Raw genomic sequence first — 72,089 nt, forward strand, 5'->3', positions numbered from 1 at the left:
AGATTTGGAGCAGACCTTCGACAAGTTAAGGCAGTATAACATTCGGTTAAACCCAGCAAGATGCGCCTTTGGGATCTTCGCGAGAAAGTTCCTCGATTTTATGTTGACTCACAGAAGGATTGAGGCTAATCCAGATAAGGGCAGAGCAGTTTAGAAATGAAGGCTCCGGCAAGCAAAAAAGAAATACAACAGTTAACGCGGAGGTTAGCCTCTCTTACCAGGTTCCTACCCCGATCTGCAGAAACAGTGTTACCTTTCTTCAAGTTACTGAGGAAGGAAGTGCAGTACGGATGGACCCCAGAATGCGAAACCACGTTCCAAGAGATAAAAAGGCAATTAGCTTCTCCTCCAGTGTTAAAAAAATCAAAGGAGCAAGAAACTTTAATTATGTATCTATCTGTGGGCGATGTAGCTGTCGGCTCGGTTCTGGTACAAGAAAATGAAGAAGGGCAACAATCGATTTACTTCGTAAGTCGGCTCTTGCAAGGAGCGGAGCTCAAGTATCAAAGGTTAGAAAAAGTAGCTTTTGCGTTGCTGATCTTGGCCAGAAGACTTAGGGCGTATTTCCAGGGACACAGAGTGTTAGTCAGGTCAGATTTGCCAATTCGGCAAGTCCTTCATAAGCCTGACCTAGCAGGAAGGATGATGAGCTGGGTTGTAGAGTTGTCAGAATTTGACATAACGTTTGAAAGCCGCAAAGCAATCAAGTCCCAAGCATTAGCAGATTTCGTCAGAGAACTCACTTCAATCCAAAATAGGAGTTCAGATAGCCCGGATACCTGGAAAGTGTATGTCGATGGTTCCTCCAATTCTAAAGGCAGTGGAGCCGGGGTTATCATTGAGAACCCAGATGGAATAGTAGTTGAGTATTCTATGCAGATGAATTTCGAAACATCAAAAAACCAAGCAGAGCATGAGACCTTCATAGTCAGCCTACAACAAGCCAAGGAACTCGAAGCGCGAAGGGTGCAGGTTTACAGTGATTCCCAATTGGTTACCTCCCAAATCGAAGGGAGCTACCAAGCTAGGGGACCATTGTTGAAAAAATATCTGGAGCATGCGAGACAAATAATGGTGGATTTTGAAAAAGTGGAGGTTAGTCATATTCCAAGAAGCGAAAACAGCAGGGCTGACATATTATCCAAATTGGCAAGTACCAAAGGATAGGAAAACCATAGGACGATGGTTGAACAAAGTATCCCAGAACCCACATGTGTCATGCAGATTTCGGAAGTAGATGATTGGCGTTACACCATCATCGACTACATAGAAAATGGGACGTTACCTGCAGGAAAGGAGGAAGCTAAGACGCTGGTCAGAGATGCAACGTTATACACCATGGTGGAAGGACAACTTTACAGAAAGGGAATTTATTCCCCTTTGTTGAAATGTTTGAGTTTGGAGAGAGCAAAGTATGTCCTGTCTGAAATCCACGAGGGAATAAATGGCCAGCATGTTGGAGGCAAGGCTTTAGCCCGAAAGGCACTTAGAGCCGGATACTTTTGGCAATCTATGAATAATGATGCAAAGGAACACGTGCAAAGGTGTGATCAATGCCAAAAGCAGGGAAAGAACCTGCTGGCTCCCCCAGAAGAGTTAAGTTTGATCATAGCACCATGGTCGTTCTTTAAATGAGGGATGGATCTTTTGGGTCTATTTGCGGCAGCTGAAGGCCTATTAAAATGGTTAATAGTGGCAGTTGACTACTTTACTAAATGGATAGAAGCGGAACCGGTGGCCACGATCACTTCGACTAGGGTTCAGCGTTTCTTTGAGAGAAACTTGATTTGCAGGTTTGGGATTCCCGTCGAGGTAGTTACAGATAATGAAACCCAGTTCACGAGCAAAGCCTTCCCCGAGTTAATGGCAAACCTTCATATCTGACATCGGTTTGCATCGGTAGAGCACCCTCAAACTAACGGTCAAGCATAAGCAGCCAATAAAATCATCATAGAAGGATTGAGGAAGAGAATAAAGCAGTCTGCCAAAAGAAAGTGGGTAGAAGAGCTATACTATGTACTTCGGGGATACAGAACCACGGTGCAGACGTCTATTGGGGAAACCCCATTCAGGTTAACATATGGATGTGAGGCCATGATCCCGGTGGAATTAGGAGAGCCGTCATGGAGAAGGGTCCAAGCCCTATCACAGACAGAGGAAGAAAATAACAAAAAAGTAGCAGTGGAACTGGAACTGATAGATGAAGCTCGAGTTATGGCTCACTGTAAAAACTTCGTGGCCAAGAAATTAGTTGCTAACCGGTTCAATAAGAAGATGAAGCCTAGATCGTTCGCAGTAGGAGATTTGGTACTTCGAAGAGCAGATGTTGGAGGGCGAAACACGGCTGAAGGAAAACTGGCTCCAAAATGGGAAGGACCATACATAATTAAAGAAAAGCTGTCAAAAGGAGCTTATGTGTTGGAAACTTCGCAAGGGAAGAGTATTAGAAGGATATGGAATGCAGACAAGCTAAAAGAATATTTTAGTTGAAAAGAAGAACGAATCTTACGTTTCCTTTTTTGTAGTTGAAAATTTCAAATTATGCATAATTGAATAAAGCAAGCATATCTTCCAGGAATGTGTGTTAATCCTAGTCCGAGGTAATGGAGCCTGACTTGCCTAAAGGCAAGATTAAGTCCTAGCACGGCCAACAACACCAAGGTATTTGAACCCGTCTTGCCCAAAGGAGAGATCATGAGTTCTAGCCCGGCCAAGGACACCGAGGTATTAGAACCCATCTTGCCCGTTGGCAAGATTGTGAGTTCTAGTCTGGCCAACAACACCGAGGTATTTGAACCCATCTTGCCCGTTGGCAAGATTGAGTTCTAGCCCGGCCAAGAGCACCGAGGTATTTGAACCCGTCTTGCCCAAGGGAAAGATCATAAGTTCTAGCCCGGTTAAAACACTGAGGTATTAGAACCCACCTTGCCAAAATGAGCAAGGACGTGAGTGCTAGCCAGGAAATAAAATCCCTTGAGGCATTAAACAATCGTTTTACACAGACGTAAGACTAGCCGGGATATAACGCATTGGAAAATAAGGGGACACCCTTAATTCCTAAAAAATTCTTGCAAAAAGAAGCGAGAGCCGTTGAGCAACAAATATTAACAAAAATCAAGACGAGGTCATAAGTGTTCAAAAATAGTTCAAATCTCCAGGAAAATAAAAAGGGGAAAACAGGAAATTACAAAGTAAACTGGCATCCCAACTCTTCACTCTTGGACATCATTATGCAGTATTCCCGCACCTCCGCTTCAAACTCTTGGCCAGCAGCTTCCATCTCCGAAGTGATCTCTACATTTGAAGTACCGCCCTCAACTAAATTCTGATCAGCTGTTGGGGGGAATGTAAACCCCGCCCCTAATATACCCAAAACAATCCAACTGATCAAGCTTCAGGGTAAACTCAGGGTTGAAATATCGCACTTGGTTAACTCCATTCTTGTAGGCACTAATGCCAGCTTTCTCAAGGGTGGCCTGATTGAAATCATAAGTAGCTTGCAAATTCTGGAGATCAGACTTCAATTTGTCGTTCTCCATAGTCAATGCCTCAACTTTCAAATCCCTCTCCCCCAGTGAAGTGGATTGCGCCTTAAAATGATTCACGATGCAATCCTTGTTGGCAGTCAAATTAAGGGTGTCAGAAATGAACTTCAGATCTGCCTGCGATTATTCTAGGGAAGATTTCAGTTCGACAGCCTACTTGTTAGATTCTTATTGTCTTGAATAGCCTTGTCATGATTAACCTCGACCTCTTGGCCCTGGCTGGAGGAAACAACCTCCATGTTTAACTCTGCAGAAGGGGACTCCATAAATACCTTGAACAGCAAAATTGGAGGATTAAAAAGCAAGAAACAGTACGTAGCAAAGAGAATACGTACCAGAACTAAACGAGTTATTATTGGAAGAGCTTGAGTCATCGGATTCGACGACTGAAGCTGGGATAGATAAACCAGAATGGTGGGAACAACTGCCTAACACTAGGTCGGTCATAAAAACGTTCCCCTTCTCAACAAACTGGGCACTAAGATAAATACAGTTGAAGCAAGGTTCTAGACATCTAGTACTCGGCTGAGCGGGTGCTCCTAGGAGAAAAAGAAGAGGAGCAGGGCTACAGGCTGGAACAAGGGTCAGATTGGAAGGAAGAGAATTGGGAACCGAGTCGTGAGTTGGACGTCTGGACGTAATCCCCAGACCACGACGGAGACCTCCAGGACCCCAGCTTAGTCCCCGAGCTGGAAGGAAAGAGGAAGGCGCTCCTCTACCTCGAAATCCCTTTCCTCGCCCTTGGATTGGAGGGCGAGATGAAGACACCCTCTACTTCCACCTCCTCGGTAACCTCCTAGTAAGGCGTCTTGGGTCTCCTCCTCCGTACGAGGTCTACCGTACAACCAATACTTTGGACCAGGAGGCAGGCTTTGGATAAATCTCTCCTCTTATTCAGCATGTCTTTCCTCCTCCTCGGCAGCAATTTCATCAGCATGACCAAAGATGCGAGGGCAGGTAGACCTCCCTCGGATAGTAAGGTTTCTTTCACCCATACCAGGAGAGTTTTCAAACTAAGATATGGAGGAAGTGCACAAGCAGCAGATGATTCCATATAAGCAATATAATGTAGGTGGGTAAAACTTAATCAGACAGAAAGAACAGTGTGGCACATTACAGATATAATCATACGCATATGGCTAAATTCAGTAATGTATGGAGAACATGGTAAACAGAAGACCACATTGAAATAAAAAGAAGAAAGAGCAGGCCAAATGATGAAGAAATACCAGTAGTACGTACCTGAGGAAAATGAGCTTCGGGAAGGTTAGAGGATGGTGAGCAGAAAGCAAATGCGGCAAGCAATGGGTATGCTGATGAATGGTTCTGAAAATAAAAGTGGCAAATTATGAGGAAATTGAAGTTAAAAGGATTATACCCGCGAAACCAAAAGGCAAGGGTATTAGGGTAATTTCAAAGAAGACAAGACAGTTGAGAGACGCTTTTTTGCAGTGGAAAGTTAATGCTAATACAGCGTCAGAAGGACAGCATAACACGTTGCACTCATTGGAGGAGGTTATGTGGAAAGGTAATCAATAGACGGAAGGAGAATCGTCTCTCATATAAGAAGAACCGTTTCTGGATAAACGTCAGGAAAAAGGAACCGTTTCTGGAAAAAGAACGCGAAACCACGCCACAAATGTAAGGCATCTCGGACAAGGTCATAACCGAGGTATCGAGGGGAATCTCGGCTACCTCCTACAACCAAGATGAGAAGCCGGGATTCAAATCGAAATACGTGCGGCCAAAATTGCTAGCACTCGAGGTAAAACACAGACGTCAGGGAACAGAGCTTGGACATCCCGGCACCCTGAATACTCAGTCTACCGGGCTGGGGGCAACAGTTATGGACTTGAGTAAGGCCCACATACGCAGGAAGCACAAACCGTACAAGCCCAAAGGTAAGCTCTGTAAATGGGAGCTAAAGACCACATGTATGACTGATCTTTCTCTAACCCTATTTTATACAATCACAACAGCGCGCACACACACAACCTTTGGCTAAGGCCGTCATATAGTGTGTAGTGATCCGCTGCCCCAAGATACTTAATTCATAGGTATCTAGAGAGAAAGCACTAGATCCAACATCCATAACCTGACCTACGGTTAGACATCTCTGCCTCTGCCTTAGGCAGAACAGGTAGAATTTATTTGTAGATGAATAAAGTCATTTATAATAAATTATGTCCAATGTTATATTTGCATTTTTGTTTATAAAAGGGATTCTCGGTAGTTAAAAACTTGTAGAAGATAAGATGATAGCAATTAGGGGCGATAGGTAGAGGAGATATTTTTTTTTACCAGAAAAAAAAGTTTTTTGGGAATATGATGAGAAATCGTTTTTTCGATAAGTTACGAAAAGGTGTTTGGTATGCTAATTTTTTACGAAAAAATTAGGTTAATTTTACTGATGCTATGTTTGGTTGATTGTAAAATATTGATTGGAATCTGAACCGAAATGACAAAATTACCCATTTTTACACATCTGTTGATATATTGTATAAGGACATTTTTGTCTAAAGGTGAAAATGTGTTTTTCACTTGGTGAGAAAAAATAATACCATAGGTAAGATGAGATTATTTTTTTTCATGTATAGTTAAAAATAGGAATGATAGAGAAAAAACTATCCCGAAATAATTTTACTATTACTTGTACCAAACATGGTAAAAAAGGATCCAAACTATTTCTCATAATTTCCCCCAAAATACTCATACCGAACACCTAAGGGTTGTTATAGGTGACCTTCCTTTTCTGTAGTACATGGTTTTTAATGCTATAATTATGTAAGCATAATTAATCCAATATTTGAAATCATTTTATAGAAAGAATAAATTCAGATACTGATTCACAATGAAGTTTCATATCATGTTTCAATTTCTTTGCATGCCTTTCTGGATGGAACTTATAAAAATTGTATATCAATGCGTGTGTGTGAGAACATTGATACAAATGGTAAAAACAATCATTACGTAATGTTATAACGAATGCGATAGAAGATAATATATGTAGCTTGCGTGAATAAGGATAAATTGTTATTTCTGTTTCTTATTTTCTTCTCTACATTGAAATTACTATCGACTATGGATTGAAATCTTTTCAATGGCCTACTACTATATAACAGAAGCCAATTCACCATGTCAAGGATATTAGGAACCGATCATTTTTCATCTCATTATCCTCGTCTGAAATTGCAATTTTTTTTCTAGAAAAATATTGAAAAGATATGGTAAATGAAAACACACAAGAACACTACAAAAAATTTGGTAAATACCAACTTTTTTTTGAGGTGGTTATGCCCTCTAAATGACATTTAGAGGCAGTTCTTGTTCGGAACTCGGTTTCTTTAATCTCGGCAAAGAAATCTTTGCGGAAGTCAATCGTCGAATTAAGAGCTCAGCTCAAACAGAGAGGTCGGCCTGAACTTACCAGGTTGGCCTATGAGCAATGAAAAAACAAAGACACAGAGGACAGAGAGAGAGAGAGAGAGAGAAAACACAGACAAATTTTAATGTGGGGAAACATTCTCTAATGTGAAGAAGTAAAATTTCACAGGACACTAGTCCAGAATCAAACTTCCACTATGAAAATAATGGGTTACAAAGATCAAAATTCACCAACAATGGTGGTACACTCAAACCTCACCTACAATGGTGATTTTATCTCAAACTTTCTTAAGGGGTTCTAACAATCAAGCTTCTCCCTAAAGATGCTCTCAATCAAAGTGCTGAGATTTTCACTCAAAATCCTCAAAAATCTCACAAGCCAACCTTTTATCTAACCTACCTCCATCCACAACTAATGTATTTATAGAGGAAGGAAGAGGTTTAGGGTTATAGGGTTTCTTAAACCCCTCAATGGGCTTTGGGCTTAGTATTAAGGAGGAAGTCCAACAGTTCTTTCGCGGTTACATTGATTCGAGGCAGTTACGGCATAACTGTCTCTAAATGTATAATAAAGACAATTAAAATAACCGTCCACATTGGACATTTAGAGGCAGTTGCGGTATAACCGCCTCTAAATGTAGCAATTAGAGGCGATTATATTGTAACTGCCCTAATATTAGAGGCGGACTGAGGCTTGCTCATACAATAACCGTCCACATTGGACATTTAGAGGCAGTTGCGGTATAACCGCCTCTAAATGTAGCAATTAGAGGTGGTTATATTATAATTGCCCTTAATATTAGAGGGAGTTAAAATAACTGCCCCTATTGAACTTGAACATTTAGAGGCGGACTGAGGCTCGCTCATACAGTTTCGAGCAGTGATATTCTAAGAGGGAGATTTCTTTATTCAGTCGTTGGATCGTCCTCAAATTTGGTCAATGTGTTCTTCTGTAATACTTTAATTTGACTGTTCAAATTTTTAAGTTGAATCATCTGGTGTTATATATAAATTTCAGAAGATGATTGTTGCACATTGAAAAAACCATCTCACATTTGCTTTGAAATCCCATATTGGATGACCCTTGTTCCTCCTTCTCCATTTCTTTCTAAATAAGAACCCACATTATCCCACATATACACAAAGTTCAATAAGCTATTTATATTCAACTAATTCAAAATAAAAATTGAAAATATATATAATATTAACTTTTAACAGTTCTAGTTTTGTTGAAAATAGAAGAAAATAAAAATCACTTTGTGGTGTAACTATTAGCAATTAGTAACAAGCAAAATTATAAAATTGCTATTATTTTTACCTAATTATCACATTATTAAGGCGTTATTTGGAGGCGGTTAAAATAATTGTCTCAAAATATATTTGTGAGGCGGTTAAAATAACTGCATCAGATTGTCGTTTGGAGGCGGATATTCTAGCGATTCATGAAAACTGCCATAGATTGCCTCTTGACGGTGGTAACTTCGATGGTTCATTAATCGTCTGCCGAAGCAATTAGAGGCGGTTTTAACTGCCTCAAAATACTAAAAGAATCGCCTCCAAATATCAGTTTTTTATAGTGGAAAGGGGAAAAAAAGGCTCAAATGATAATTAATGGAAGGGTTTATTGATAAAGTTATCTCCAACAACCTCAAAACTACGTGTTTTGAAAGTTGAGAGAATTAATGAAGGATATTTTGATAAAATTTATATAAACAGAGAAACAAATAAAATTTCTAAAATATCATTCATTAATTCTCTCAATTCCCAAAGCGATGTGGTTATGGGGTTGCTGGAAATAACTTTTTCTCATTTCCCCTTGATAGAATCATATAATTTCTTTTGAGAGGCATTAATCATATAATTACTTTAAATTACATCTGTTTTATAAAAATCTCAGTACATTATTTATTGGAACCAATATTACAAAGTCTAATATTTTTTGAGAAATTTTTTGAACCATTCTGCAGACAGTTTTTGATATCTTTTTAAGTCATTGTTATAATCCACAAAGTTTATTCCAAAACGAACTGTGTAGCCTTCAGCCCATTCAAAATTGTCCAATAATGACCACGCAAAGTATCCCCTTACATTTACTCCTTTCCTTTTATATAAACCAACAAAATAGAAAGTATTAAGATTGCAAATTAAAACAAAGAAGGCTATGTAGACATAAAAAATAACAACTTACCTAATTGCTGATTGGAGATAGAAGAGATGATCATAATAATAGTCAATTCTGTAAATATCCACAAGGGCTTCATCCAATGATAGTGTTGGATCGTTAAACTCATCTATACCTACAAAATAAGTCAGGTAAGTGAAATATTCTACTACAAAATAATATATTTATACTTGGCCATGACTGCCGATGCATCCAGATAAAGAGTTGTTCACATATCCAAATAATAAGTCACCATATGAAACATTGTTGTATTTACCATTTTCAGTAATGTAAATCAATGGATTGTTGTACTTTTTCTTGATGTAGAGCAACAGTTCTTGAAATCCTCTTGGATAAACATATAACCAATCCGAAGCAGCCTGCAAATATAATTATAAATATATATAGGTTTCTTTTTTATTTTAAAGATAGATTAAACTCAATGCCTATCTACAACTTGATGTGGCTACACTTGTACCTTTGGACCTATGGGTATTCCATTGCGCTCATCTTCCATCACAAAAAAAAAAAAAAAAAAAAAAAACATACCACTATCAAATTCAACATATATAATTTGAATAAATTAATTGATGGATAAAGGTGTCCTTACATGTAAGGTTGACAAGAGAATCTGTGAGGTAACTGCGTATGATATTGCTTAAGTGAGGTGCATTGGCAGCATATTGAGATGTGTAGTAGTTTAGTCCAAGAAAATCAAACGAACCATTGAGTAGGTGGGCTTGTTCTTTAGAGAACTTTGGCAATCGTTGTCCAACCAGGGATCGCATGCTTTGCGGATAGTCCCCCGTTGTTAATGGTGCCATAAACCTGCAACCAATCTTATAAATGAAAAACTTTTCTGTGACCATGAGTTGTGCCTTGTGACTATCACAATACTCAATTTGTTAGGAATTAAGTGTGAGGGATAAATTTAATCCTACATTAATTAAGAACGGACTAAGTAAAAATCATCTCAGTGAAAGGACTTATAAACTTAATCTTTCAAAGTTTTGAGTTAATATGTTACGCTGTCGTGTGTCACGTGACATATTATGCATTTTTATAAGCACAATAAAAATTAGTTTATGTCTCAAAATGGAAAATTTTTATAAAAATACTGGGATCAAAATGAAATCAAAGAAATTAAGAAAAAACAGAACAAAAAGAATTGAGTTTCACAATAACAATACTAATAATTTATGATATCACATAATCTTCAACCAATGAATGAAAAAAATATGAATGCTTTGGTAAACAATGCTCCATTTAATTTTGCATATAACTTGGTGTTAAGATCATAATTTTATATAGGCCCAACATGCAATTAGCCACTAACCATCCAAACATGAAGTCAAGTGCTCGTCCCACAGCTTTTTGATCGAATATATTATCTGAAAACGGCACAAACCAGTGAGATATCAAGGTGATGCCTATCCAACCGCTTTGAGATGTGTTTTGGCTTTTAAGTAACAATTGTACCTGCAATATTTTTAGATCCTCCAAATTCAGAATTAAAGTATAATACATTTTAGAAAACGTTATCAAAGTTCTCATCAAATTAAAGCTATAATGGACCTGATACTTTGTCTTGTACACTTGGACAGCTGCTGCATGGGCAAGAAGTAGGTGGTGTGAAACTAAATAGGGCTCTGTCCCTGAATCACCGCCGGTGCAGTTTAGATTCATCCAATTGGAACATCGACCAGGTGGAAACATCCCTATTACATACCCACCTGTGCTATAAGTTGATGGCTCATTTACAGTAATCCAATGCTTCACCCTATCTCCAAATTCCTTGAAGCAAAGCTCCGCATAATCTCGAAAATCATTTCTAAAAGTACATAATAGAAAATAAATTATAAATTGTTATAGGTATCCTCTGATAGGACAAGACTCAGATTGTTCTACTGATACATATTTTAAGGGATTTACAATTTTAAAAAAAAAACAAAAACAAAAATGAAGAGGCACGAAATTCAATGTGTGTGTAGGAAAAACTTTTTCCATCATGTTTACATTTTCCAAAAATTAATATTCAGTTTTTATTAAGGAAAATATTACTCTCCTTTCACGTTAGATAACTTCTCTTATGCTCTCTCACTTCAATTTTCGCATCTTACTTTTTTTTTTCTTGTAATGGTGGGACCCACCCATTTTCTCTCTACAACATAAGATAATTATATTATGTAAAAGAAGACTAATAAAACCCTTTTATTAAAGACAAGTTTATATATATGAAAATAATTTTCTTATGAAAAAAATTAATTCATGTAATAGAAATAAAATTACAAGTGGGTCCTCAGGTAAGAGGAGAGAAAAAATAAAGGTGGGACCCACCCTTTTTATGTGTGTGTAGAAAATTTGTTTCTCCTATGTAACATAAGAGAAATATAACTCTCTCTCTCTCACACACACATATATATATATATGATAAAAATATTTCTCAAGAAGCTTGAGATATATTTATCTCTGTCGTTTTGTTTATTTATTTCTTTATATTAATTGATTCACCTTTGAATGATTATGATTCTCTTTTTTCTCTCTCTTCCTTTATCACCATTGATCCATCTTTGTACAATTATGATTTAGTAGCCGGAGATAAAATATTAATTGATTCACCTTTGAATGGTTATGATTCTCTTTTTTCTCTCTCTTCCTTTATCACCATTGATCCATCTTTGTACAATTATGATTTAGTAGCCGGAGATAAAGTTATCTCAAGCAACTTGAGAAACGATAAGCCCTGTATATATATATATATATATATATATATATATATATATATATATATATATATATATAAATATCTCTCAAGCAGCTTGAGATATATTTATCTCTGTCGTTTTGTTTATTTATTTCTTTATATTAATTGATTCACCTTTGAATGGTTATGATTCTCTTTTTTCTCTCTCTTCCTTTATCACCATTGATCCATCTTTGTAAAATTATGATTTAGTAGCCGGAGATAAAGTTATCTCAAGCAACTTGAGAAACGATAAGCCTTATATATATATACATATATATATATATATGACATGTTATTTTTATATCGATGTAAGAATAAGAAGTCTTATATTAAGTCTTGGTTATTGATTTACTTGCATCTAACTACTTAAATATCTAATAAATCAAAACTGTTAGATATAAATAGGATCAACGACCAAGATTAAGAATATACATTTTACCTGTATAAAATGATGTTAATGATATATGTATACAAATATGGGGTTGTAAGTTTACCAATATATATATATATATATATATATATATATATATATATATATAGAAAGAGAGAGAGGTAGGATCCTTTGACTCCAGTGTCAAATTTAAAGTTTGACACCTCATCTGAAAGCAATTAGATCAAAAAAGATCAATGGTGTCACACGCTTACAAATCAGAGTCGTTGATCTTTTTTGATCTAATGACTTTCAGATGAGGTGTCAAATTCAAATTTGACACTGGTGTCAAAGGATCCTACCTTATATATATATATATATATATATATATATATATATATATATATATATATATATATATATATATATATATATACATTTCTGCAGCTGCTATACGTGCAGCAATCAAATACTTGCCATATATATACGTGAAAGCATTAATTGCTGGGAATCATAACCATACAATAAATGAAAACATTAAATGTGGAGAATCATAACCATACTCCTGTTGTTGTTGTCGCCGTAAAGCGGTTGTAGAAATAATTTTATCTATCTATCTATATATATATATATATATATATGGGGTGGCGGGGGTTGTACATAAGAGTCAACTTCTATCTAATGAAAAGAAAAGTATAAGAAGTAGCACAGAAAAAAATTAATAACTATCACCCTTAAGTCATTTATTGAAATAGTTTTTTCGAATGTGCATGATTATGAAAGCTTAATTAGCCTATTATCATTCATGTGTAGGTAGGTTAAAACTACAGTCTTTTATTAGATTAAGAAAATAAGTCTTGTCATTTGTTAATCTTCTTTTTAAATAACAATTTCCATTTTAGTAATTAATAATCTCAATGAATATAATTATATGGTTTTCAGGGGAGAATTAAATTGTGTCACTCACACTATGTGAGGGCTTAAGAAGCCTCCATATTCATCTTCCAAGGCTTGGGGAAGATCCCAATGAAAAAGGGTCACAAATAGTTGCAGACCTGAAAAATTAATATTTAATCAATTATGATTGTTGTAACTGCTTGAGAAATGCTAAAATGCAAACTTTAATTCAAAGTCGAGTTAAAAAAAGTTTGAATTGTACCATTAGCCACTAGCTCGTTGATGAGGTTGTTATAATATTTGATTCCTTCTTGGTTTATACCTCCACTTAGCCTACCTTCTTTATAAATAATAATAATAATAACTTCAATGGTTAACTGGAAACATATATGTATAATTGATCGAGTAAAGGATAGTAATTGATCAACATCCAACTTACTTGGTAGTATTCTAGACCAAGAAATGGAGAATTTGTATGCATCCAAATTCATATACTTCATGATCCCAACATCTTCCTGTGATATATATGAACAACAGCATATCATTTCATTGTGAAGAAAAACAAATGAAATTCAAAACAAATTGCCGTAGGAAGTCGATGTTAGAGAATAATATAAATCATTAAAAATTCTCTCATCCAATATTTTAAGATTTTAGGTTGAAGTGGTTCATTACATAGTATCAGAGCTTTAGTGACCACGATGTCACGAATTCGATGTTCACCACCCCGCATTTGTAGAATTAAATAACCATAAGGTAAACTAAAATGAAAAAAATTGGGCCTATACAATATCTACGTTTCAAGTCTAAGTGGCTCTTGTGTGAGGGTGTGTGTTCGAGAATAATATAAACTATTAAAAAGACTTTCACTCAATACCTTAAGATTTTGGATTGAAGTGATTCATACAGGTTGATTTATTGAATTTTCATTTTCATTAACTATAATCCTTGCTCCTATAATGCACCTATTAACATATGTTATACTTGTCAATCGAGTCTCATCGTGGGACTATTCCAGGACACACTGTAGCTTAATTAATAATTAATCAAAAAGGGTGAAATTGTTCGAATTTTTTTATACGGTAAAACTCTCTCGTGAATTGAAATTAAATGCATCTTAATTCTTAACATTGGCTTTGTGCATTTAGAAAAATTAATTCCTATATATAAATTCTAACCCAATGTTTAAATTTAATTAGTCAAAACATAACTATTTAACTGATTATCGCCTTTGTTGGGTTAAATTGTTTGAATTCAGTTCAAGTAATTCTTGCTATCAATTGATTATGTATTGCTACCGTTGGTCGCTGCAAGCTCAATATGTTCTCTTAGGGAGGATACATATCTCTATATAGGTATCACCGCTAACAGAGGTAGAGACCAAGTTATACGACGATGATGAAATCCAACTCTAAGAATTTTTTTGGGGGGGGGGGGGGGGGGGGGGGGGGGGGGGTGTTGAGGCAAGGGCTTAAGAAATTGACAGGGTAACAGCACATATAGATAGATCCCCTTTGCTTGGTGATGGATGGTATTTATAGGGGGAGAGCATGCCTTGCTCGCATGGGGGGCGAACCAGGTCAACTCTCCTTGGGGATTGCCATTGGCTCCTGACATTGCTGCAGTAACAACACTGTAGTTTCTGTTGTGCTGGTGGCAGTCACAACTGTTGTAGCTGTGGAGAATAAGCTCTTATTTAGGGAGTCTGAGGAGGCTACCCGAGGGAAGTAGTATCCCAACATAAGATAGTTTGGTGTCTTACCTTGGAAACATTGTCTTGTGGGGACAGAAAGGAGGAAGGATTAGTAACCTTTGGTTAGTAGGGCTGACGTGAATAAGAGGAAGGGTTAGGGCCTGCCTTAATGAATCAACCTGTAAGGGGCCATTCAGAACATATTCATACCTTGTATCGATGATATTCATCAATAGGGACATCTGCATTTCTTTTATCCTTTATTTTATCTGCATGTCAATTCACCATTGAATAAATATAAGTTATGCATGTACATAATTCATTATTCTACAAATAACTATTAAATTTGGATAAGTATGCTTGAAGTTAATAACTTACAGAATATAATTATAATTTTTTTGCAGTTCTATGTATAGTTATGACTTAGCATTTTCTCATTCTATTTAGTATGACTGAGTGGAGATACCTGGGTACTTATGGGTGAAGGTATCCCATATACTTGCTCCTCTGCCACCTTCCTTTGCTGCACCTTCGTACTAGATTTGTATATAATCACCACAACAAATACATGTAATAAACTTAATTACATAGCTAGAAAAGTAATTAACTTGTGCTGTAGAAAGATGTTTCAAATTGTGATAGCATGAATTAAAATTTCAAACCCAATTAGTTTCACACTTAGGGAAAAAATTAAAATAAAGAGTAATAATGTGTACTTGGTATGCGGAGGATGCTGTTCCAAAGATAAAGCTTGTTGGAAAATTGCTCCGATTTAGCGAAGCAACGTTGAGAATGGGAGCAATAGCATCTGTGAAACTCACCAATGGCACCATGATGATGGTACAAAGAGTAAAGAGCCCCAGAAGAAAAAAGGCGTTGAATGCCATATCATGTGATGATTTCGATTAATTGATGGCATGCATAACATTTGTCTCGGATATGGTTCAGCTCCCTTTTGTCCTTTTTTTCTGCTCAATCTCATCGCGTGAAATAGATTTTTTTTGTGTGGACAGTTTTGGTAATAAATTAAATTTTAATTTAAGAGTAATTGATATCATTAGGAGAGTTAATTTTGTAAATTAAGAATGAGTAATTAGCATGTATTAAAGAGTATGGCAGGATCCTCAAAATTAAGGAATTAATTTAATTTATAAATATAATTATTTAATCGAAAAATTATATAAAAAAATAGTTTGATTTTCAAATCCTTTTAATATTTTGTATTCATGCATGCGAAATTTACGCAACTTTTTTAACTTTATTTTAATATTAATTATTTGACTCATGAGTGTGTGACTCAAATGGTAAGCAAGGAAGATCAACTTTATCTTTGTAGGGATATATACCTTTATTAACTTAGTCATTTAATGTGTTATATAAGGAAGTATAATAAAACAAAATTTCTTAAAATAATTAATTTAATTTTAATGTGATTTGAAGAAGAGAATTTATCACATGAAAACACTAGCAAAAAGTGGTTTTAATTGAAAGTGAATTTTGAAAATTATTCAGCAGAGAAACGTTTGTCCCAATCTGTCGAAACATTCAGACTACACAAAAAAATGACGAATCCATATTTATCTCAATAGGTTTCCGATCTGTCGGGATCATTGTTTTATTGTGTAGGATAGACTGGATAGAGTCCCGGATTAGATTTTCAATTCCGCATGAAAGTATTTTTACTGGAATAGGAGGGGTGAGTATGTAACATCTGTCCTACAGAATTCAAATGATGTTTAGTTTGTCTTTATCATGATTAGTTTAATTTATTTTAATAGTTTGATTTATCTTAAAAGGTAAGTGACCATAAATTGATAGTCCACCAATTACAAGAACAACAATTACGGTCTTCCTTTTCAATTATCTTTTCTCTCTCTTATTTTTCTCTCTCTTATTTTTTTTTTATCCGTGATCTAACTTTTCTCTTCTTCTCTTCTAATCTTCTTCCGTCTCTAAATTCTATCTCCTTCAAAATTTTATTATTGTAAAGTACTTGTAAGACACTTCGACGCTCAAGTCAGTTTTTGAGTAACGAGCTTAAATTTAATGCAAAAAATGAATGTACCTAAGTCTTTGTCTCTTTATCTATAATATGTTGACATGACTTGCTTGTAAACTCAGTTGATCGTCTTTGTGTGGCAGTATAGTTGATATGCTTTATGATTGACTTATTCAAGTGGTCTTTTCATCCTACCCTTTCACGCGAGATGCCTCTTAGTGAGCTATCATGCTGAGACTTAGATGAAAGCTTGTCTTTGTCATTCGGTCATTGAACCGGATGAAAAGGTTGACAGACCCGGATAACTTAGGGATTGTGAGTATGCATATCTGACATATTTTCTTAGGGGAAAGATTCGTTTACAAATTTTACAAATTACACTATGTTTTACCGGGAGAACATAGTGTGATTAGTGTTTTCCGGGAGAAGATAGTGTAGTTTATAAACAAAAAAGTTTGTAAATATAGGGGGAAGGATATTGTAACAACTAAGTTGTGTTACTACCATGTTACTACCAATCAATCTCATCGTTAGATCGCTTATGTTGATCCAACGGTTATATTTATTTTTATCTTTGTATGGTTATGATTCCCCATATTTAAAGTGAAAGCATTAAATATGGGAAATCATAACCATACAAAGGTGAAAATAAATATAAAATATTAAATTTGGGAAATCATGACCATACAAAGATGGAAATAAATATAACCGTTGGATCAACATAATCGATCTAACAGTGAGATTGATTGGTAGTAACATTAGTAATAACACAACTTGATTATTACAATATCATTCCCCGTAAATATAACCTACCCCATTTTCTTATTACTTAAGATTTTAGTTTAAATCTTGTTTGACTGTAATTGTAGTAGATCCCAATGACTTTTCAAATTTTGCCCATTGAGAAAATGCTTACTGATTAGGATATTGGCCCCATATGAATGTGTTTTTGTTGTTGTTAACTTAATTCGTAATGTATTAGCGGATTATCTACCCATACCAAGATAATTTGACATCAAAAAGCCTTATGTGTGGTGTGACAAAATGAAAACAAGTTGCCTCTGTAACTGGGTCAGTTACTGACTTACTGATACAAGCCCAAGTGATACTAATAAGCAGTTGCTATTGGGCTATGAGATAGAAGAAACTTACGGCAGCCCAAACGATTATATGATTATATAGTGGGTTAATGAAGCTTAGTCAAGTCTAGTTTATTACCAGTGTTTATGGTCCGTCTCTTATGGCCCAGTGAATGTGATAGACTAGGGTTGGTTATATAGGGTGTGCATGACAACCTTTCGGGAATCATTTTTTTTTTTAATTTTGTTCCCAGGAACAGAAATGGATAGAAAACTCGTTTGGTAAAATCGGTTCATTTTTTTGTTCCCGAGATAAACCGGTTTAATTTTTGTGTTGGAGAACAGAAAAAATAATCAGAAAATTTCTGCTTTTTTATTCCCGGACACAAAATGAGAAACATTTATCTCTCTCAGTCACTCTTCACTTCTACCATCATCACCATCACCACCATCATCCTGACACGACCACCGCCACCATCGTTGTCACCGCTGTCGTACCACTAGTGCTGTCGTCACCACCTCACACCACCACGATGTCACCGCCACCATCACCACCACCTCCACTCATCACTACCACCATGCCACCGTCACCATCACCACAACTACCACTGCCACCACTATTATTGTCACCACCACCATCACCACTACTGCCATCAATCACCGCCACTGTAATCGCAACCGCCGCCGCCACCACCACCACAACGCCACCGCTATCATCACGACCACTGTCACCACCCATCACTATCATTGTCGCAGCCACTACCGTCACCACTACCGCTGCTGCACCAACCATCACCGTCACCATTACACGACCCCCGCCACTACCACCACAATCACCACCATTACACCACCTCCGCCACTACCATCACCACGTCATCGCCGCCACCACCACCACAATTACACCACCTCCACCACTACCATCACCACGTCATCGCCGCCGCCACCACCACCACCATCATTGTCACCTACCACCACTGCCACCGCCGCAGCCACTGTCACCACCACCATCATGATGATGTCATCACAACCACCACCACCATGCCACCGCTACCATTGTCGCCTCCACCAACGCCACCAACCACCATCTCCACCACCATTTTCGCCACCGTCGTCGTACCACTAGTGCCATCGTCATCTCCCCCCACCACCACAATCCCACTGCCACCATCATCACCATCTCCACTCATCACTACCACCATGCCACCGTTACCACAACTACCACCGCTGCCACCACCACAGTCACCACTACCGCCATCAACCACCACCATCATCATCGCAACCATTGCTGTCACCGCCACCGCCACCATTTCCACCACTACCACCACCACAATGCCACCGCTACCATCACCACCACTGTCACCAACCACCACTACCGCCGCTGCCACCAACCACCACCACCATTACACCACCCCCGCCACTACCATCACCATGTCATCGCCGCCGCCACCACCACCAATGTCACCTACCACCACCGCCACCGCCACCATGATGCCATCACAACCACCACCATGCCACCACTACCATTATCGCCGCCACCAACCACCATTGTCGCAGCCATTGCCACCACCTCCACCACCATCATCCCCACCACTACCACCGTCATCGCCACCATTACCACCACCATTGTCACAGCCACTGCTGTCACAACCACCTCCGCTATCATCACCACGTCACTGCCACCACCACCACCACCACTGTACCGCCGCACCACCACAACGACACCATATGAAAAGAAAAGTGTTGATCCAAATTTTTTTTATATTTAATAGAATTATTTTTCATTATATTATTTATTGTGTTATCAAACATGATTCTCATTCACAGAATAAAAATAGAATATGTTATCAAACAATTTTTTTTTTAGAAACTGTTCTAAGGCACAGAAATAGAAAAGAATTGTTTCTCTTCAAAAAACAGTGCTAGTGAATAGAATGGTTGTCATGCACACCCATAGTCACATGGAATGAACGAAGAAGGCATGCTTTATGTGAAATACACTCTCCCTCTCTCTCCCTTTCTACTCTTTTATCATTTTCCCTCTCTTAATTCTCTGATCTCCTTGGTTACATTAGTGTTTTCATTGCCACTCATGGTGGAAAATACACGACTCTGTGACGTTACCCAGTAGGTTAATGACTTACAGTTTGCTCGTCAAGCTGTACAGGAGCAAATCTCAAACCTGGAGCTGGCCCAGGATCGCCACTTCACTGCCTTGGAGCTTTCCCATAACCAACAGATGGATACAAATAACAAACGCATGGAGACCTTGCAGTAAAAATTGTTAGACATTCTCAATATCCTCCATTCCAACCAATTTTCTCATGACCTACACACTAGTGTTTTGGGATCTAGCCCTTCCCGTTCTTCAACAAATACCACCCCTGAGCCTCATCGTCAGTGACGGATGAAGCTTGATTTTCCTAGATTTGCTACCGGTGACCTAATAGATTGGTTATTTGCTGTTGAACGCTATTTTCGATTTCACAATGTACCTGCTCATGAACAATTCCTTGCCATCTCTTTCAATCTGGATCCATCTGCCTCTTCGTGGTTCCAATCGCTGGACCAAGATGGGTTACTTTCGGATTCGCCATCCTTTATCAATGCCTTACACCGCCGATTTAGTCCTACTTAGTTTGAAGATGCTTCAATGGCAATTGCTAAATTACATCAAAATGGAACAGTGGCTGAATATTATGTTGTGTATAAGCAGCTCTCTCGCAAGGTCCCTGGCCTCTTCGTCACTGTTCGCAATGGACTCTTCTTGGCTGGATTAAAGTTTACCTTTACTGCTCTATCATCGTTCATAGACTACAAGATGTGCATGAGGCTCTAGCTTATGATAAGGTCTATGTAGAAAAATTAGGCGATGAAAAGCTTGTCAAGTCTTGGACTCCTCACCCAAATGCCTTATATCCAGCAACTCTACCAATCAATTCCCCACCGTTATAATCGCTTGCTGCCATGCCAGCTGCTAAATCAGCTACACCCTTGTCCTCGTTACTAATCTGTCGCCTTACTTAGGTTGAAATGCAGGCTCGTCATGATAAGAACCTCTGTTATAATTGTAATAAGTTTGTCACACCTGACCATCGCTGCAAAGGACGAGCCACCCTTTTGTACGTAGCCGGAACAGATGACGTAGATGAGGCTGACGCTCTATTTGAGGATCCTCCAGAACAAATTTTACAACCAGAAATCAGCCTGAGTGCTTTTTTGGCCATCTAACGTCTAATTCCTTCAGGCTCAAGCGCACAATTTCTGGTACAACTGTTCAAATTTTGATAGATGGGGTACCATTCATAAGTTTATTACTCAAAGAATAGCTTCTTATCTTTATTTAGTTTTGCATGCAATTGTCCTATTCAAGGTTCATGTGGGTAATGGTAATACCCTTATATGCTCTACATCTTGTATATATGGCAATTACTTTAAATACAGTCTCACCCATTCGTTGTTGACCTGTTTGTTCTGGACCTTTAAGGGAGCTCATGTTTTCCTTGGGGTTCAATGGTTAGCTACAATTGGCCCCATTATCATAGATTATGTTGCTTTAACAATGGCCTTCACCCTAGCAGGGAAGAATATTCTCCTTCAGGGCGACCAGCATAATGGAGCCACCCATATCATTTCGGCCCAGTTATAATTTTGATGGGACGAAATTTCATTTCCATATGCTTCGTGTTTCAGTGCGGAACGAAGGTCGTTCCGCCCCTTTTTAATAGGTTTAGTTATAAATATTAGTATAAATGCAATAAAAGTCAGTTTGCGTTAAGGAACGACTGCCAACATGGAAAAGTGAGAATAGAAAGAGATAGAAGAGTGGTGAGTTGTCCTTTCTTTTGCTCTTTGATTCCACTCACACCTACAATTTACTTTTATGCAAAAATATGATTGCAATGTGACATAAAAAAGGACAGACGCGTGCAGCAAAAGCAGGAAAGAACAATGTGATATATAGCAGCGCAGACAAAGACGCAGGACGTGTCCGAGTGTTAGAGAATCGTCTTTGGGAAAACAAAAGAAAATAAGATAGCTTAGCTCCAATCTTATCCCCTTAAATATAAAGTCCATCGTTTGACTGAAGAAAGAAAGAGACATCCTTGGTCCAATAGTGCAGGGAACGACTTGAAGTAATCATAAGATTGCCATTGTCTTTCCATCCTATAAATAGAAAATCAGAGGAAGGCACAAAAAGTTTTGGCATGTTGGTGTAACTTTGGAGCAACACCCTTCTCTGTTCTATTCTCCCCTTAAGACTCCTCACAAGCAACTTACATCTTCTCCATTTTCTCTTTTATCACTGTATTTAGTTACTGTTTTGTTAAGTTTTTGAGTCTGTACACTTCTTTTCTACCATTTCGTCTTCATCAGCTTGAATCTCGAGTCTATGGGATCTCAAGTTGTTAAGATTATATTTGTATTTTCAATCATATCTTTTAACATGAGCTAATTTCTTTTTGTAATGGAAAAGCTGTGAAACTGTTAAATCTCTATAGTTGAATCTCTTATATTTATTTAAATGGGGTTTCTGTTGTTTAAGTGACTTAATATCCTGTATCAATGGAACTTGAACATGACTGAGAAATGAACTTCCATGAGGAAGAAATTTCAGACAGCTGAACACTAGGAGGAAGGTGAAGAGTGTGGAAACACTTTCTCTGGTTAAGGGACCCCCTCGTTCATTGAGGTTTTGCCTAGAGAAAAGGTAGGGATGAAGTTCTCATAGGAATATGGAGCTTCGTATACCATTTATCTCATGAGCTAAGGAATCAGAGCTGGCACCGAAGAGACCTGAACAAATCCTTTGGAAGAGATCTTGAGCCTTGGCTATAGTTGGTTTAACAATGGATCAATGTATCCATTCCTTTTCTTTAAATTATTGTTCCGCTTATCATTTCGTTGTGTTAATCCAGTTATTACTGCTTGCCACTGCTCATTTTATTTTATGCACATTTTATTTCGAAAGCACATCACAACCAATATTTTTCCTATGACTTGTTTTTCCTCCTTGATTAGGAAAGACTTGAAATATATATATAACGACGCGAGGAATTATTTTAAGTTGCTCTACACCTTTTGTCACAGAAGGACGTCACTGTGATATTAGGGAACGACTAGCCAGAATAATTCAATATTGTTAACCAATTATTCTTTAACATAGCTTAAAATATTAGTTAGCAATACTTTCTTCGTGGGAACGATAATCTGGGACTTAAAAACTCCCATTTATTACTTGATGCGTGCACTTGCGCAATTGGTCTTCATTCTTGGGAACGAATGTGCTTCCCTTGACTGAACAACAAAAAGATCAGAAAGTTATAATCTTGGGAACAAATGTGTTTTCCTTGATAGATTGCAAGAAGACCAACAAGTTTTTGTCGTCATTGTCGGAGATACTAATGAACTAATTAATGAATTGCATAGAGCAACTATTTTCTCTAAACTTGACCTCAGATCAAGTTTTCACTACATCCGAATGCATCCATCAGATACCCATAAGACGACGTTCTGGACACACTAGGGCAATTATGAATTTCTGGTGATGTCATTTGCCTTGAGCAATGCGCCCTTCACATTTTAGGCCATTATGAAGCACATTTTTGCAGCTTATGTGCGCAAGTTTGTTGTTGTTTTCTTTTACGATATTCTTATTTATAGCACTTCTGCATCACTTCACTTGGAAAAAGAATGAGACGCTTACTTTTCTGTGAGTGAAAGGAAATAATATTTTAATTTTTAGTTTGAATTTTGTTTTTCCTAGACTAAAACCTAGGAAAAGATGGGGGCATGGGTGTGTCAGGTGTGTGAAAAATAAATCAACATAGTTCGCTAAAGGGAATAGTGAACTTGTCTACTTAAGACACGTGGCCAATGGCTATTTTTTTCTGACCGTTACACCTAGTTCGTTGTGTCCAGTAGCGAAATTCTAAATGGCTGCCACATGTCCTGAATATGCTCAGAGCAGATTGACATTTTACATGGCCACCAAAAAGGTGCTACGTATGCAAACAAAGTTCGCTACTTGCTATAACAAATTTGTACGCGTGGCACTTTAGGAAATTTTACTGTTCACGTAACAATTGGGTAAATTTTTTTTCTAAACAATGACATTATGGTCACAGTCCTCCCCCTTCCCCCGTCTCTCTCTCTCCTTTTATCTTTCTCACTCTCTTAATTCTCTGTGATCTTCTTGGTCACAGCCTCTCTTAAAAAGAGAAGTTCTTATAAGCATGTAATGGTAATCTATGACATGAGTCCACAGATGCCTATTTCTTTTCTGTAATTTAAAATATACGACCATAACACCATGAACGGCAGGTTTCAAAACAATTGCATCCATAATTTTATAAAAATAAAAAAAAAATACAAACTTATAACGACTAATTACATATGTTACTTCTTTTTTATTTATATGAAGACCTGTATGCATATATTCCAAGTTCCATTTCACATTATAAAAGCTTAATTTTAACTTTTTTATATTATAAAATGAAAAATTAAAAATAAAAATTCTTTCACCTATGAAGTCAGGTTACAATTTTATAAGGCAATATACTTCTCAACATTGGATCCTGACATTTTTTTTGTAAAAAAAAAAAAAAACCAGTGGATTCCATTTCTGTAACAAGTGCAGAAAAAGCAAAAAAATCCTTCATCAATTGTTTGCTAACTTGTGGCATTGCATTTCTGTTGGTCTAACAATAGATAAGATGAACATAATTTCCAAAAGCATGGATCCAACCCAATGCCAAATATGGTAAGTAATCCAAAGGCAAGGCAGTGGACGGCGTACCAAAGAATGTTAGCCTGAACCCTGACCTATGTCTCTTCAATTGACCAATAAACAAGAACATTTAACCAAAAAAGAAAAAGAAAAAGAAATAAAACAAAAACATGGGAGAGAATCCTCTTATGTGCAAATTTTACACCACCTTGTTGTGTCTAAATTTTATATTTCTTCCTCTCCTTACAAGTAAATTAGTAAATCCCTATCATCATTTGTGAATTTCTATATAAAGAGAGATAAACACAAAATTTACACTTGGCAAGGTCACATAAAAATTACAGACCAGAGATCCACAAGAACACCATGAGCTGTGTTCATTTTACATGCAAACTTCATGCGAAACTGCTTATGAAAGTGTTTGCCCTCTTATTCTAACATATGGAGAACAGAAAGAAAGTCAAGGTTTAAGAAATCCAGTTTATTTACTAGCCTTCATGGAGCGAGACGTGGTCCACAAATAAATAAAAAAATGAAAATTTTGGTATTGTCCAACAAGCCATGACCTTTCACCCAAAAATGAAAAAACAAAAATAAAAATCTTCATAATCAATTCAAATGTTGAATTAAAATACTCCAAAGAACCATCTTATTTCCAAGATTTTGTTATCAATTGGTCCCGAACCACTCTTTGTACTGTGCCTCTTTCTTTACAAAGAAAATGCAAATAAACTTAATCACATAAACCAAGAAATGCATCACACCCTAAACCCTAAATGCCACAAGAACATCCAAGTCATGTAGAACTACCAAACTCACCCTCCTAAACCCTAAATGCCACAAGAACATCCAAGTCATGTAGAACTACCAAACTCATAAAACAAGCATTATCAGGATATAATTCCATTTTTGTAAGTTGGTATATTTACAAATCAGAAAAATATCATCAATGCTGCAACTAAATTGCTATTAAAGAAATTTAAGCGGCTACTTCAGAAGAAGTTTACCACAGTCCTATTCGCCTGTAATGAGACTTTTAATGTAGGTACTTTTTTTTTAATAATTTGAATTAATCAAGACCTTAAACAATCTGTTAAACATAGTAATAGAGTGGTGAATCCTTTTAACAAAGTGTCAACTAAGGTCCATTTCATCATCCTTAAAATGACTTCGTATTCAGAGGCTCAGAATCATGAATGTCATTTGAATTTTGTTTTTATCTTTAAACCTTCAGATAATATAAAGGACTTCTAATTTTATTTTACTTTTTGGGAACTCACAACGGGTATCATCCGCAAAACATAATTTCAACAACTCAGAAGCCAAAACAGGTCTTTAGACATACGAGAATAATACAAAAACTAATGTCAAATTCTATGTAATTCACTGTCACCAAACTTCTCAATAAAAGCAGAGGCATCATTCTTTCATGGAACCTTGGAATACTCTGACAATGAAAGGAGGAGGAGCATATAAGGCATTGGTCACAACTGAAATTAGAGTGTAATTCTTTTCTTATCAAACTTGAATTAAATTGAAAGTCATAGTAGAAAAGATTCAAATTCAAAGTGTGATAGCATTATAAAACTACAACCAACATTGTAAATTCTCAAATTCATGATTGAAAAAGAAGAAGGAATTAATCACATGGAATCACCTAATGGAACGAACCCCACAAAACATTCCCACCAGAAAAATAAGGATAAAGAAGCAAAACAAGAAAATAAAATAAAGAAACCAAAGATTACTAGGCCTCACTTCCTATCTCATAATTTTAACCGGTAATATGAAAAGGAAGAAAGCTATTGCATAACTTTCCATATCCTTACTTGCACTGCACACCTGCTTCAGCAGCTCGACGAGGCTTGCTTTTCCGCCTGCTTCCATTATGCCGAAATCCATTGGACTTTGTCAACTCATCAGTGCTTGTTTGATTTTCAACGCCATTTTCTTCCTCAACTGAATCTAATTTCTCTTTTACCTGTGAATTGTTTCGCTTCCTTTTCCTTCCATGCTCTGTTGCAGTGGGACTTTTCATCTCTTTGTCAGAAACTCCATTCTTAACATTGTCACTGTCATCTTCTATTTTCTCAACTTCTTCTTCATCAAAGTCATCCTTTAGAGGTTTTTGTGGTCTTCCTCTTCTCTTTTGCATAGGAACTTTTTCATCCTCACCACTTCCAGGATCCTCGTGATTAGTAACAGTTAGCTTTTTGGCCTTTCCTCTACCTCTACCCATGATCTTAATATCTCAAAAAAAGATGTGATCATACAATAAAGGATCTCTGCAAGAAGCATGTAATAAAATGTTAAATAGAGATAGTAGAGGATTCTAAATTAGCTTAAATCTAAACATGTTGGAGCAGCTTCATTTGAGTTAGGAGGTAAAGCTGTATGTCACATAAATAAATGTTCAATCTAGCATGTATTGTCAAAAAAAAAAAGGACTTGCACAAAGACAAGCTTATAAGCAGCCCCTAGGGCATTACAAAATGAAATTCTGATATGAGCTATTACTGTATTTATTTCTGGGCAAAAGAGGCCATAGGAGAAATTACTGTCTCCCATTTTATTTTATACAGAAAGAAAAAGATTTTTCCTGCCCAATTGTGCCCCTTTTTCTTTTAAGCTAAGGTGAACCAGTAAACTGTATTTTCAAGCTTTGATTTTTCAGTGGCAGAACCCAAAAACAAGATACATGATACATCAATTTCGAGAACTACAGGATATAGAATTAAACTTCAGATTAGTTTTTAAATAGCTGAAAGATAGATTAAAGAGAGGCATCTAGCCATAACTTATAGTCCAGTACCTTGCAAAAAAAATAAATTACATTAGGGCATATATAAACACAATAAGAGGATTTGACGATTCAATGAAAAAGTAAATCAATTAGAAAATGATGAACAAAATAAGCTTCTAACCAAAACACAAAGAATCTCCGGAAGATCCACAATAAACCATGAAAGTAATAGGCTGTAAATAGAAAGAACTGATAATAATCGAAATCCATAAAATCACCTTAAACTATCGAAACCCATAAATCGAAAAGCACTAAGAACAAAACGAGAAAAATGAAAGGCATATATTCCAATCCAAATTCAGCTAAAAGAAGAAAAGAAAGAAAGAAATACTGACCAGAAATGAGGATAACTGGTTTGGCATATCCAGCATGAGACTCAAGGAATGGAATCAGCTAAAGCGCCCAAAAGAAGAACTCTAGAATAAGCAAGACCCAATAGAGTTATTTATTGGGAAGCAAGTAGATTCGAACAGTGAAAAGCTCAAAAACAGATATTTTAAAAAAAAAAACAAAAAAACAAAAACAAAAACTATGATCTGAAGAATGAATAACCAATACAAATATGATGAAACATTAAAATTTGAGTGGATTAAGGATTGGCCTTACGACAACGAGTTTCAACTCCGAAGAGGGTGGCTTCTAAGAAACAACCACCCAAATGAAACAGAGGCAAAGTAGGGATACAGAGAGAGAGAGAGAGAGAGAGAGAGAGAGAGAGCCAAGAAGCGTGAATAGATATTTGTTGATTGGCTCTTCAGTCTGTGACTCTGTACACTGAGGTGTGTATTATTTATATTTATATCTCTCTGTGTAAAAAGCGTGAACAAAATTAAATTCACAGGGCCAGTTTGGTAATTTAAAAGCATAGTACTTAACAGCTTGTGTTTTGTGTACTGTTTGTGAAACCCTGAGTGCTCGTGTTTTGTGCGTGTGTTTTGTGCGTAAGTGCTTGTTTTGCTCCGGAATGCAGATTGCAAAGCTGCAGCTGTAAGTGTGTCCCAACAATGAAACCTGAAACCTAGGCACTTGAAAAATGTGAGATTCTCTACGATAAGCTACCGTGTGACGCGAGCCATGGATCATTAGGGACATAGATTATCACATTACATCATCTTAGAGTGCGATGTAAGTGGAGTGGAGAATGCTTATGCAACTTTTTATTATTTTAATAGAAAATAATAACCATGGAATTTATTCTTTTTAAGCATATTTTGAATTAAATTATGATTTCCATTAAATTTTCTCCTATCAAACTATAATTAAAACAATTTTTTATATAACAGATGCAATAAACCAGAAAAAATACTAATAATAAAAGTAATAATAATATAAATAATGGTATATATCCTAATATGTATGTATATATAATGTGAGACAAGTTAACTTTGGTATGAATCAATAGAGATAGGATATTACGCATATCTTTATTCATGCCTATTTTATTTACTCATCTCCAATATTATTGAATCAGAATTTCAAGAATAGAGAGAAAAAGTGAAAGTTAATTGAGATTTTAATCAAACGATATTAGAGATGAGTAGATAAGATAGACATGAAAAAATGTAGGTTGAATATCATATCCGAAATCAATATAATAGGAATAGCACTAATTGTATATTGACATTGGTTGTCATTAATACTAGTATGTCATTATTTGATTATAGAATTGTAACGGTAACTTATAATTGGTGGTAACTTTATTTTGTAACGTTCAAAATAATTATACAATAAATACTTAATTGCCCTTAATGTTAGGAATTTATGAATTCTATCAACATTCATTTTTGCTATCATTTAATTTCTATAGCAATCTGCAACCGTTAAGATATGAATTGATGGTAATTGAAATAATCATGATTACCATCAATAAATATTTTTGCCATTTTAATATTATCAGCAATTAATGCCTTTTTTTCCGGTACAAAATTTTTGCTATAAAACAAAGGCTACGTTAACAAATCAAATCATTCTCATATTATTTCTATTCCCTATGTCTCTCCATTTTCCTTCTCGTTTTTTCTTCTTTTCTCCCAACCATTCCCTACGATTTCTTGTATGAATTATGTTTGATTAATCCTAATCTTTAACTAATTGTATATTACTTGTTTAATCATAATCTTTAAGTAATCATAGGTTAGTTATATGTGAATGTGTTGTGCTTATATATATGTGTGTGGTAATCTTATTCCCCATAGAATCATAGATTAGTTTATATGAATTTTGTTGGGTATAATCTTAATCTCTAGGAAATCGTAGGTTAGTTATGTTTGAATTTTGTTGGGAATTTTGTTATTTGAATAAATCTCAATCTTTAGATGATTGTAGGTAATCTTAGGTTAGTTACATGTGAATTTGTTGTGTATTATATATGTGTGTGGTAATCTTAATTTCCATACAATCATAGGTTAGCTTATATGAATTTTGTTGGGTGTAATCCTAATCACTAGAGAATTGTAGGTTGGTTGTGTATAAATTTTGTTGGGAATTCTGTTGGGTATAACCTTAATTCATATAGAATTATAAATTGAGTGTGTATGAGTTTTGTTGGGTGCAATTCTAATCCCTTAATGATAATGGGTTGGCGTGTTAATTTATTATGTCTGTTATGAATCTGATCTTTGATATATGCTGGATAATTAATGTGAAAATTATAAAATTCTTTGAGAAATTGTTGAAGTATGTGATTTGTGACAATATTGAATTTCCCTAATTTATGTGATAAGAAATAATGGGAAAATAACTTTTGAGATGATATCTCTTGAAAGTGACAAACACAATCTTATGGCTTTATGCCTACGATGTTATATAATGTGAAAATGTTGTTTATCTGTTCTTCCCAAAGTGGTAGCAAAATGGTTTCTCAGTATACTAGTAGCAACAACTTTAGTGGAGATGTGCTGATGGCTAATGAATCTTGTTTATACGTGGCTGGCAACATTTTTGAGGTCTCTCATAGTTCTCTTCCAACTGAATAAAATTAATAATGAAAATTAAATATATGAATTGATGCTTGAGTTTATTATACTGATTAAATGAGTTATCATTATCCTTACTATATTTTGAATTACCAACTTTTTGCTGATTGCTTATGTTTACGTTGTGTGCTGCAATGATTTTCTGGGAAAGCAAAATCTCGGTGAAGCAGGTTGTTGAGGTTAGCACTGAGCAATAATTATACCAGAAATATTAATAAACTTTATGCTAATTTTTCTTTGAAAATTTAATAATTATACCACAAATATTTTAAGTTAAACCTTAGACTCTAGTCTTACGTTTTGAAATATTAATATTTATCTTAAATATTTATGTTATATATATATATATATAGGGAAAAATGTCTCTGCAGTTAATGCATGTATTCCCAAAACGACGTCGTTTTGGTATTGAAATATTAAAAAATTATAAGCATAAAGACTATTATAACCCTAAAATAAATTGAAATTATAAAAACACCATAATTTCCCCCCCAAAACGACGTCGTATTGAGCTTACTGCAGATAAGTTATCTGCAGTAACTGCAGAAACATTTTTCCCAAAACGACCCGGCCTAACCTGCATTCAACCCATAAAAATCGGGTCGGGTTAGGGTTGGCTCGAAAAAATAAACGAGCCAGAAAATCCAACCCAGCCCAACCCGAGCCGGGTTAGGGTTGGCTCGCGGGTTGGCTCGATAATCAGCTCGCGGGTTGGCTCGGAAAAAAGCTCGCGGGTTGGCTCGAAATGATGCCAATGGGTTGGCTCAAAAAAATTGAATAGCATTAAACTTGTCATAAGAGAAACAAATTTCCAATGAGACTTCTAATTATAGAATATGATGATATAATAATAATGTTAATATTTGATTGCAATATACACTTCTAGCACAAAAGGGTTCAAGGCCAAATTATGATTCAATCAGGCTTTAGTCCTAGAACTGAGTAAAAAAAGAAAATTCCCAAATTCCCAGTTACAAATTGTACTAATCTAAAACATATTGGTAACTGCATAAGCTGTAATATCACTGCAACTAATTTTTTCTTGACAAGCATCATCATCTAGAAGCCATTTCTCAAGCAAAAAGAAGGGCATTTCTGCATTAGCATCATCTGGTTTGCTCACATCTTGGAAAAGAGTAGCCTCAGGGGAAAGAGATTGAGAAAACTCAGAACGAAAGAGGAAGGATCTAAACAAACCAAAGAGCCAACCCTGCTGCGTAACTGTTCCCCCCCACGCGGCAAAACCATCCTTCTTTTAATTCTCAGCTTTGGTCAGACTTGTCTTTCCTTAATTGCCATTCTCATTTTCTCATCTTGGAATTTTCATTCCTTTATTTTTTCTTTCTTACCTATTTACTCTCGTCACATCATATCTATCTGCAATTTATGTGCTTTTCAAAGTACAACAAAAAAAAACCTTTCTTGAACTTTCCTTCACCACTCAACCTCTGTTCTCTTAGATTTGCAGTGGGAAGGGTTCACTGTCGTTGTGCTCGGAATGTCATCGGAGGCGAGAAGCAAGGGCTGCACTATTGAAGAGGGCAAGCACTACCCTCCACCATTTAGAAATTACAAATAACGGAAGTCGGAAAGCATCCAAATACTTGATAGTTTCGAAAATAATTTAGAAAACAAAGTGAGAAGACCTTACCGTGGACTGGTGATGGTGATGGTCGCAGGGTTCTTTCGTTAGGTCGTCCGAGGATGGTGATGGTCGCAGGCAAAGGGCTGTTCGGCTGGGAAAAGGGGGCAGATTAGGGTTGGAAAAAAAAAATAACGAGAAAGAAAGTGCCCCGTTTGAATTATTAATTAAATTAAAAAAAAAAAGCCAACCCACGAGCTGGCCCGTTTGACCCGCGAGCTGGCTCGTTTGAGTTAGGGTTAGATCGGGTCGGGTTGAATCGAGTTGGCAGCTCATTTAAGCCAGCCCAACCCGACTCATTTAGGACGGGTTGACTCGTTTTTGCCAACCCTATCTGCATGTATTCTCAAAACAACGTCGTTTTGGTATTGAAATATTAAAAAATTATAAGCATAAAGACTATTATAACCCTAAAATAAATTGAAATTATAAAAACACCATGATTTCCGCCCCAAAACGACGTCGTATTGAGTTTACTGCAGATAACTTATCTGCAGTAACTGCAGAAAAAGCGAACCCATATATATATATATACACACACACACACATATTACGTTAGCTTATGTCAGTGAGAAACAAAGTAATTTTCCCAGTTTTCTCATTTTTAAGAACCCTAAAAATGAAGAATTCAATACCTTATACTGAATCCTATAGAGTAGAGCTGCTGGAATAGATCCGGATTTCATGTCCAGACCACTTGTCTCAACGTTCAATGTTAAGACATGATGTTCCTCAACGTTCAACCTCTAAGTTCTCCTCTAAGTTAATTTACACACACACACACACACACACACACATATATATACATGATGTTTTGTAATTGCAGAGCATAAAGGATGTCTATGCCTATTTTGGTTATGCTTATTTATATATGTAGAGATATATGTATAAGTTTATGCTTTGATTATTTTTTGGATAATGAAACATGGTGTTTATAGCTCATTTAGGCATTGTGTGGGAGTTAGTTTTAGGAGGGAAAGGAAAGGAAGGGGAGAGTTTTATTAATCTCTTTCCTTGTTTGTGAGTTTAAAAAATGGGGGAAGGGAATTAAGAATTTTTGCAAAATCCTCCAAAACACTTCTCACCCTTAAAATTAAAGTTCCCCCAATTCGGGGGTTTGAGGGGAAAATATTAAAAGTTATTTATCTACCCTTCGCATTTAAATAAGAAAACCACATAAATGTGAATTATTTTTAAATATGACATTATTAGAAAAGTCTCAAATACTGACAGAATTTATCGACAAAAAATATTTCGTCGAAAATAGTGATGAAATTTTTGACGGAAATCGTATTACGTCAAAAATAGAGACGGAATTTTTTTTTGAAACTAAAGACAAAACTAGAGACAGAACAAGATTTTGCCATAATCACTGACATAAATTTTTACAGAAAAAAAATTCAGTCAAAATTCTTGATAGAATCCAAATTCCATCAAAACATTCAACGAAAATATTTTCGTAAAAAATTTTGACGAACACATTTCCATCGAAAAGTTTAGACGTAAAACAATTATGTCAAATTTTTTACAGAAAATATTTCCATCAAAATTTTCAACGAAAAACATTTCCAACAAAAATTTTCGACGAAAAATATTTCCATAAAAAATTGTGACTAAAAACATTTATGTAAAAAATTTTGACGAAAACTTTTTTATGTCAAAATTCTTTACGGAATTTAAATTTCGTCAAAACATTTCCCTCAAATTATTTCACAAAAAAACAAATTCATCGAAATTTTCAACTAACACATTTCCATAGAAAAACTTTGACGAAAAATATTTCTGTAAAAAAATTTGTCGGAGAAAAATTTCATCAAAATTCTTTACAGAATCTAAATTCTATGGAAAGTTTTCGGCGAAACGTTTTCGTCAAATTTTTTGAAAAAATAAATTCAGTCAAAAATTTTGACGAAACACATTTCTGTCAAAATATTTTGACGACGAATATTTTCGTAAAAAAATTTGATGAAAAATATTTCGATAAAAAATTTCAATGGGAAAAATATTCCGCCAAAATTCTTTACGGAATCTAAATTTCGTCGAAAGTTTCGAATGAAACATTTTTCTCAAAATTTTTGACACAAAAATTTTCGTTAGAACACATTTCCATCAAAAGTTTTGGATGGAAAACATTCTATCAAAATTTATGACAGAAATTTTTTTTCTGTCAAAACTTTTGATGGAATTTTTTCCTTCAAAAATATTTAAGAAATAATTTTCGTCAAAAGTTTTGACGAAAATTAAATTTCGTCGAAAATTTCGATAGAAAATTTATTTATGTAAAAATTTTCATCGGATAAAAAATATTGTCTCCTTTCGACGAAAAGTTTTTCGCCGTAAAAATAATTTTTTGACAGAATTTTCATCATGTGCAACGTAGAAATTTTGTGAAAATATTATCTTTTTTAATTGTGTGAAAAGTACATAAATAATTTTGTTAGAAAGTTTATATTTAATTCGATTTGTAGAATATAATAATTATATTAATTTTAAAAAAGGATAAAATGGTAAAAATATCTCATTAATCCTCCATTTTTCTCCCATATCTTTTTTTAACTCCCAAACAAGGGAAGAAAATACCCTTCAATTTTCTTCCTTTCCTTCCCCTTCATCCCCCTTAGATCCCCTTCCTTCCCTTCCCCTCCAAACACGCAAACAAAGCCGTAAAGACTTAGACTTATGTATGTATATTATGTAAGGGACCTTGATGTTTTTCCATTGGTAAGATATAAAGAAGAGTATGTTAATATTCATAAAGAGATCCATGGATGGACCATGGGATTAAGCCTCTAAATAGCTATATGTATGTTTGATTAAGGGAATATCAGGTCTATTAGGTCATATGTCAATTTAGGAAGAAATCTCATAGCCTATGATGCAACAAAATGCTGTATTTTAGCTTCTGACAGGTATGGTAATCGATTCCTACGTAATAGGAGATGAAAAATCAGCTTCTGTTGAGCTGGTAATCAATTACTCTATTCTGGTAATTGATTACCTAGTTTAGTAATCGATTACCTGAGTGTGGGTAATCGATTACCTCTGAGAGACAACAAAAACATGATTTAGTAAAATGACCATATCCTGAGCTACGGAGCTCCAAATTGAATGAAGTTTGAACCCATGTGAAGCTAACATATAAGGATATAATCCTATAAAATCTCAGGGCCATTAGGTATGTTGATAATTTTCAGTTTAATTTTGAAGTTGCTACCCTGTTTCCGAGAATTCGATTTGCAGCAGTGGGTTCGCGATAGGTGTACCTTGAGCTGTATTGATCCAATTGAGACTTATGATATGTCGTTGGAAAGCTCAAGATGTATAGTTTAACATAGTAAAAGATGAAAATTAATGGTGAGGGCTGGCAGTTGCAGTTTCTAAAAATGTAAGGCTGTTTATTGTCGGTGAACGATTACCTCACTGTAGAAAATGAAAATTTGTGTTTTTGAAACCTTGGGAGATCTGGGACTCTCAAGTTAGTATCTAAAAGAGTTAGTATGATATGTAAAGTTAGGTATGATTATTTTGCAATGTTAAATGGTTATAATTACAGTTTGAGTTTTAATTTAAATACAATATTGATTTTAATCAGAAATGTACGAATGTTTAAAAGAAAAAGTTTAGCCGTATTTTTAATTAGACTGATGTGATTGTAACTGCGCTTAATATCATACATAATGATAACACACTGGTCTGATAACGAGGTGTTACAGTCATCTTTTTCATAGGAGGCTTGTCACATTGGCTAATAGGAAACATTGGTAATGTTTCTCTGGGTTTGCTTCGGTTTCATGGTCAATTATGTTTATTTTAACTTGTTGGAAATTATGGCATTGGAGGAATGCAATGTATCATGGGGGTGGGGCTCCCCTTTTAGAGTTTAAGGAGGGGGTGATCAAAGACTATGTAGCACCGATACTGACACGGGACACGTGACACGATACGACACGACACTCCGACACGTTAATTCTAAAAAATGTTAGATTTCGACACGTCAGGACACGTTTTGATTTAAAATAATATTTTTAATTTATGTAGTGTACATTATATTTAATATTCAATAATTTAACAAAAAATGAAACTAAACTTATAATATTCATCAATTTTGCAAAGAAACATAAAATATTCCAAATATTTATATTAAACTCAATAAAATAGTAATCAGAATTCAACGAATCTAATAGTTAAAACTAAAAACTCAACGCAACGCAACTTTTGAACTTTTTTTTGAATTTCCATAATACGTGTCAGAGTGTCGGGGAGTGTTGGAGTGTCGGAGAGTGTCGGGAAGTGTCGGACACGACACGTCAGGATTTTTGAAGTGTCGGTGTTTGATCTTGATGTTTGATGTTGAAATAGCTAATGTTGGTGTTGTTGGTAAGCTGCCAGACACCGGCAGAATCCACACTAGCATTTGTTGGCAGTTTCCAAATGTTGGGTTTGTCAAAATTAATTCAGATGTGGCAGCTCGTGGCTACCTTAGTCCAAAAACGTGTGGGGGAGTGATTCGTGACTCTAGGGGCAACTGTTTATGGGAATTTTCTCTTCGTCTTGGTGTGTGCTCATCTTTTAAAGCTGAACTTTGGGACATTCTCCGCAGTTTGGCGTGGAATAAAGGGTACCATAATGTAGTCTTATAAAGTGATTTGAGTAGTGTAATCTTTGTGCTCTCTTCTGATAGTGCAACAATCCGTGAGTTTCATCTTGTCTCTCATATACGGACATGACTTAACAAGACTTGGGATGTTCGTCTGCATCACACATATAGAGAATAGAACATGTGTGCGAATTGGTTAGCTAATTCCATTCTGGATGATAGGGACCTAGGGGATGAAATTGTCCTTCTAGAGCTTCCGGGTGGTATTCACTTAATTTATCTCGTAGATGTAATGCCCCGTTCTAGAACCGGTTTGTTAACATCGCATTATGATATTAAGCGCAGTTACAATCACATGGGTTCAATTAAAATCCGGTTAAATTTTTCATTTTAAAATATGCCGAATTTATAATGCCCAATTGCGTGATCATAACCATATTACTTTGCGGAATCAGATAAACCAAACTTAACATCATGTTCTTATTCCATTTTTAAACCATTAATTTGTTCTTATTCCATTTTTAAACCATTAATTTACTTCTTATTTATTTCCCAACTTCTACTATATTGTAGATCTCTTTGTTAGCTACGCGTGGTTTCAAACCGCTCCTCATTTGGAGCTCCGTAGCTCAAGTTATGACAATTTTACTAACTCAGGGTATGCTGAAAAACTACGCGGGCAGGGTGCTTAAGCGCGCTCCAGGGCGCTTAAGCCCCAACAGACAGAGGGAATTTACATTTTTAGCCACCAAGGGCGCTTAAGCTCGCTCCAAGGCGCTTAAGCGCGCTACCTGGGCGCTTAAGCCCCCATTTCGGGCGCTAAAGCCCCAGGCGGCAGAAAGCTTTTGGTCTTCACAGGTGCATCAGGGCGCTTAAGCCCCCTCATAGGCGCTTAAGCCCCCTGAGCAGGCTTAAGCCTCCATTTGCAGGCTTAATTCCCCTCTTCTGGGCAATTTCCTATACTCATATTTTTCATGTATCTTTCTTTGGGAATCAATCCTACACATTTTACAACCTATTTAACAAGCTTGCGATATCCTTATATCATTGCTTAACTCTCATCCTCTCATCATTGATTTAACAGAAATTGGGCAGCATAACCTTTGTTTTCTCAATGTTTCCCAACTTAGCACAAGGTACCTAATTGACTTTCCAGCTCAACATATCCAATACATAAAAATACATTCATGCATTTAACTTACAGTAAGCATCATACACAAATATCTTCATTACTTACAATATTACATCATGTCTTAATTACAAATCTCATATACATGCCAAAGGACTTAGCTACAAAATGAACATGATCAAAGCAAGTAACCATGTATCAGATACCCATTACTACTACAATGATCATGCACTAAGTCCTCCAAAATACATCATGTGGCATCAAAATATACATATAGCAATGCTAAATGTCATGCAACTCAACATGTCCAGCTATTAGGTACAGTCTACTCATGCTTCTTGCCTCGATCAACCTCACCTCTATCAGTACCTGAAATGATGCCCCACAACACGGGGGTGAGATATACGAATATATCACAGTAAACCAGAGGTCCTTGGAGATCACTCCACCCTAAGGTCCACTTCGATGTACACATAATCATAATAGCTTAACACATTCTTATCCACAAGCATCACATGGACTTCCAAGAGAGATCCACTACGGGCTGTTTCTCTTAGGCTCTTACCACATGGAGATCCACATAGGGCTGTTTCCAAGGGAAGTCCTTTCCTCAATCTATTCCAAGAGAGATCCTCAAAGGGCTGTTTCTCTTAGGCTCTTACCACATGGAGATCCACCTAGGGCTGTTTCCAAGGGAAGTCCTTTCCTCAATCTAGGAACCTCCAAGAGGGATCCACATAGGACTGTTCCTCTTAGGCTCTAACCACATGGAGATCCACATAGGGCTGTTTCCAAGGGAAGTTCCTACCAATCATCCTCATCATAATACTATCACTCATAACCTCAATCACAATCCTCAACCATTACCTCATTTATTATTGCTACTTCTATAACCATTCCTCAATTACTCTTAAACAATCAAACATCAACCAATAATCATCAATCAATCATAACATGTATCAATGCATGAATCAATGCATGAGCATACAATTACTATCATAATTACATATCACATCTCATAAACCATTTCTCCTCAACGGAGTTTGGTGGAACACTCAATGGGATCAACCCCAAGGTCCAAAGGTTTACCTTGCTCTTGAGCTTTCCTCAATTGCACACAACCCCAAGGGTTGGTCACTCCACTTGGTCCTCTTACCTCAATCCTATCAACACAAGGTATACAATCAAACAATGCTAACAATGCAAGGAAATCCATAGTTCCAAGCCTAGATTTATCCAAACATCAAAGCATACTAAAATAACACTATAAACTCATTTCTACCGATTAAATGTCATTCCTAGCATTTTTCACAACATACTCTAAGCCTCATTCTTCCTTGAACATAGCCAATCTACTCAACATTTCATAAAAACCCTAAAACACTATTCATTAACCCTAAACTCATGCAAATCTCCAAGAATCATGTGAAAGAGAGTGGAAACTTATCACCAATGATCACACAATAGAGGAATGAGCGTTCCTCAAGCTTCCATGGAGGTAGAAACTCTCAAAATCCCAAAATCTCACAAAGGGCCAAATTTTTGAGGGGCAATATCCCTCTCCACAATGCTCCCCACTCAAAACTAAGCTTGAATTATGAAAGAGGGGAGGATTTAGAGTGGTTTAGGCTTTTGAATCACTCCAATCGGTTAAGATTTGCTCTGTCTCTCTTCCTCCCTTCCTTCTCCCTCCTTTCTCCTTCTTCTTCTTTCTCCTTCTTTTCTTTCTTCTGGCGACGAGTTGGGGAGGGACAATTGGGTTTCTTTTGTTGTTTTGGTCACTTAACTTATGTTAAGTGACTTTAAGCGAGTATTGGTTCGTCTATCTATTCAACTCCATTAATTACCAAACTTTACCCAAAAGTTTGGAATATTATTCTAGGAATATTACTATTTTTATTTTTATATTTTGGGTACTTTTGCCTACACCCATTTATACCCTTTAATTTTCACTGAGTACACTTTTTAACTCCAAAGTGACTCAGATTCATTCAATTAAGCCTTATACTTAATTTTACTCACTAAAACAGGCTTAATTATTTAATTAAAATTAATCAATTAAATACTTAAGTTTGGGAGTATTATAGTAGAACTGACTGCTGTAGGACGGGATCATGTCGTTGTATATTCTTGATAAAGTAGCAGTAAATTTTCTTGTTTTCTGTTATGTCTTTCTTTTATGTTTTTGTTTGGCTGTTTGCTTTGTATATGGAGCCCTAAGTCCTCTTGTTTACCAAAAAAAAAAAAAAATTACTTCGATCTATATTATTTCCTTAAAGAATTGTGGGGAAATTCAGTTCAATTTTTTTTTTTCAACCTGCAACAAGCATATGAAATGTAGCTCTCCTTGGTATATATCTGTCTGTTTTTTTTTAATATATTTGTTTTTAATTTTTCAGAAATAAATATCAAAGTACATTGATTTTTAATAAACTAAAAAAATGAATTTTTATTACAAGACATATATTGTTAAAATCCCTTTAAAATACTATTATTATTATATTATAATTTTTTCTTCTAATATTAATTTTAAAAATTATAATGATAAATATATTAGAGAAAGTTTCAAACCTGACAATATACTCAATCATTTTTTCTTATTGGGGTGAGTTTTTTTTTTTTTTTTTAAGGTTTCAATTTTTAATATAATCTAAACACGACAGAATTTTTTGTATTTGTGACATACGTTAGAAGTATTCATAATTATATCATGTTCGCACCCATTTAAATTAAATAATCACATAGTTTACATATTTACCCTATTTTTAATTAATAATTCAAGATTATTTAAGTAATTTTCATTGGAAAAGTAAAATTAAATGGTCAATCATATAGTAAAATTAAAAGGGTAATGTACTTCTGGTCGAGATTTTTGATACAAATAACTATTTGCGTCGTTTTCGTATTAACTCAATTAGGAACCGTAAACTGAATTGTAATCCCTATTTTCCATTCAAAAAAATATTTAAATATATTTTACAATTTTATTTAATTTATATATATTTATTTAATTTTTATTTTCATTTTTTATATTAACAATATTTGCATAAGATACATCAAAAATTTTGTAAGTATCATATGAGATAACTTAATAGATAAAGATTTTTTTTAATATATGATGTGCTGAAAGGAGAATTATCAAAATATTATTAAGATTAAGTTATAAATTTTTTTATAAATAAAAAATTAAAATTAAAGTATAACTATATTTATGTCTTAAAATATTTAATTAACATGAAAAGATAAATACAAGGTCTTTTGCTATTTGTATTATGTATATCACGTTAGAAGCTCTATCTAAATATTATTATAAATAAATAAATAAATATAAATTATACAATTATAAATTTCAAATATGATTGTCTTTGTTGTATTTTATGATTTTATAAAAGGTTCGCTTTTTCTGCAGTTACTGCAGATAAGTTATATGCAGTAAACCTAAAACGACGTCGTTTTGGGCGAAAATCTTGGTGTTTTTGTAATTTTAATTTATTTCAGGGTTATTATAGTCTTTATAATTATAATTTTTTAATCTTTCAATTACAAAACGACGTTGTTTTGGAAATAAATGCAGATATCTTATCAAAATATTCGTAATACTTTAACTATAAAATTTTCTTTAAATAAAATATATTAATCAAAATTTGCACTAAATATTTATTTAGTAAATAAATTATTTATAATTATGCATATGGGATTCAAGTTTTTGGTGAACTAAAATCGAACCAAACCAACTTCTTTAATTAGCGAACTAATTATCAATTTATTTAACTCTTAAAATTAGTAATTGAAAATACTACTTACAAACTGGAAACTAGGTATAAAACAGTAGAAGTTGATGATTTACGAGTTGGGTAGATTTAACAATGAGGTGGGTAGAGCTGGATTTTTCCTTAAATTAACCCCGCTTTGCATTTTCTGAGAATTGAAGTTCGTTACCGTTGTCCTTTTAATCTTAATTTATTTTTTATTAGTTGAAATTTTGAAAATAAAAAAATAGATTTTTATGTGAAATAAAAGTTACATGCATATTGTAAGTTGATAGAGCCCACAACTTATGTGAGACATGGTTATCTCTCATGATTTAAGGGTGGGTGATAAATCAAAATTGTGAAAATATAGGGGTAAGGGGTAGTGAAAACTCGGTATGTTTTTACTAAAATTAGAAAAAAATAATATATTTAACTTTATTTTTTTCTTCCACCACTTTATAGTTATTGACACTTGAGTAATTTTTTCTTTCTAGTTTTAATAAAGGAATACGTACTTATGAGACATCGAAGATATGTTCCAAAATTGTAAGTTGGGAATTTGAATCACTCCCACTTTTTATTATCGAGATAAATATGTGAAAAAATTTCTAAAATTACTTTTAGATAACATTCTATGCAGAGCATGATTTTAACTAGATCTTATGAGTAAGATATACTTGTAATGATAAAATTATTTTTTTTCTCTCCGCCACATTAACTGATAATGTCTGAGGAGAAAATAATAATAATTTTCTTCTTATTATTATATTTTACCGGTAAGACATATTTAAAATCTTGCGTTGCATAGGGGTGTTTATCAACCGATTAAAATGGCGGTGACCGAACTGGAAAACTGATAACCAAAAACCAAAATATATTGAAAATCGAAAAAAATCTGTAAAATTTAATTGGATTTGATCGATTTTTGGTTTGAGTGGTGAAAATCGATCCAATAATTCCTTAACCTTACCTTCTACTTACTTTGATCTTTTTCTAATCATAGCCCAAAAATCATATGACAAATTCTAAACCCAAGACCCCATTAACCAATCATGTTGGAGAAAGTTGATTATGATTGATCTATGTTATGTTTTTTTTGTAAGATACATCATATATTTTTATTGCATGGATTATTATTGTGCAACAGCTCTTCTATAGGATAAAAATTTGGGTTAATTTATATCTTAGGCAATCACATTGTAATTTTTTTTGTTGGAGGTAAAAAATGGTAATTCAAATTTTTGTTGTACTATATTGAAAATTAAATTATCATTTACTGATGCATCTAGATTGCACAATAATCATCATACCAACTCTACAAAGTCAATATATATAAAATATATATTATTTGCATAATGATCATCGTACAAATTTTAGGCTTTTCAAAAAATCGATCCAATCCAAACTGAATAAAATTGGATTGGATTTGAAAAAAATCCAAAGTGAATAGATGATTATATGATCCAACCGAATGAATTGGATTAGATGATTTTTCCTTTCAAAATCGATCCAATCTAGACCACGAACACCTATGGCGCTGGAGATAAATTATCTAAAGTAATTGTAGAAAAAATTAACCCGTTAAATATTTGCACCTTCGAGATATAAAATTTTGCACCTACGCTTAGCAAGAAAATAAAATTTTCGTTTTCACCAGTATGGTAAAAAAAAACATACATTTGCATTTGCAATTGTAATTCTGTCTGATGTATCTGACATACTCCGAAACTAAATGAAATACAATTTCAGACAAGAAGATCAGAAAACATAATGGTAAAGAGCATTAGCGAGAGGAAAATCAGAAGGTCTGATAAAGCAGATACATCAACATCTTTCTATTGCAATCTTATAATTAAGAAAGTCAAAAAGATATTCATATGGCATACAAAGCGTTGTTAACTTACCACGCTTGTTTGGCTTTTGGATGTCATGACAGGAATTCAAGTCCTTAACTCAATCCTAAATTACATCTCAAATTCTGTATCTAATATAATATTCCACTAATGCTTTTGATAACTTATCCTTAACAAGAATAAAAATAAAGTGAGAACAAAAACAAAAGAAATGAAGCCGAGAAAGCATCAAGCAATTCAGGAGCATTAAGTGCAAGAGCATATGGGTTGTGATGAATCCCATAAGTTAATCAGAAGCTGCATAGTGTTATCACAAGTGGACATATATTATATGCTTTAAAAATAATGGAAAGCGTCAACATATAACTACTGCTTTTGTTCTGATTCTTGCATCAAACGATTTTTTTTTTTTTTTTTGGGTAAACTGCATGAAACGAATTTATCCCAGTTGAATCTTCAACTTCAAGATTGAATTTAACTCGGGAGGGTGGTCATTAATTACAGGATAAAAAAAATCAGAAATAATATTTATTTTATTTTATTTTGGTGGACATCAGAAATAATACTTAAATATACTGGTCTGTATAAATTTGAAAGAGGACAATCGCTTCCCTTAACCCTCGCTTGTTTTATCACTACCTTTCTGCCCTGTGGGTAAAGTTTTATTTATTTTTTCCCAATCGTTTGACTTTTCCGCAGAGAAAATTTAGCTACGCAACAGGAGTTTGATAAAAAAGGAAAAAATTTAAATATTATTTTTTTAATAAAAAATTATGAAAATGTAGTCATTTTGAATGTATTTACAAATGTATAGCATTCAAACATGTCCCACGGGAACATAATCTGATGCAGAGAGACACGCTCCACATGAGACGTGTTTTAGGAGAGAGACACACCTCAAGGAAAAATGTTTTACCATATGCTGATACGTGACACAAAAGTCAACAATTTACTCGTAAAACTTTGGAAGTCAATAGTTTAAAACGACTATATTTCTGTAATTTTTTATTAAAAAAATAATATTTAAAATTTTTTGCCAAAAAATACTAGTCAAAACCAAATTATAATAACAAAATAAAAAATAATTTTTATATGTACCCTGATTAATTATATATAATTGATCCTCTTTTTATTTTGTTATATTTTATTAAGATTCGAGTGACTAAGACAAGTACAAACGAATTTAGGTGGCGTTTGGTTCAGGAAATTTTTTTGAAATAGTAAGGAAATGAGATAGATAGAGAAATGATTGGAAAGATAGATAAAGTGAGATAGGTAGAAAAATATAAAAAAAAGTTGTTTGGTGGGGAAAATTTTTACTGGGAAAATTAGGTAGCTTTATGAAATCAACAGTGCATTAAAAGTCAGATAACCGATTTTCCGAAAAATCCCATCTTCAAATTGGGTTTATAAACAATGCGAATATCTATGTTTCTCATAAATCCAGACAAATTGGATAGATGAGTTTTTGGTGAAAAACGTTGAAACAAACATGATGTTTCTAAAAGCCATACTTGAGAAAGATAGATATCCGCTGAAAAGCTCCCAACCAAACACCACCTAAATGTATTTTTGTCCAAAAAGATGTGTAGTGTTATTCTCACGATATAACTACATGTCGAAGGAATGATTTGGCAATATTCTCATTATTAGATAAAGATTTTTGATTTGGAGTTGGAATCATCACAAAGCCAATTTCGTTGTGCAAACAAATGAAAATTTAATTAATTTGATTGATATTGGATGGTATAGAGTATATTACGTTTTAATAAGTTTTTATGTTCACACTCTCTTTTCTTCTTTTTTATAATAAGAAAATCTTAACATTTGACACTATTATTTCTATTATTATGAGATTTTAAATTCATTTTTTTTTATTTTAGATATAATAATCATTTTATGCGCTTCTGACTAAGCTTAAACTGGCTTAGTCAATTTTTATATAAACAGCTGAAGAAATAAAAAAAAAAATCATTTAAATTAAATTAATGATAGATAGATTTCATACCCTTCATGATAAGCTCACTTTAGGGTGTAAATTTTTTAGTTGAGTTCCTTTGTTAACGTTGATGTGTTTTTAGTAAAAGATCTTAATTGAGCTGCGTTTTCCACCGATGTAATTTAGTTCGAGTTAAAAATATCATATCATGAAGTTAGCTTTCTCATAATTTTTTTTTGTATTCACAAAAATTTGAATCCAAAATTTTATTTAAGCCAAATCAAATGTATGTCAACTACCTTAATTAATTGAACTCACTTTTAAATCTAACTTCATCTCCTTCAGTTTGTGTGTATTAATTACTCTTCCACCTGCAATCTCTCTCTAGCTTCTATATTATTATAGGGAAATGCATTCATTATATCGTAGGAATCAAATTTTTTATTAAGTTAAAAAAGGACAAGATTAATTTATTGAATAAAGTGTTGCGTCACTTTTTTTAATACTATATATACTTTGTTTTTTTTTTTTTTAACATGACAACAAAATTTGTTCTTACAACATGAGAGATATAATTCTCATTATTACATAGATAAATAAATCTATTATTATTATTAATATTTTTGTTTTTGTTATAAAAAAATATCGATTATGTTCACTTAAAAATGATTTTTTTTTCTCTTTATAACGAGAAATATTCATTTTTACGTGAGTGTGTGTGAAATAACTTTTGTAGGGAGAAACATTTTTTCCTATTATTATTCTTCCAATTTCCAAACCTCTCGTTAGTTAGGAGGAGAAAAAGATCGAAGGGAAAACCATAAAGCAACACACTTTTCTTGTTCTTAGTGTTCTTATTCTTTTTCCGATTCCTAATCTTGTTGCTAAGCCCTAGATTTTCTCCACCCTACCTCACCGCCTTTTCAATCTCTTCGTTTCTTCGATCGTGCCCGAATTTGTACCTATACCCTTACTCTAGGGTTCCTCCCATGGATTCTGAGGATGATATGCACGACGCCAACGATGTCGAGTCCCTTGATGACGATTTCTACAGTGGCGAGACAGAGGATGCTCCTATGGATTACTACAGCGAATACGATGATGAAGCCGATGATTACTTCGATGATGCCGACGATTCCGACCGAATTGAGTCTCGTCGACCGGAGGTAGGTCTCCTCAGTTTCGTTCTTCTATGCCTATCACTTCGCAAATTTGTGTTCAATGTATTCTTGAGCTGCGAATGTTACTTGTTTTTTACAAACTGTGAGCAAAATTAATAAAAAGTAAAGGAAAGAAAGCTAATTGAACTCATGCGGTGGTGGATTTTGCTGCACTCTAGTATGGATGTAAAGAGATAAAATAAAAGGACGAGTTTTAAAACTTTAAATGGTTTTTTTTATAAGAAGTTTGAGTTTAAATAAATTTTAGAACTATATTAGTATGAGTGTTGGTAGGAGAGGAATATATGCTCAGCTTATTTGATCTTTGATAATAGTAATCGTTTATAGGAACTAGTTGATATGTTGAGGGGAGGTTGGTTTAAAAGGCAAAGAATTCGATAAAATAAAGAAGACCAATTGATAATACAGTTTTCTCTTGGTGTCGTGAGGATATGAGTGCTGCGACTTCCCGTTCAAGGCATATGGTGTTGCCTGTTGCTTTGTTTCTTTCTGCAATCATATTACCCCCTCTCTGACTTACAGATCCCTGTCTGGATTTCAGCTGAATTTTACCATATTGAGGGAATCAGATATCCGGCAAAGGCAGGAAGATGACATCACTAGAGTAGCAACGGTTCTTTCTATACCAAGAGTTTCTGCAAGCATCCTACTTCGTCATTACAATTGGTAAATTCTTTTTCTTTTAACAGCGTAGTGTTAATGTGCCATTATATTTTTGTGTGTCTATATTTGGATGGTGCCTTTTGTGGTATGTAAAGGTTTGGCTGTTATTGTATACTCATGTACTAATGGAGAGATGATTTGGTGTTGCAGGAGTGTCAGTAAAGTGCATGATGCATGGTTTGCTGATGAAGATCAAGTCCGAAAAGCAGTTGGTTTGTTGGAGAAGCCGGTTTTCCAGTCTCCTAATCCTAGAGAGGTGAGATATGGGCGTTTGTGTTGTATAACACATCACTAACATAGTTGGATTTTCTTGTCATGTTGCTTGGGCTCCATTTATATTTCATTTATTTCACTTTTTCCCCTCTTGTGGTCAGCTTACTTGCGGCATCTGTTTTGAAAATTATCCTCGTGCTAGGATTGAAACTGCTACTTGCGGTCATCCCTACTGCTTTTCATGCTGGGCAGGTATTACTTGTGTGCTATCCTTCTGTTCTTTTGTGGCCACAGATATGGTCTGGACATCATTATGAAGTTATATGTTTTGGGCATACTTTTACTGAGCACATCCAAAATCCAGTGCTCTGATTCATGTTTCTTGTTGATGATATAGTCCCAATACATGTATAATTTAGTATTCTTTCTTTCAGTTTTTCCATTTTCTGTTAAATCATGTTCTTCTTTCCTTTTTGACATGCTAGGATATATTGGCACATCAATTAATGATGGTCCGGGATGTTTGATGTTGAGATGTCCTGATCCCTCTTGTGGTGCTGCTGTTGGTCAAGATATGATTAATCTTTTGGCATCTGATGAAGATAAAGAGAAGTACTCACGTTACCTTCTTAGATCTTACATTGAAGACAATAAGAAGGTAAGTTGTAGATACTGAATATGGACATTGATAATGATAGTAAAGGAATATCTATACCTTTATTTGTACTGCCAATTTCATTTCAATCTGTTATGGACTTTTTTGCCCCATTTTATGCATTCGTATTTGCATGTTGTTGAATTGAGTGTTAACCACAATATTACCACCTGGCTACACGTGAATATGGATTCCTAAATGATGTGATGATGCCCTATGCTTTTTATTTGAACCATTATCGTTTAGGATATCTATAAATGGAGTTGTATGTTTGACCTCTTTTTTCTATATCATTTGTGACTGTCATAATAATCTAATTTCTTCTGCTCTCTTTGTTTTGTCTAGACCAAGTGGTGTCCTGCTCCAGGTTGTGAATATGCAGTTACTTTTGATGCTGGTAGTGGAAATTATGATGTATCTTGCCTCTGTTCATATAGCTTTTGCTGGAACGTAAGTCGCATATGGATTGTTTCAAATTGTTGTAGTATTGCATTTTAGAATATTCTTGTTATGCTGACTCACACGTTTTTGGATCTACAGTGCACTGAGGAGGCTCACCGCCCAGTGGATTGTGGCACTGTGGCTAGATGGATTTTGAAAAATAGTGCAGAATCTGAAAACATGAACTGGTACAGAATACGTTTTGACATCTTTGGATATTATTTTTCTTGCCTATATTCCTTTGGGATGTTAATGCTTGTGTGTCTGCTGCCATGCAACGATTGTCCATCTTCTAGTTTCCAATAGAAATTATAGTATGCCATACCTAATTTATGTCAAGGTCAGTTGAGTTTCCTGTTTTTATAAGTAGTTTTCTGTGGTTCTATCTCTGTTAGTGCCTTGACATAATGTATTTACGTCAATATGTATGTATGCATGTATGTATTGTTTTCTGTGTTGTAAGCTGAAGTTGGTCATTCTGAGGTCTCCCTTTGGATCAAGCGAGGATGTAGAGATATGTGGTTTTTGTTGCAACGGATGTTTTACTTTTGTTTATTAACAGAGGATTTTGCATGGCTATAGACATGGTATTGGTAATGAAGGATACAGGTGGCAAGCTGAGAAACCAATGTTGAAGTTAATTGATTGATTGTAACTTTCTTATTTTTGACAAACTAATTAAGCCTTTGTAATGATAATAGATATTGAAACTGGAGAATGTTCCACAAGGGTTTTGCTCCTACAGATTTCCTTTCACCAATGCATGGATGTAATGCTTAAGATGGACACTTCAAATAGGGAAACTTTAAGAATTGAAAAATCATTCAGATTTTTATGCTTGAATTAGGTTAAATGATGGCTGAGGGAGTGTGGATCCCTTGCTTCATTCGAGGGAATGAAAAGAAAAGAAAAGAAAGAAAGTAAAGAAAACAGTGTAGTTTATGTTTTGACTCTTTACAATTTTACCTGATCAGTTCTTAAATCCTTGGAATATTAGGATTCTACTTTCTCTTGATCTCCTTCATGCTAATTAAATTTCTTCCATGTATTGAACTTCTCTTTAACAGTCAAGGATATGTAGTCTTGTGTTATTGGTACACCGCTATAGTGTGTCCTTTTTGGAAACTTAAGATTTGAGATCCTGAGCTAACTGTTCATTTGAATGTCTTTCAGGATACTTGCTAACTCAAAGCCATGTCCCAAGTGCAAGCGACCGATTGAAAAAAACCAAGGGTGCATGCACATGACATGTACTCCACCTTGTAAATTTGAATTTTGCTGGTATGCTTCTTCTTTTTCTTCTTTTTTTAACATGATTATTTTGCATGTTTCCTTGTTTCCCACCTTTTCCAATGGGGATAGGCTATTCTACCTACCATTTTTTCTGCCTACCTTTGCTTACCATTCTTCAACACCGTTAGATCAGAATCTCAAGAGGAGAGAGAAAGATAAAAATTAGTTGAGATTTTGATCTAATGGTATTTTAGAGTGGTAGGCAAAGGTAGACAGAAAAAGAGGCAGGTAGAATAACCTATCCCTTTTCAATATGATTGGGTTAGCAGACCCCAATTACTCAAACATAGGCTAAATGGGAGAATTATAGGGTCAATGACAGTTAGTTAGTTGGAGAATATTCCCAACAGAATTAAGTGTGGCAGCTAGTTAGTTAGGTAGTTAGATAGAGGAACGTGGCGGGATGATGAAAGATTTAAAAGGAGTGGGTAAGAATTCAGTATTGAAAGTAGAGACTAGAGAGGGCGGTGGACTCTGATCCCTGGAACTGAGTGAGAAAAGGGAAAGCCCCATTGTAAAATTTCCAAAAGTCTCTAGCTGTGGGACTGTGGGTCATTCCTCAGATCCTGTGAAGAGACTATAGAATGAAGATTCAGTTTCTTCTCTGTTATTTCCTAATTCTTGAACCAGTTTCTATCACATTGTTGGAGGGTTGGTATCATGGAAATTGTGGGTTTATTTTCTTTCCCGGGGATGTATGATGCTTTTATATTTTTGCACCCTTAACTTAATGGCTAACCTTATTTTCAATTAGTTTGAGCTCATATGGATGTTAAGTGAATTTAATATATTTTTGTCTACGTAGGCTATGCCTTGGTGCATGGTCAGACCATGGTGAAAGGACTGGCGGTTTCTATGCTTGCAATCGTTACGAAGCTGCTAAACAAGAGGGAGTGGTAAGGGACATAGAAATACTCAATTTCTCTTGATTCAGGTTTCAGGTTACCATTAGCCCACTATTCCCCCGACATATATTTTAATAATGTCATCTGCTTATGAACTAAGCTTTGTTGCATGTAGTATGATGAAACTGAAAGAAGAAGAGAAATGGCAAAGAATTCGTTGGAGAGGTACACACATTATTATGAGCGGTGGGCCAGCAACCAATCTGTATGCATCACTCCATACTTTTTTCCCTTCAATGTCATATATCCATTAATTTGTTTTGCTCTGCAATTTCTGAATTCATTGCTTGATTATTTCATATTTTGCTAGAATTCCTATGGTTTCTCAAGAGAATGATGGAAAATGAAAGAAAACGAAAGAAAGAGGGAAGAGAGAGAAAAGAGTGTGTTTCTGAAAACAATATTTCTGTATATTGATTAAAGTGGTTTGTACAAAACTGAATCTATGTATATAGAGTCAGAACCTAGTGACTCAGTAATGAGTTTGTTACAACAGACTAACCAAAATGTAATAGATCCTAACTAAGTAACGGTATACAGTATAGGTAAAAAGCAAAGGGTAAAAGTGAAAGTGAAACTGAAACATATCATATTATTATAGTTTCAAAAGCTATATGATTAATTTTCTTTCTCTTGCAGTCAAGGCAAAAAGCTCTTGCAGATTTACATCAGATGCAAAATGTTCATGTAAGTTACACATACATTTGCTGTGTTCAGCCATCTTCTTCACCCCCCCTTCCCCCACCAAAAATAAATAAATTTTGTTCCAGATTTATAGCTTGTAAGTGATTGTGACAACTGAAAGAACATTTTTGGCACTTGTTAAATCTGATTTTTAAGCATGTTTTGCTATTTTCAGGAATAATGAAATATAAAATTGCAAAATTTAATAGTTCTTTATTTTTCCTCGTAATAAATCAAGAAATATAAATTTCAAGTTATTCTTTATACAATAATATAGAATCGAACCTTGGAACAAATTTTTTTGACTAGAAATGATTAGGCAAGGCTTAAGTCTTTTCATGATTCCATGTAGCTTTTACAAACACGAACCCCAAAATGGGTTCTGACTTCTGAATGCTGAGAACTGAAGATGAGTAAAACATAGATGGAAACAGGAAAGGAACGAATAGCAGTGTCTGTTATTGAGAAAAGATTGAACAATTCACCAGGGTTTCCCTTTCCTGAGAGTCTCTAGACTAGAAAATGAATAACTGCCCTCTCCCTATTTATTTAAGCATCTTTCCCACTCAAGCCGCACTCCCTTCTGGCATAACCAAATATACCTTCTGCTGCACTGCTCTGGCATTTCCGTGCTTCTAAGTAGAGGTTAATATGTGCTCCAAGGGATTGTAAAATAGTCCACTAACTGACCTTTTCTTTGGCAGATTGAGAAGCTTAGTGACACACAGTGCCAGCCTGAGTCACAGCTTAAGTTCATTACTGAGGCCTGGTTACAGGTAAATATTTTATAGTTTTGGTGTATTGAATTATAAATTTTTTGAATTGCTTTATGAATCTTTCACACATGTTTTTGGACCGTTGGTGGACATTTCTTCACAACCAGGTCCCCCCGGGCACAAATGAAGTTTCTGTTCATTGAACTATTATCTGATGCTGGTCATTTGATGAGGATGTTTTTCACTGTTGTGAGAGGGCTTCCTAATCTCTATTTCATGTTTGCAGATAGTGGAATGCAGGCGGGTGCTGAAGTGGACGTATGCATATGGATACTATTTACCTGAGCATGAACATGCTAAAAAGCAGTTTTTTGAGTACTTACAAGGTTTTATTGTCAACTTGAATTTAATTAGAAATGTCTTGCATTTGTGGTGGTACCCCCCACACACATAATACTCTACTCTGTTTTTTCTTCAGGTGAGGCAGAATCTGGTTTGGAGAGACTTCATCAATGTGCCGAAAAGGAACTACAGCTATTCCTCAATGCTGATGGCCCATCTAGAGAATTCAATGACTTCCGCACCAAACTAGCTGGATTGACCAGGTAGATGTTGTTTCTGTTTTGTTAAGTATTTGCCTTGCGTTCTTATTTTAATTATTTGTGATTTTTTGGGTTTCTGATTGAAGTTTGACTTTAAATTGGTTTTGTTTTCCTCAAGTTCTCCTGAAAATGAGACATGCTATGAACATCTTATTTTGAATTAGATGTGGGAAATCTACAATCGTAACTTTGATTATTACACCAATCTGATAATTCATTTGTTTTGGCAGTGTGACTAGAAACTACTTTGAGAATTTGGTTAGGGCATTAGAGAATGGCTTAGCTGATGTGGATAGTAATGGAGCTGCTTCCAGCAAAGCAACGAGCTCAAAAAATGCTGCAGGAAGCAGCAAGGGGAGAGGTGGAAGAGGAAAGGGAACTATTCGAACTAACATGTCCAGCAGAATGACTGATGATAATCATTGGTCTTGTGAGCATTGCACCTTTGCAAATGTCAAATCTGCCACCACATGCCAGATGTGCAATCAACAGCGTCGTTGAAAATTGGGTCCCCCATTAGAAACAAGTGTCTCCTGCTCAAGGCCAATGAACCAAAAGCTGAAATGGAGTTATTACTTCCTAGTTATATGTTGGCTACTTTTTGTTAGGCTATTTGATGTGAACAGGATGAAGGGGGGGTTAAGTCACGCAAGAAAGGTTATCCTCCTTGTACGCCTATTGAATACAAAACCCAATTTAATGTATATATTGTTTACTCTTAAAAATTTACGTATGGGGTTTATGCAGCAGGCTTCTGTAACTGAATCATGTACTGCACATGCCGGAGATAAACACAAATGTGCTTGTTTGTGTCCTGATTTCTTTTAGTAAATCTCTCTGCAGCTTCTATAAGATACCTTGAGCCAGTTGTGTATAAGTTCGGGGTTGGTTGCTTTATAGTTTTTTAGAAATCATGACGAATAAGGGACTACTTGATAGAAATATCAAACCATTATCACTTGAGTTTTATTGTACCTATTAATTCTGTGACTGGAGTGAGAATTTGGCTGGTTCTTGTTGGATGTGTGATGTGTGGATTTAAGCTAAGCTTAGTATGAACTAAAGTCCGAATCGAACTTGTCTTTCTTGGGCGATCTTTTTAAGGTTTATATGCTGCGTGCAGTAAATTTTTAGTCATTCCTATGCCAGAATTTCTGTAGGCATCATTCCGGTTGTGTAGAAAAATCAAATGAAAAAACCGAATCAAAATGTGAATTGATCCAAATTACATTGAAAGAAATTTATTTATTTTGAATTGGTATGTTAGAAATAAAAGTACTATTTGTATTTATGATTTGTTTCTTTATTTTAGGATTAGGTATGGGTTTCTTCTTTAAGCTCGTTAAGGTTTTATTTATTGTAAACCTTTGTATCTGTTGTATACACAATATACAACATAATTCATTTATATTCTTAAGTTGGTATTTGAACTTGTGTCTTGGGAAAACCTCGTTTTCACATAAAATCCTTGTCGTGCATCATTCTGGCAAGTCATCTGTGTTGTGTTTCATACTGACAACCTATCTTTAGTACCTGACCCTCAGATCGTCAGAAAACCATTGTCAACCACTGTTCATCGCAGTCGGAGCACTTTTTCAGTGAGTTTTAGGCAAACAACCACGTGATCAGAACCGCCTCAAGGAGGCGTCTCTGTCTGTCCAAGTGGCGCTGCCATCAGAGCTTCGACGCGCCGATGGAAGTTTTCGGTGCAGTCTGCACCTTTCCGGCTCGTGAGTGTGTGCAACCACTATTTTGGGCCGGACCACCACCATCTTGTTTGTCTTCTCCTCTTTCTAGATCTGGTCTTCGTTTATTGTGCGTGCCATCCGTTAGGAAGATATTTGCGAAATCCCGCTGTTTGGAGACTTTTTTCGCAATGTTTTATGTGCGTTTTCTTGCCTCCTTGCTGTTCTCTGGTTGTCTCCTCTATTTTTGCAGGTTATTTTATCTAATTTGTGATGGAGGGCTGAAGTAATATAACGAAAAGCACTACCCGCATTATCTCTGGTATTGTCCTATCCATTACAACGATGAAACTAACTTGATCTGCTACTTATAAGACTTGGTCTACTTCCGTTAAGATCTGGTTTACTGGTCAAGGACACAGGAAGCATCTTATGACCAGATATGCTGATATTCCCAAGGATCATAAATCTAATTGGGAAAAGATTAATGCCCAACTGCTGAGCCTCCTATGGCAATCCATTAATCCGGCAGTTATAAATATTTTCATTTTCTTTGAGACCTGTTGTGACGTATGGGAGGAAGTCAAAAGCCTCTACACCAATGACATTCAACAACTTTATTTCATTATTTCTCAAATAATTGAATTGCGCAAGTCACCAGATGCTCGAATGGAGGCTTATATTGGTAAGATTTGTTCTTTGATGCAAGAATTTCTAGCTATGTTACCTCATGCTGCAGATGGTTTTGCGTACAAGAAGCAGGTGGAGTGCTTCTTTATGATTTTAACCCTTTTTGGCCTACCAGAAGAGTTGGAAAATGTTCATGAGAATATTCTAACCAGTGCTGGAACTCCTAGCATGTCACAAACTTTCCAGCGTCTCATGAACCTTAAGATAAAGCAGCACCCGCGCATATACCAGCAATCGATTCAACTGCCCTCATCTCTCGTGCCAATGATTCCAATTGGAATAGTGGACACAATCATGGACGTTGTTGTGGGAAGGATGGTCACGGACAGAGGCCTTATTGCAATTATTTTCAGAACCTTGGACACTTTGAAGAGCATTGCTACAGGAAGTACCCTTACTTGTAGCCACCAACTGCCAACTTTGCTCAGACTGATGCTACGCCACCTTCTACTGGATCAATAACTATTTCAAGTGCAGACTACGAGGCTCTACTTAAGAAGGTTTCTTTCCAGACTCCTGCCCAAGATACTAGTAATCATGTTGGTCGTCTTTCTCAATCATCTCTTGGACCTTGGATAATTGACTCAGGTGCTACTGATCACCTTTGTAGTAATAAGGATCTCTTTACTTCACTTACTTATTCTAATAATCTACCCTATGTTACTTTTGCTGACAACGCCAAGGCCCTTGCTCGTGGTATTGGGCAAGCCAACCTAACTCCTTTTTTGACTCTGGCCTATGTTTATTATATACATGATATTCTTTTCAATTTAATCTCTGTTAGCCAGTTGATTCATTCTCTTTCATCATTACCTTCTTTGACTAATCTGTCTCCATGTATGATCAAGGTACGAGGAAGACAGGCCATGAGTCGCGAGGTTTCTACTATATGGCTGTGCCTCATTCTCCAGTGGCGTGCTCTTTTACGGAGTCTCTTGAATTAATCCACAGCTGCCTGGGTCATCCAACTATCCAAGTCTCTTCGAGCTTCAACATATGTTCTTTTTTTGTCCAATCTTCAGTCTTTAAACTTCAGTTTTGTCAACAAGGAAAACACAGTCGCTCCTTCTTTGCTAATAGAATTAATAAAAGAGCTGATACTCCATTTTCTATTATTCATTATACTATTTAGGGTCCAAGTTGAACTATGTCTGTTTTGAATTTTCAGTATTTTGTGACCTTTATTGATGATTTTTCTCGTTGTACTTGGGTTTATTTAATGAAAAACCGTTCTGAATTATTTTATATTTATAAAAACTTCTGTGCTGAGATTAATACTCAATTGAGTGCTTCTATTCTAGTCTTGCGCAGTGATAATGCGAAAGAATATGCGTCTCTTGAATTTTCTAAATTTTTGGAGAAAGATAGGATGTTACACCAGACCACCTGCCCTCACACTCCAAAGCAAAATGGAGTGACTGAATGTAAAAATAGACATTTGGTTGAAACTGCACGTACTCTTTTCATGCATATGTATGTTCCACTCCATTTTTGGGAAAATGCTATTTCACATCTTGTTTTCTCATTGCATGCCATCTTCCGTGCTTAATAATGAAGTCCCACACAATGTCTTATTTCTAGGCGCACCTCCCTATCCAATGCCTGCACATGTATTTAGGTGTACTTGTTTCGTTCATGACCTCACCTTCATGGATCAACAACCCTTCTTTAGTTCCCACACTTCTGTGTCACAGATTGATCATATTCTTCCAATTTCCATTGTTGATTTATCTTTACCAGTTGCAGGTGCCGACCCTACTGCAAACCTCACTCCATTTGACTCATCGTCCTCAACAGTTTTATCTTCCCCTCTGGATCCTCCATCATAGATTACTCCTTGTTAGCACTAAATTATTTATATAATTATTTTATTATTTTATATTATTTTAAATCTTTTGGGTTGACAATTACAGGAAAATGGGCTAAAAGAATATGAAATATGGCCCAATTCAAAAAAGGAAGTAACCAAGCCCAAGTTAATTTATTTTTGCTGATAATTGTAATTATTCATTTTTTTTAGGTTTTTTTTGGAAGCAACCACGTGGATGAACTTGTTGAGCTAGAGATGAAAGCTATTTTGGACCGTAGATTAGGATTGTGATTGTTAAGTTTAGTTTTAAAAAGAAACTCAACTTTTGAACGTGTGTAATCGTGTTTTCAATTCGGCATAGTTTTAGTTTTCTGAATACAAAATACTTGTGTAAAACTCTTCAAGATTCAAAAACTTCAAAGCACTGACAACGCTGCGGAAGGAAGAATCAATGTTGCAAGCAAGTGAAGTTCAAAGATCCTAGCCCTTGTTTAGGAATCGGTACCTTGGTTTGTACGATTAACTTTGATTTTTATTTCTGAATGCATCTTTCTTTTTCTGATATCTCTGAATTGCTGTTTTTGAAAATGGGTTTCTAAATCCTTTCTTTTTCTGGGTATTCAAAATGATTGGGTGAAATTCCTTGATGTGCATTTTTATTGTTTCTTTCATCCTCATTCGTTTAGTACTTTTATCTTTTTAACTCAAGAACTTCATGGGAATGAGACTTGAGTATTTAAACAAAAGGAAATTGGGAAATGGACTTTTGTTAAGTATTAAATGAACCCTATTGGTTAGGAATAATCGGAGGTGTTTTCTGATAAAAATTTCTATAAAGAATGAGGAAACTTTGGGAAAAGACTTTCTTGAATCTTATTTTTGAACCTGAAAAGCTTCAACTAAACTTGCTGTAGTAACTCATAAATTGAGATATAGATGCTATAGCAATGTGGGATTTTGCAGGAATGCAAAGATTTTTTGTCACCCATGATTTGAGATATACCCAGAAACCCTTAATTTTGACAAACCATTTCTTTACTTTTTAGATCAGTTTTAATAATTGATAAAAACTATAAAAAAAATTTCTGTTATAAAAACAATTAAGTTTCAATTCAAGAATTCTTATTTCAGAAAAATACAAAGAAAAATAATTCAACCTGTTCCCTGAGAACGATAACTCTATCTTCGGAAAATTACTACCAACAAAATGGCGCCGTTGCCGGGGAGCTGTGTTTAATTTTATTTTTCTTTTTGTGATTCTGTTTTAGAATTCTTAATTTTTTTTCTTTTTTTCTTTTCTTTTTCACATATTTTTCTTGTTATCTGCTAACTCCAATTTCAAGTTCGTGATAGATTCTTGCAGAATTCAATTCTAATTACAGTAACCAGCAATATTACACACATATGTTGTTGAATTATTGAAGATGGCAGAATCGAACCAGTGATCTGTTAATGGAGAAAACGTCAATGGCAATAGGAATGGCAACATGCTCTAGTTATGGTGGATGAAGAGTTTCCCATTGCTGAATATGCTATTCCATCACTCGATGGGGTGATTCCTGGCATAGTCTAGCCAGGAGTGGAAGGGAATTTTGATCTCAAACCAGGAATGATACAGCTGCTGCAATCCATGACTCAATATCATGGATTGCCCAAGGAAGACCCCCACAAGCACATCACAAAATTCATGAAAATCTCTGATACTTTTGTTGTTCATGGAGTATCCACAGAAGCTATGAGGATAAGACTGTTCCTTTTTTTCTCTAGCTGGGGTAGCAGAAGAGTGGATCGAAGATCTGCCTGCACAGTCCATCACCACGTGGAAGGAGCTTGGGGAAGCCTTCCTTATGCGGTTTTTCCCACCCACAAAGGGGTGTGATTTAAGGGATGACATCACAGGGTTTAGACAGTATGTTGATGAGTCAATCCATGAGAGCTGGACTATGTTCAAGGGGTTTGATCAGAAGGTGTCCTACACATGGTCTTCCTAAGTGGAGCCACCATTCAAATTTTCTATAGAGGATTGAGTCACCAAGGCAAAACTCATTTGGATTCTACTGCCGATGGAGCATTTTTGTTGAAAAGGTATCCAAAGGCTTTTGAGACACTTGAGAGAATAAGCCAGAACAGTTGCCAATGGCTTGAACAGAGAGATGAAGCTCCAAAGAAGGCAACTGGACTTTATGAGATGAGTGAAGCCACTTCCATGGCAGCTGAGATGGCAGCACTGCATAACACTGTCAAGGTTTTAGTCAAGCAAATGGCTAAAACCAAACAGCAACCACCTGCCCAAGTAGCTGCAGCCAGACCAATCTTCTCACTTAGCTATTGTTCCCATTTGTTTGAGGAGCGCCCAAGCAACCCCTCTTCAGCCTTCTATGTTGGTGACTACAACAGAAACTACAATAATAGAGGGAATTACAACCAAGGTGGAAATTTTGGCCAGAATCAGGGCCAAAATTACCATCAAAATGTTGGAAATAGAAATCAACATCAGTCCTTCCAAGGAGGGCAGCAATCTTATCAGCCAAAAGTTCCCTTTCCACCTGGTTTTAACTCACAAAATCCTCAAGATCAGCTAAGGCAATCTAATGCAGAAACTTAACCCCTTCCAAATGACCAGTGGGCAAATTGAATGTTGCAAAATCATGAGGCCATGCTTCAAAGTCATGGAGAAATTTTAAAGAGCTTAGAGACACAAATGGGGCAGATTGCATCTTCCCTTAGTAATAGACCAATGAGGACTCTTCCTAGTGATACTGAAGCACCAAGGAGAGATGGAAATAAGTTTTGTAAAGCTCTCCATTTGAGAAACGGAAGAGAGGTTGAACAACCAGAGCATGTTATTAGGCTTTCTACCTTGAGGAAGTTGGCAGAAGAAAATGTCAACCAAATGAAGAGGCAGAGCCTACTGTAATTGAAGTGCAAGGTTCAGAAAACGACAAGGAGCAAGGTGATTCGAGCAAAACAAAAAAATCAGCACATAAATCACAGGAGCCAGCCAAACCTACGCAGAAAAATGAAGTCATTCAACCAATATCAAGGGCAAGGCAGGTTCCATTTCCACAAAGGCTCCAAAAACAAAACCAGGAGCAGCACTTCAAGAGAATCTTAGACATCCTCAAGCAACTCCAGATCAACATTCCATTTGTGGAGGCCCTTCAACACATGCCAAGCTACATCAAATTCATAAAGGACATCCTATCCAGGAAGAGGAGAATAGAGGAGTTTGAGACAGTGGCACTTACTAAAGAATGCAGCAGCATCCTCTCCACCAAAGTACCTCCTAAGTTGGAGGATCCAGGTTCTTTTACGATTTCTTGTATTATAGGGGATAGGTATATTAGTAGAGCTTTATGTGATTTAGACTCTAGCATTAATTTGATGCCTGCTTCCAATTTTAAGCAACTAGGAATAAAATCTGCCCTCACCACATTAACTCTCCAACTAGCTGATAGGTCTATTGTATACCCTGAAGGAAAAGTGGAAAATATTTTGGTAAAGGTGGAAAAATTTATTTTTCCAGCTGACTTCATAATCCTTGATTGTGAAGTTGATGAAAACATTCCTATTATAGTAGGAAGATCATTTTTAGCTACAGGAGGTGCAATGATAGATGTTAGAAAAGGAGAGTTAACAATGAGGGTTAATGATGACACTATGACCTTTAGTGTTTTTAAAGCCATGAAATTTGTGGATGTTGATGTTGATGATTGTTCTGTCATAACTGTCATTGGTCACTTGGTTGCTGCCCATGTTCAATAAAATCTCGAAATTAATGAATCTGCATGTGAATATGCTATTTTCGAAATTAATGAGAATGCTACATCTGAACATGATCATGCATGTGCATTCACGTCTTATCCTACTAAGTTCTTTGGTGATAAACTTTTTGAGTCCCTTGGACTTCATGAAAGAATCACCAAACCTCTTAAATCATCCATTGTGGAACCACCTGACGTGGAGTTGAAAGAACTCCCAACTCACCTCAAATATGCTTTTCTGGGAAGAGATAACACCCTCCCAGTAATTGTTGGCAATGAGGAAAATCAGCTGCTAAATGTGCTTAAAAATCACAAAGAAAAGATGACTTGTTGAATGTTTGTCTTCGCAGGGAAAATTACGTAGGAATGCTGTAGCAGAGAAGCTGACGAAGTAATGATATAGCAAGCGCTACAGCATGACAGCGTGGACAAAGGGACAACCGAACTTTTGAATTTCAAAAGTTAGTTATTCTTCAACAATACACCAGCAAGCAAAGGAAGTTTCTGGAGATTTAGAAATCACAAGGGTCAAAAGACAAATTCAAAGATTGAATCTTATCCAATCCCCAACGAACAAGGACAACAACCTTGATTCGGTCAACAACATTGGCACAAGAAAACCAAGAAGATAAAGATCTTATCCAATTAAGTGCCAACAAATCCGAAAATCCCAAGGATCAAGGACGATTTCAAGGATTGAGTCTTATCCCAAAATCCCAAAGAACAATGACAACAAAACTCTTGTTCGGTCAACAACAATATTGGCACAAGATAATCAAGAAGATAAAGATCTTATCTAATCAAGTGCCAACAGCCCAAGAATTTAGGGATAAGATAAGGCTGCAACAATCGGATTCAACAATCTCCACTCTTAACTCCTAAAGCCCAAAGCCCAACTATTTTTCCTATTTAAGAAGAGCTCCTCCACGAGAGAAACACAGTTCGAAACACAGTTAGAGAGGTTCAAGGTTCAGAAGGTCAGAAGCAAGGAGGAGAGTTTTAGAGGGAGATAGTGAGGTTCTTGGAAGAGGAAGAACAGCGTTGGAGCAGTGCTGGAGCAAGGCAGTGACGACGTCTTCCTACAGCAATTGTTTTCAACTTCTTTTCTGTTTTCCAATGAATTCTTTCTTTCTTTTCTCTGTTTTATTTAATTTCATTATGAGCTAAATTGCTCCATAGGTTAGGTGATAAAGTACCTATGCTGTAACATTGAGATGTATGCCTAAACTTTGTTTATGTTAATGTTTAATTAGTTATTCAACGAGTTTGCTTGATCTTATTCATGTCGAGAGATACATATGTGATATTGAGGAGGTTGGGGCCGAGAGGTTTCCGAATCCAGAATAGTGTGGATTAATCGAGTTAAATTAACTTAATTAAGTTGTGGGTAGAGAGATCATTCACACCACATAACCTAGAACTTAAACTTAAACAATTCAGTGATTAGTTTGGCCATAGAGATGTAGGGATTAGTTATTGGGTATATATGTTAGGTTGGTCAAAAGCCCCATCATACATTAGTGTTCGGTTACTAGTTAAACATCGATATAGCATTGTTAAAGCATCAAATCAGTATTGCTGTATCAGGAAAATTGATCCTGACCTATATCTCATCCATCATCTTAATACCTATTATTTTAGTTTCTTGTTCTCTTATTATTAGTTGCCTTTTATTTTACAAAACCAACAATCATAATCAATCACTTTCTTCACCTAAATAATCATTACTTGACACTTATCTCTGTGGGAACGATACTTGGACTCACACATCCCTTTATTACTTGTGACACGTTCACTTGCGTATTTGTGTGATTGATTTAATTGATTGCAAATTGCACAACAGGTACCTGCGAAGACACTCTGATGCTTAAGTCAGTATCAGAGGCAGGTATTTATGTTGTGAAAGTAAAGGATGATTGTACCTTGGTGGTACATCGTATGTTTATATAGTAGCAAAGATGTGTGCTTGGAGGATGCCTTTCTTCATGGTGAAGGCAAAGGTTCCTTGAAGCCAACGTAGTGTGGCTGTCATGGTTTAAATGTTGAGGAGCTTGCCGCCAAGGTGTCTAGTAGTAGAATTACGACGAGCTGGAGATGTCCGTTGCTTACTGGTTTGAGGGCGCGGTGGCGTTGCCTTGGCCCTTAAGTTTACTGTCTGTAGAAGGTACCCTATTGCAAGGTGTTTAAGTACGTCTTGTGTGCCGTGGTGAGGTCATCGCGCCTTGTATGACGCGACGGGGTCATCGCGTCTGGTGTTCCGCGATATGGCATCGCGCGGGTGTGCTGCTATAGGGTTACCGTGTCTGTGTCTGTCCTTTATGCCTCGTTCTGGGTTCTTAATGGGCTTGGGCTTCTATGTGTTATTGGGCCCTGTTTGGGCCTATATTATATCCGGATCAGTTTTAGAATTGAATTATTTTCTATAAAAACCAATTCAAGAACCGAATTAATTTTTAAAATTGGTTTAGTTTGATTGAACCAAATCACTTTCTTGGTTCGGTTTGATTTGGTATAAAAAACTAAAGCCAAACGAATTGTGAACAACCATCAATGCAGTTAAACAAGTTTGCAGCTCCAATAGGGCCGACCTTTATCGGGCTTACCAATTGTTTTGAAATCATAACACACTACAAAAAAACTGGTATTTAGAGGCGGTTATATTTTCATTTAGAGGCGGTTCAAACCGCCTCTAAATGCTTCGTTCGGCTGTTCATAAACCGTCTCGTTTATCACCGCCGCGAGGCAAAACGCAACAGTTTTTAGAAACCGCTGGAATAAACGCCTCTACATGACAATCTGAGGCGGTTATTCTAACCGCCTTCAAAACATATTCTGAGGCGGTTATTTTAACCGCCTCCACTACCGCCTTAAAAGATAATCTGAGGCGGTTATTTTAACTGCCTCCAAATAACGTGTAACCGCCTCCAAATGGTAATATTATATAAATTTTAAAATTTTAATATTAATATTGTTACTTTTAAAATTTAATATAATTTTTATTTTTAATAAAATTTTGATAGTGATTTGTTAATATAATTTTTTTTTAAAATTTTTTTTTTAAAAGTTAATATAATTGTTATTAGTTGAATATAAATAACTTATTGAATTTTGTATATGTGTGCGTTAGTGTGGGTTGTTATATAGAAGAGAATAAAGAAAGAGGAACAAGTGACATCCAATGTGGGACTTCAAAGTGAAAGTGAGATGGTTTTTTTCAATGTGCAACAGTCATCTTTAGACATTTATATATAACACCAGATAATTCAACTTAAAAATATGAACGGTTAGATTAAAGTATTACAAGAGAAGAATACATTAACCAAATTTGAGGACAATCCAACGGCTGAAAAAAGAGATTTTCCTCTTTGAATCTCACTATACGATAGATCATAAATCATATCTAAATATGCTATGGAGGCGGTTATTTTAACCACCTTTAATGTATATTTTGAGGTGGTTGATGTGAAACCGCCTCCAAATGTATATTAGAGGTGGTTAAAATAACCGCCTCTAATTGCTACATTTATAGGCGATTATATCTCAACTTCCTCTAAATGGTCAATGGGGGCGGTTATTTTAACAGCGTCTAATATACATTTGTAGGTGGTTATGGTTTAACCGCCTCTAAATGTAGTAATTAGAGGCAGTTTCAATGTAACCACCTCTGAATGTTAATGGAGGCAGTTATTTTAGCCGCCTCTAATTTACATTTGGAGGCGGTTTCACGTCAACCGCCTCGAATCAATTAAACCGCCGGAAGTACCGCCTTTATGTATCAATTGGAGGCGGTTTAAGTGAAACAACCTCTAATAAAAAGCCTCAAAATACCAGTTTTCTTGTAGTGACACATGTCATCTTTTTTTTTTCCGGATACTAACACATGTCATCTTAATCTCATAGTTGCCACCTCTTGATGAAAATTACTCATAGACTGGCTTAGTGATAAAGCCTCTTTCTCTCTCGCCTCTTTCTCTCTTATTCAATCTGGTCGGGGACTTGCATTAGATACAATTATGTGTTGTAGACATAGAAATTGTTCCCAGTTAAGTTGCTTGAGATGCAGTTATCATATGCAAGTATATAAAATAAATGACCTTTTAAACAAAGTCCTAGGCCATACTTGACCCCTAGAAACAAATAAGCGACAGTAAGGGAGATACACTACACTACAAGGTAATGTTGGGAACTCGGTTCCCTCAAATTCGGCTAAGCAATCTTTTCGCGGAAGACAATCAGCAAGATCCTGATCTCGGATCTCGGCAATACCTCGGCCTGAACTTCACCAGGTCGGGCAGCGCAGTGGAAAATCAAAACGAAAAACGGGAGAGAGAGAAGAACACAAACAGATTTTAACGTGGGAAAACCTTCTTCAATGAAGAAGTAAAAATTCACGGGACCTAGTCCAGTTCAAAAAATTCACTATGAAAATAATGGTTACAAAAAATCAAATTCACCAATGTGGTGGTTAACTCAACCTCTCCAACAATGTTGATAATCAAACCTCCCTTGAGACGTTTCACTCAAACTCTCTCTAGAGATCTCTCAAATACAAAGCATAAAGCTTTGCTCAAATCTCTCAAATTTCTAATCTCTCAATCTAACCTAGCCTACACCTATAACTAATGAATATACAGAGGAAGTGAGATCTAGGGTTTAGAGCTTTTAGGAAACCCCTCAATGAGCTTGGGCTTAGCATTGAAGGAGGAAGCCCAACAACTAATTCTTACTTGTTTAAAGCCATGTATTATTAGTACAGTTTTCCATGCAATCAAAATTTTATTTCATTTGATTCATCAACCTACCCAGAAATTTTTAGAAACAATTTTATAAGTAATTCTCCTCGTAACTATCACCAAATTTGCTCCATAGAGATACCGATTTATTTAATCACATATGAGCAGATTTTAGTGCAATAGAAATTAGACTAAACATACATTCTATTCCTATGAGATATAAGTGTTATCAATTTAACTTCCCAAAAATAAACACATGAAAATAGTTACTGAAATGTTAATTTTAAAAGATCAATCTAATGTCAAAAAGAAATATTAAACCACCATTTTGACATGTTAGTTATTGGAATATCAAACTACTCACTAAAGACACGTGTAGGATCATAGTGGGTGTTGTTAAAGATCTTAACATCAACTTAGTATACGAGTATAAAGTCTTGTTTATAGTTGACAATCTTTCCCTTAGCTTTTGGGTATTTTATTTCTTCCTCTAAATGCTTCCTTAGATGAAGGTTGAAAGCCCAAGCTGGGTATGATTTATATGATTGTAGAAAGAAACTGATCAGAAGCATATATATGACTCGGTGTAAACATGAACAGTCAGATAATTAACACATCAATTAGATCAACCATGTATAGAGAAACATATAATCCCAAACTGAAAGAAGCAAATTGAGATATATTGATACACAATTCAAATAACAGAAAAAGAAGCAAACAAAGATAGCGAGAAGAAAATAGAAGTTTGTTGAATTGAATATGAATAAGATACATGTAAATGAGGCCTATCTAAATTATCTAAAGCTTCCTCAATTCCTTTCCAAGAATCAAACCCTTTTGTTCTGAGTTATGGACCAACGTTGACATACTTTGTGTGAGAACCGGAAAGCTGAACTCATGCGGTAACCAAGCAACTCCATAGTTGGTCCATGAAGATTCCAAGGCTAGAAGAAAGACATACAAAAGCACCAATATTGAAATTGCAATACAAAGGTAAATCTGTTCTGTGAAACTTGGCGGAGTCATTATGGCTTTGAATTAGATAGAAGAAATAATGTGAGATACTGAGAAGGGTGTTAAAAAGGTATATGTATACAAAGGAAGGGATTAATATTGTCATGTCGTAAAATAATTTTATCTGTTATATATATATAAAAGTGTGTGAATTTCATATGACATCATGTGAAAAGAAAGAAAGAAAAAACTAAAACACGAGTCCCATATATTTTATATGTGTAAAAAAAATATAATTATCTCCTACAATATAAGAAATACTAATCAAATATCAAATGGTGGTAGCTCAGTTAGGACATGGGATATATATAAAAGTGTGTGAATTCCATATGACATCATGTGAAAAGAAAGAAAGAAAAAACTAAAACACGAGTCCCATATATTTTATATGTGTAAAAAAAATATAATTATCTCCTACAATATAAGAAATACTAATCAAATATCAAATGGTGGTAGCTCAGTTAGGACATGGGAGCTAAGCAGGTGGGGTGAGAGCATGTGTTTGAATCTCTTCAGTACTACCTTCGGGAGGAGTTTAAAACCTTAATCCTGAACCCGCCTGAATCGGATTAATTTGAAACAATTAATCGATTGAAATATTTAAAAATAAAATAAAAATACTAATCCAATAAAGGAAAGGCAAAACGTGGGGCATGTTAATGACAAGTGGATATGTACTGAAGAATGAAGGAAGGTTAGGGGCCATGTTTTGGGGGAAGCATGTGCCTCCACTTTATTAGTTGGTGGAGGCGTGGAGCAACATACACTGAATCTCTTGAATCTAAACAATTTGGTCACGCGTGCAGTTTACTCGGTCTCAATTTGTCTGAAACCCGAACGACATGCTTATGCATGCGTGACGTGTGCAAGTACATAATGTGAGTGCAGCTGCATCTGAATCTGCATGCATCTCCTCTAATCTAGCTCATACAGAAGCATTGAGAGAGGACATGAGCAATATAGGTATGGTGGGAATTATTAAGTACGTCATTTTCTCTGGAAATTTTATTCTCCCATTTTTCAATCTATATTTTTTAATTAATATACGAATTTTTAAAACCCTAAATTAAATTATACAATCAAATAAGTAATTTTGTGATGTATGAGCGCTTTTATATTTTTTTAATATCAATTTGTATGCTAAAGTGGAATTTTTTTGGGTTTAAAAATATTTTTTAGAACCCAAATGATTGGTTTAAATTGCAATATATTGGATGCCAAATAAGTGATCCATCCATGTAACCCGATATATAGCTGAAAAGAAATGACAACATATAATGCGTCCACTCTTAATATAACTTCTTCATCACACATGCATGTCAAAATAACAAGACATCTAGAAATCATTATCCTCATCAATTACTTTGTTGATTGGGTCTTCTGTAAAGAGTATGTGTACGAATCCTGAAGATGACATTTGGGTCAAAGTTATATAATAATCATGCCACTCGATTCTAGAGGTCGCAAAACGAACATGACTTATTGGATTAGCCTGTTTAATCCACCAATTTTGATGGGTTGGGTTTCCAAAACCGTCTCATTTTAGGATAAATTAAAGTAGGTCAATCCATAGCTCAATTTTTTTTCTACTGTAAAGTAGTGTTTTATTTGTCATGCCAAACTTTTGTGATTTTCAAAAAATTTATCTCAAGATATACTCCTATACAAAAGATAAAGAGAAAAATACTTGATTTATGATGAAGATTATCTATATATGTAGGCAAAATGAGTTCCTAAAAATTGTAAGACTGAATATTAAAATACATTTGGGCTTGTGATTAGAAAAAAGAACAGGAGTGTGAGATAAAATTAGATAATACTATGATACTTATAAAACGTTGTTTTTTTTTTTAAATTTTTATTATTATTTAAACATATTAACCCACCAACATAGCATAAAATGAGGTTTATTGATATTTTCAGCTCGCTTTTAAATGGCGGGCCAACCCGCCCCACCTTATTTTGACGGGTTGGCAGCGAGCCAAGGTGGACCGATCCATTTTGCCATCGTCAATTAAAATTAGTAATTAGGGTTACGAAATCTTTAAAAAAAAAGTAAATTTTTTTATACCAAATCAATTAATGGTGGAGGGGTTAAACACCCCATTAGCCAGCTACACAGCCTCCAAACGATAATATAGAACTTCGAAAATAATTTCTCAAGACAAATTTAATAACGTTTGATTGGCCAATATCTTTTTTTATTCTTAGGAAAGTCTTCTAAAGGATAAATAAAATTAAAATAATTAGTAATGACTTTTCTTTAATAAAGCACATATATTATTGTTGACATTTTATGAAGCTTATTTGTATTTTTGCATATATTATTGTTAAAGATTTTTAGACAAATTTTCTCTTTTTGGGACATGGAAAGAAAAAATGTATGTAAAATTTGTCTTCATTTTTTTTTATTTTAAAAAGTAGTTGATGAAAAATTGACTGGATAATTTTTTTTCAGCTATATATCCAAATAAAAGTGACGAATCGGTTCTCAATATAGAAAAACTGGTTAGTTTAATTTGGATGATTTTATTCCTAAAAAGCAAACCAAAGCAGATACCATGAATAAAGGAGGAGGGAAAGGGAAACCGAAAGAAGTTGTGGTTGGTTAGCTCCAAATTTTTTTATAAATATATTTGTTATCTTTTATTTTTTTAGATATTTCAATCGGTTCATCCTTCGCAACTAGTCCGATTCGAGGCTAGTCCCGGAAATAAGACTTTAATTTCCTCCTATTAAAGACGATACTAGAGAGTAGAGAGGATAAAACACATGTTTTTACTCTCACTTACTCAGTTTCCTGACATTATTAATGGTGGAGGGGTTAAACACCCCATTAGCCAGCTACACAGCCTCCAAACAATAATATAGAACTTCGAAAATAATTTCTCAAGACAAATTTAATAACATTTGATTGGCCAATATCTTTTTTTATTCTTAGGAAAGTCTTCTAAAGGATAAATAAAATTAAAATAATTAGTAATGGCTTTTCTTTGATAAAGCACATATATTATTGTTGATATTTTATGAAGCTTATTTGTATTTTTGCATATATTATTGTTAAAGATTTTTAGACAAATTTTCTCTTTTTGGGACATGGAAAGAAAAAATGTATGTAAAATTTGTCTTCATTTTTTTTTATTTTAAAAAGTAGTTGATGAAAAATTGACTGGATAATTTTTTTTTCCAGCTATATATCCAAATAAAAGTGACGAATCGGTTCTCAATATAGAAAAACTGGTTAGTTTAATTTGGATGATTTTATTCCTAAAAAGCAAACCAAAGCAGATACCATGAACAAAGGAGGAGGGAAAGGGAAACCGAAAGAAGTTGTGGTTGCTTAGCTCCAAATTTTTTTATAAATATATTTGTTATCTTTTATTTTTTATTTTTTTAGATATTTCAATGGTTCATCCTTCGCGACTAGTCCGATTCGAGGCTAGTCTCGGAAATAAGACTTTAATTTCCTCCTAATTAAAGACGATACTAGAGAGTAGAGAGGATCAAACACATGTTTCTACTTTCACTTTCTCAGTTTCCTGATGCTAACTGCGCTACTATTATTATTTAGTATATATTTGTTATCGTAGTTGGTGCTCTCCTAAGCTAATATTGTATGCTTATATTAATCGTAACTTTTTTTACTTGAATATATAATCTTTAGAACTATCCAAAGAGAAATTATTTAACCCTTAATCTAATCTCATAGGATTAAAAACAAACTCATTTACCTGGGGAAAAAAAACTAACTCAATCGATAGAGAAATAAATGGAGTAGTTAATTGGTTAACTACTCATGCTTCGGTTCAAGACTAAGAGACACACTATTTTGATAATTCTTACAACAGAGAAAAGATACTTCAAAAATCTTATTGAGTGAATGAATTGGAAAGTACGCTCGACTATATACTTATAGTACATATCCGTACAGGAAAAGCAGGAGGATAAACAGGAGGTACACATATACGTGAACCTACATGCACGTGACTAAAACTGAGAAGAAAAACTAACAGTTACGCTAACTAATTGACCTGAACTAACTCATGTTAACCGAAAAAGATACACGTATGACGTGTAATAATAAATACACACGAGGTATAATACCCCCTAGCTCAAGCCCAAGGAAGAAATGCAGGAACCATAGTCTTTTTTTTTGGATAACAAAAAGTTGTTGGATATATGTTTTTTTGTCACTAAAGTCCTATTGGGCTTCAGTGAAACTTGAGCCCATGAGGCTTAGGGTTGAGTTATGTCTGAGACCTAAGCGTATATATTCATAGTTTTCTCCTCTTGTGCCTCCAAGGTGAACAGATCATCAGAAACAAACCCCAAGAGGCAGACGTTCATCATCTGAACGGTTGCCCACACAACCATCTCATCCTCCTCAAGAGATAGTCTGGAAGATCTGCCACAGTCCAGCTTCAAGGAGGTTGTTCGTGCTGCGGCGCTGAGGTGAGCTGTTCGTGAGGAGGAATCCTACAAGGGAAGATTCTACACGAGACCTGCGCACCGAGAGGTAATTGTGAAACAAGGATGATTCGGTAAGCATACCAATGTACTAGGTCCTAAACCGCTTCCGCATAAATCTAAGATTTCCTACAATTGGTATCAGAGCCTTGGCTGTACATTGGTATGTGAATCTAGTTTCACTATTCATGTAATTAGTTTTGCTTTTTGAAATGTGGCACCTAGGGTTCTAGGATTATGGTATGAATCTAGCATGTGTATTTTATAATTCATTTTCATAAAAGTTTAAATTCTAATCGGTAAAAATGCTTTAATCCATGGTTAGGGTCTCTCGTGTATTTCTTGATTTGTAACAAGGAGGCTAATCCCATATGATTAGGTTTCCTCCTTGCTGTTTTTATTTATTTTCGGAATTTCTGTGTATTTTTCCAATATTTTGTAAAAGTTCAAGATCGAGAAACCGCGATTAAGATGCGCAGTCAGTACTGTCGGAGACCTTTCGAAAACTTCCTGATCTCGGAATGGGGCGATCTATATATGGTTGGAAAGAGGACGGAAAGACGAACGCAACGGTGGGTGGATCACCGCCATAGGAGACTCCACGCTCCACCACGCGCTTCCACAAGAGGCTGAGAGTGGTCGCCACTCTCCGGCAAATAATTGGATAGTGAGGGAGCGTCCGGCCACCTTTTTGGGTGATTCCGGTGGCGGTGCACTCGTCTCTACGTGGTGGTCCTTCCCCTGGAGTTTCAGCCTGATTTGACTTCGGGTGACGGCGCGGCAGACCTGACGGCTAGGGTTCCTCTTTCGCGTCCTAGGGTTTCTCGCCAAAGGATTGGGTCTTTGGACTTTTGGGCCCATGAAACCCTAAAGAGGCTTGAGACATATACTATGGGCTAGGCGAAAGTCGAATTCCAAAGTTGTATTATTTAATTTAATTTAATTTAATTTTCTTTAAAATAGGAAGGCCATGGATTAAAGTAATTATGATTTATTATTTAATGCTTTTATTGATTGGTATAAATTATATGATTGATAACATGCTTTATTGCGATAACATCCCATATAGAATAGGTGGTGCCATATTGTTGCATAACTTGTATGATTGCATGAGCATAATAGCTATTATGTCTTCAGCGACTAGTATGATAGTTATTATGGGATTATTTTGATTTTAAATCATCCTAAGAAATTAATTAATAATTATTATGATTTTTATTAAAAATCTAGATTAATAATTGAATTAATTAATTTTGGATAATTAACATCAAGACAAATAATC

At 35.3% G+C, this 72,089-nt stretch overlaps 3 protein-coding genes across 4 annotated transcripts; 1 reads left to right on the forward strand and 2 right to left on the reverse strand.

Moving 5' to 3' along the window:
• Positions 1–8,858: 8,858 nt before the first annotated feature.
• LOC133310384 (beta-glucosidase 13-like) lies at positions 8,859–15,683 on the reverse strand. Its single transcript, XM_061511301.1, has 13 exons — positions 15,513–15,683; positions 15,263–15,332; positions 15,007–15,065; positions 13,543–13,618; positions 13,366–13,443; positions 13,174–13,261; positions 10,666–10,921; positions 10,427–10,569; positions 9,701–9,918; positions 9,569–9,600; positions 9,368–9,470; positions 9,118–9,226; positions 8,859–9,030 (listed from the first exon to the last, which is right to left on the reverse strand). Exons 1-13 carry the CDS (start codon positions 15,681–15,683, stop codon positions 8,859–8,861), a joined length of 1,575 nt encoding a protein of 524 aa, XP_061367285.1.
• A 10,452-nt stretch (positions 15,684–26,135) lies between these two features.
• On the reverse strand, positions 26,136–28,159 carry LOC133310395 (uncharacterized). The gene is made up of 3 exons (XM_061511323.1): positions 28,011–28,159; positions 27,740–27,820; positions 26,136–26,886 (listed from the first exon to the last, which is right to left on the reverse strand). The coding sequence occupies exon 3, from the start codon at positions 26,838–26,840 to the stop codon at positions 26,427–26,429; it is 414 nt and encodes a 137-aa protein (XP_061367307.1). The 5' UTR covers positions 26,841–26,886; positions 27,740–27,820; positions 28,011–28,159; the 3' UTR covers positions 26,136–26,426.
• Positions 28,160–46,071: 17,912 nt separating this feature from the next.
• Positions 46,072–53,684, forward strand: LOC133310372 (probable E3 ubiquitin-protein ligase ARI7). Of its 2 annotated transcripts, none has more exons than XM_061511289.1 (15): positions 46,072–46,457; positions 47,014–47,138; positions 47,286–47,391; positions 47,510–47,600; positions 47,834–48,006; positions 48,349–48,453; positions 48,544–48,632; positions 49,618–49,725; positions 50,543–50,633; positions 50,758–50,847; positions 51,282–51,323; positions 52,031–52,102; positions 52,329–52,428; positions 52,521–52,647; positions 52,875–53,684. In XM_061511289.1, exons 1-15 carry the CDS (start codon positions 46,281–46,283, stop codon positions 53,143–53,145), a joined length of 1,767 nt encoding a protein of 588 aa, XP_061367273.1. In that variant the 5' UTR covers positions 46,072–46,280; the 3' UTR covers positions 53,146–53,684. The 2 variants fall into 2 exon arrangements, with proteins under 2 accessions (XP_061367273.1, XP_061367272.1); XM_061511288.1 differs by having other exon boundaries at positions 51,282–51,329; positions 52,875–53,681.
• Positions 53,685–72,089: the final 18,405 nt, after the last annotated feature.

This window comes from Gastrolobium bilobum, unplaced genomic scaffold (assembly GCF_033153095.1).
Source record: "Gastrolobium bilobum isolate Gb01-03AN ecotype WA unplaced genomic scaffold, APGP_CSIRO_Gbil_v1 utg1359, whole genome shotgun sequence".
NCBI classification, from domain to species: Eukaryota; Viridiplantae; Streptophyta; class Magnoliopsida; order Fabales; family Fabaceae; genus Gastrolobium; species Gastrolobium bilobum.

What these genes read in the sequence shown, in the direction of transcription:
- LOC133310395 (XM_061511323.1), bottom strand. Translation starts at nt 26,840, where the DNA reads ATGGGTAGAGGTAGAGGAAAGGCCAAAAAGCTAACTGTTACTAATCAC.
- LOC133310372 (XM_061511288.1), top strand. Translation starts at nt 46,281, where the DNA reads ATGGATTCTGAGGATGATATGCACGACGCCAACGATGTCGAGTCCCTT. An exon ending in CTGCTTTTCATGCTGGGCAG is followed by an intron (nt 47,601 to 47,833) that starts GTATTACTTGTG and finishes TTGACATGCTAG; the next exon opens with GATATATTGGCACATCAATT. An exon ending in GGTGGGCCAGCAACCAATCT is followed by an intron (nt 50,848 to 51,281) that starts GTATGCATCACT and finishes TTTCTCTTGCAG; the next exon opens with TCAAGGCAAAAAGCTCTTGC.
- LOC133310384 (XM_061511301.1), bottom strand. Translation starts at nt 15,683, where the DNA reads ATGGCATTCAACGCCTTTTTTCTTCTGGGGCTCTTTACTCTTTGTACC. An exon ending in TTCTTAAGCCCTCACATAGT is followed by an intron (nt 10,922 to 13,173) that starts GTGAGTGACACA and finishes ATGTACTTTTAG; the next exon opens with AAATGATTTTCGAGATTATG. An exon ending in TATCTCCAATCAGCAATTAG is followed by an intron (nt 9,031 to 9,117) that starts GTAAGTTGTTAT and finishes TTTATATAAAAG; the next exon opens with GAAAGGAGTAAATGTAAGGG.